Source organism: Fringilla coelebs, assembly GCF_963513975.1.
Source record: "Fringilla coelebs genome assembly, chromosome: 2".
NCBI lineage: Eukaryota > Metazoa > Chordata > Aves > Passeriformes > Fringillidae > Fringilla > Fringilla coelebs.
Window position 1 is genome coordinate 4,932,384 of NC_140029.1, and position 72,089 is coordinate 5,004,472.

At 43.5% G+C, this 72,089-nt stretch overlaps 1 protein-coding gene across 1 annotated transcript; it reads left to right on the forward strand.

The window, feature by feature from the left end:
• Positions 1–2,106: 2,106 nt before the first annotated feature.
• Positions 2,107–45,009, forward strand: UMODL1 (uromodulin like 1; the record flags this gene model as incomplete). Its single annotated transcript, XM_084226338.1, has 21 exons — positions 2,107–2,284; positions 9,079–9,240; positions 9,647–9,753; positions 11,689–11,881; positions 12,687–12,827; positions 13,594–13,710; positions 14,992–15,246; positions 16,685–16,797; positions 19,281–19,500; positions 22,826–22,963; positions 23,502–23,738; positions 24,916–25,137; positions 26,742–26,792; positions 28,099–28,211; positions 32,735–32,948; positions 35,532–35,989; positions 36,783–36,925; positions 38,474–38,710; positions 39,552–39,711; positions 42,275–42,362; positions 44,822–45,009. 21 exons carry the CDS (start codon positions 2,107–2,109, stop codon positions 45,007–45,009), a joined length of 3,735 nt encoding a protein of 1,244 aa, XP_084082464.1.
• Between the last annotated feature and the right edge of the window lie 27,080 nt (positions 45,010–72,089).

The window sequence follows — 72,089 nt, forward strand, 5'->3', positions numbered from 1 at the left end:
GGTGTTGGGGTTTTTCCCCTATCCCTGCTGAAGTATTTCAGTTTTAAGCAAAGCACTTTGTGGCAGTCCCAGTTGTGGGTTTCTCTGGGTCTGGATTGAAGGCACTTGAGATGGTGGTTCATGTTCAGACTCAGGTGTTTATTATTTTTTATCAGTGAAACAGTCTCACTGTTGTGAGTGCAGCAGCTTTTCATTAGAAGGCACAAAATGCCCAACAATCTCTTGTTCCAAGGACTTTTGAGACTGAACTATCCAATGAAGAACTGACACCTGGATTATTTTCCCTTTTACCCCAATAACTGATCCCACAGAGCTGCAATGGGGACTTTTCTGCCCAATTACAAAATGCCACCCAAACCCATGGAGAAGGAGGAAGAAGAAGGTAAAGAAGAAGAAACCCAGGACCACACCCTGTGCCCTCCATCTTGCTTCCATCCACAACAGGCTAAAAACCCCAAAACCTCAATTTCTCACCCAGTGATACACCCGCACTGCTCTCTATAATCTATTTCACAGTTCTGTGGATTCCAGTCTATCTTGGAGTCTGGGAAACTTTCTCCATGGATGAGGGTCAGAGTCAGTGCTGCCCTGGGGGTCAGGGCACCCCAGAGCAGACACAGAAATATTCCCAGTGCCCTGGGCTTCCACAGCCCCTAACAAGTTCACTCCTCATCAGAAATGGTTTCAGAACTCTGGAGGCTGAGTCCCATCCCCAGACCTGTGTGAGATGATACAGTTAATGGCCTTGTCACTGAGTTTGTTTGTACTCAAAGTCAATGAAGCACTGCAGTTTCCAGTGGCTGATCAACAAGGTCTGCTACAAACGCAGAGAGGCAGTGCAGGATCTCCAGGAATACCTTTTGTGTCAGATACCTGGAAGTGCTTCCCAGTGATGTACGAGTACCCAGTTTTAGCCCAGGGTGATGTCTGAAGGATGTCTGATTCCAGACATCTACTGTGACTCACCTGCCCATGAGTTCCTCACCCTTTGTTCCCTTTGTAGTCAGTGGGGAGTGATGAAGGCTTTGGCAGCAGGAGGCTGGAGTGGGCTTTTAAACTGCTGGGATGACTCTGCCCTGGAAGTGCCTATTGTTCTCTCCTATTAATTTATATTAACATATGTAAATTTATTTAATATTAACTAGAGTTAAATTGCCCTTATCTGCCTCAAACCTGAAGGCACCAAGAACTCTTTGAATTTCCTGCCAATCTTCATCCTTTCATGACCAAAGTGCTGCCTATGACAAGCAGTCACTACCAATTCTTTCTTGTGTCTGTTTTTTGAAGCGATGTTCTTCCCAGTGTCAGCCTTCCTGGAAATCATTCATCTCTGTTGGTTCTGTCACTGCTTTCTTATAACTGTTTTCCACTGCATACTGCAGGGAACTTCTGCTCTGGGGTAATGTTGGAGTTCTGGATGCTGAGAATTTTAGAATTTTCTGTACAGACAGACTCTGACTCCCTGGAGAGCACTGTATGTGACCTGGAGCCATGGAACAGGCTTCCAAAACTCATTGACAACACTGGGATTAGGGGTGGGGGGATGGCTAGGAGTGTGTAATACACAGGGTGGAAAACTTTCAGTTTGGGGTTTTAGAATATGGAAATAAATATGAAGCAAGATGGAGGCTTTAGGGTGGAGGCTGACTGTTCTTCTTTACCTTCTTCCTTCTTCTCCATGGGTTGAGGTGATGTTTTGTATTTGAACAGAAAAGTCTGCGTTGCAGGCTTGAGGGATCAGTTATTGGATTAAAAGGGAAAATAATTTAGGTGTCCTTTCTTAATTGGATAGTTTAGCCTTAAAAGACCTTGTAACAAGAGATAGTTGTGCCCTTTTTGTGCCTTGCTAGTGAAATGCTGCAGAACTCACTGCTGCGAGGCTGTAACAGTGATAAGAAACAATAAACACCTGAGTGTGAACAAGAGCTATCATCTCAAGTGCCCTCAATCCTGACCTCGACAGAGGTAGAAAAAGGAAGCAAAAAACCAGCAGGGTGACAAATTAATGCTGATCCTTTTCTTTCCTGTTTCTGTTTCCTAGAAAAAGGCCTCTCTTTGCTAGGGTACCACCTGTGCAACTACACCCTGACCAAAAGTGTGCTTAGAATGGTTGCCTACCAGAAGTCCTATGAGAAGAAGACATCCTGTGGAGGGTGGATCCCGTGGATGGTGTGTCCCCAGACACACCACAGAACAGAGTTTCACAGTGTTGAAGTCCCTGAAACCATCACCCTCATAGATTGCTGTGAGGGATATGAACAAGTTGGACTCTACTGCTCTCTAGGTAAGTTTTAGTTAGATTAAGAGTGGAAAGGAATGCTTCTTTTGCTCTTTGCCACCTCTAGTCACAAATTCACTGAACTTCCAGAGAGCCTGAGGAAGGCACCTGCTTGTTGGGCCTCCAAGGGCTCATTACCTGCCCAGGTTCAGGGCAATACCCCTGGCCAAGAGCAATAATTCACTGTCTGGTGCTGTCTGCTCTGAGCCTGCCTGCATTTACACCAGGAGCTTTCTCCTCAAAAGTAGTTCAGGATGCACTTGGAATAACATTTCCTTTGATGTGGAGCAGGGTCTGTTCCCAGAATGCAAACCTAATTTTGGTTCAAATTTAAAACAACCTCTGACCTCAGGGCAATGTGATACCAGAAGCTTTCCAACCACAACTAGACTAGGACCCATTTTCTTAGGAGTTCCTTGGTTACCTGTGACTGTGTGGGAGGTCTGAGAACTGGTGAATTTTTTGGTGGATCTGATCTAACATCTGAGTGTTGATAAGACTCTATTCAGGAAGACTTTGTCCCCTTTGTCTCAAGATGGAAGCTTTTCCCCCTTCCTATATCAGGGTTACCAGCTGTCAGTCAGAAATTCCCAGTTGTATCAGAACTTGAGACATAGATGGAGGGGATTCCTTGGGGAAAAGGAACTTTCTTTTTCCAGTGGATAAATTTAGATGCTTTTAAGATGAGCAGGCATCTTGAATTATCTAAATCAGAAAAAAATTATCTAAATCCAGAAAAGTTCTGCAGGATGTAGTTTTGTCTCCTATTTTCAGTCTGACATTACATTTTCTTTATTTCCACTTTTCAGTATGGACCTGAGCATTTGCATAACCCCACACAGGAACAGCAGATGAAAGGAAAGGTCCTGTTGCATCCCTGGCCCTTGTTTTGGGTCACAGGACTTGGGTGACTCAGATCTGTGGGAATGTCCCCAAACCTGCTCCTGCAGAGGATCATGTGGCAGGAGGGGGGTGAGCCATATGTCCTGTCATGGGATCTGTCATGAACAATGTGCTCATCCCACATTTAAGTTGCTTCAGAGCATTGGAAAAAGAACTTCCAAACATTTATTTTTCCCCCAGGCCTTTTTTCCACAGTCACAGGTAGAATGTTGTGTCTCTAGCAGGATTTTAACAGGATGGGAACACAAAAATGGGTGATATGTTTTATTTGTTCCTAAAATGATTTGCTAGAGAAGAGAAATTAAAGCATAATTTCTAATTTCCTGTATCCTGCTATTGTTTGGCTCTATGGCTGTTGTGGAGTCCCAGCAAAGCAGAATTTGAGCTGCAGGTTGCTGTGTGCCCAAGCAGATTTGTCAGACAGGCAAAGGACCTGCTGCTGATCATCTCTATTTTCATGCATCAGTTACACACTGGGGAAAATCTCCAGTGCATCTAATTATGGTTGAAAAGGTACTTCAGTGAAGTCTTTTGGATTTACAGACATGTGCCTACATGTGTGCCTGTAAGTATCAAATGGCAAGACTGAGAGGCAATCAGAGAAAATGGCTTTTTAATTCTGTAGTACAAGGAAAGAGCTGTGCCAGCTAAATGTGGAAAAGTCACCATGGTTGCCACTGTTTGCACAAGAAATTCAGGTGTTTCTGAACCTCTGAAAATCTAGACCATCTTCTTGTGTGGAAGAAAAGCATCCTAGTAATGCTTGAAATATTTCTTTCCCAGTATAATTTTGTCTCTTAAAAGCATCTCTAGGGATATTTTAGGCTTGAGAGCTGTTGATGATTCTGTTTCATCCAACATGAACAAATCTGTAAACCTCTTGTAAAGCTGAGCTGCAGAATTTCCACCCTGCCCTTGCCATGTTGTTGATGGGCACTCTGGGCAAGTTTGTCCATGAAATACTGTGGTCACCCTGACACCTTCTCCTGTAAAACTTAATTTGGGAATATTTAAAACCATTTAAGGATTTGTATGGCTTCTAGGTGATTTCCATGTTTACATTATTCTGGTATCTTTGCTTTTCAGGGCATTAGTCATAAATTCTGTGAATGGTAATGCACTGTCTAGACACAGTCTTAAATAAATGATGAGAAGAGAAACTGGAACTGCAGAAATTACTGCACAGCACACTGCTGAACTGCTGTTATTTTCTTCTTGACATTATCCATGCTGGCATGCTCCCCATCCTGCCAGGGGTGGAAAGGTCTCCATGACCTTTCACAGCAGCCTGCTCCTGGCCACTCCTCACCTTCTCTTCCTAGAAGGAAACATTTACCCCTGCCTGGGATATGGCAGGCCCTGCTTTTATTATTTCTTTACTCTAGACCACTGGTCAAGTTGCTCTGGCAGCTCTCACTAGTTGTGTGTCTGTCCACCAGAATAGTGTTAGAGTTGTACACACAGATTACTTTGACATTTTAAAATAACGGCTGGAAAGTTAAATATCGAAAAGTTAGGAAGTGCTGGAATGAATTCTTAAGGTAGAATTAAATTTAAAAATAATTGTTTTTTCTCCTTTTGCCCATGCCTACAGATCAGTGAACCCTTTAAATTACCTGATCCAGCTCTGCAGTGCCCCAAGGACCACATTTCCCAGTGCCCAGGGATGATGTAGCCCCTCTGAGGAGCATCCCAGAGTGTGCCACCCTGACTTCCACATTCAGTGCTCTGCTCAGCCTCTCACTGAATAGAGAATTATTTATCCCCTCTGAAGGTGAATCCTGGGGGATTCACAGGCAGCAATTTGCCTTCACGAAGGCAGTGGGAAGAGAGGGAGCATCTGTGTCGTTCACAGATGGGCAACTGAGCTGCAGAGAAACTGAGATCAAACCATTCTGTGTTGGTTTCAGACCTGCTTTCAGACACCTTGGGTGCAGTTTTCATTTCTTCATGGATTCATTCTGATTTTCATGGTGCTTAGTGCTGCTTTTAACAGCTTGTATGGTTGAGGCGCAGGGCTGCAGGTCAAGCTCATGGACCTGTGAAACCCTGAGGGCTGTTTCACCCCTACAAAACTTCTCCCAGCATCTTGTCCTTTAGGTAGAGATAGGATCCAGCTCTCCAGGCTTGTTTCCAGCTGCCTGGATGGATGCTATGGTTATTTCTCCTGGTGGCTGGCTTGCTGCCCACTTTCCAGCATAAGATGAAACCAGAGAGCTCCTTATCTGCCATCTAACCCTGCCTGATCCCCAGCTAGGGAGGGAAAGAGTGCATCAGCACATGATGAAGGCTGGGTTTTAAGCACACACATACAAAAATACCTTAAAATAAGAAGGCTCAGGACAACTTTAATTGTGAAGTTTCTTGAGAGCACTTGATTTGCAATGTTAAAGCCAGGCTTTAATCAGCATGCTTTGTATGTACAATTTCTGAAGAAGTCTTTTTCAGAAATTTTCAGAAAAACATTTTCAGAAAAACAACTCCAAAGTGGAAAAAAAAAAAAAAAAGGCTCTTTGTAGGTGTCCAGGCAGCTCCTCAGCAGGGCTGGGACCTTCCAGAGCTGGCATGCAGATGTTCCCATGCTGGCTGTAACCAGAGCAGCAGGAGCTGGCCACAGCTGTCCCTGTGCTCGGCTGTCACACAGCCAGGGGACAGTGGTGTCACATATGGGCAGCACTGCAGCATCAGCCTGGGGTGGGAAGGTGCCAGAATGTCCTGTTGGACTTCACCCAGAATCAGGTGGCTCTGGCTGCCCTGCAGTTTGTGTCCCTTGTGTGCCCCCAGCAGCTGCAGAAATGGGATTATTGACATCCCTGCCTGTTCTCCTCAGTGTCTGCTGATGGGAATCCTGTCTGGGATTGCCTTGTCTCTTTTTGAGCCCTCTGAAGCTGTCTGTCTCCACACCCCTTGTGCTGACAAACTGCAGGAGTTCCCTCCTCTTTGGGCAAAGAAGTGAGTTCTTTCACCCATTTTATTATTGTGGGCTCTGGTGAAAACCTTCACCCTGCCCCCTGCCTTTGGGATTTTGTAAACCTTGATCACATCCCCCCTTTGCCTTCTCCCCTCCAAGGCAAAAGGAACACCCAGAAAGGGTGTTAAAAATTTGTCAGATGCTGGATCAGCACAATTCCTAATTAAACCCCTGGAGAGGCAATCAGGATGGAAAACATCCACCTGAGCAAGTAAAGGCTACCAATGCTCAAGGACCCCAAAATCAGGCTTGTGTGATGAAAACTGCCAGCCTGCCTTGGGAAAAGACTTCCCCTGGGGCTTCCTTGGGGTGCTGTTCACAGGGGTCCCCGGGACGAGGGAAGAGATGAGGATCTGACTCCATGTTTCAGAAGGCTGATTTATTATTTTATGATATATATTACAGTAAAACTATACTAAAAGAATAGAAGAAAGGATTTCATCAGAAGGTTAGCAAGGAATAGAAATGGAGTGGAATGATAATAAAATCTTGTGACTGACCAGAGAGTCCGAGCCAGCTGGGCTGTGATTGACCATTAATTAGAAACAACCACATGAGACCAATCCCAGATCCACCTGTTGCATTCCACAGCAGCAGATAATCATTGCTTGCATTTTCTTCCTGAGGCCTCTCAGCTTCTCAGGAGGAAAAACCTTAAGGAAAGGATTTTTCATAAAATGTGTCTGTGACGCTTCCTCTGTAATTTCATAGATTTGTCTCCACCTTCTGATACCTGAGACAAATGCAGGGTGCTGGTCCCTGGCTCCACCACACCCTCTGGAAGAAACCATCCCTTCCAGATGGAAGGAGGGAGGGGAAGGGGGTTATGGCTGAGCTAATGTTGTCCCTCAGCATCAATCTCCTGGGAGATGCCCCATCCTGCAGCCACAGCAGATCCAGCAGCTGTCCAGAGGCAGGCTGGCAAGTGACCTTTGGTTGCTAAGCTGCAGTTCTGCTTCCATACATTTATGTAAATAAGAGAGGAGAAAAGCCTGTACTTCATCCAAATGACACAGAGTTGGCTGGCTCGCTCCTCACTGCTTGCTTGGTAGGTGACTGTCCCCAGCATGACTGAAGGGGAGAGCATAAATTGAATTTCCAAAGTGCATCTGGTACAATTAGGCAGGAATGTGAAGTGAATCCATCTCTGTTTCCGTTGATCTGAAAAAGATGACCTTTTGATTTCAGATAAATGGCTCTGTGGCAGCCAGCCAGGATTCAATAGTGTTTTCTGAGATTGCATGGGACTCATTAAACCATTTACACTGCAGTTAAACACACACACACAAAAAGAGACCCAGGTGGGAAAAAAAAAGCCTGCTTTGAACCTCAAACCTGCTTGAACTGCACTTGAATCTCAGAGCTGGAGGAATTTCCTCCCCTGGGTCCAGCTGCCTGGTTTGCACAGTAAGGAGCACTGGTGAATAGGGAATGTTCTAGCACGAGGAAATCCCTGGGTACTCGTGTTTGTGCAAAATCCAGTGTGAGAGGCTGCTTAGCTCCCTGCCCAGGAGGCTGAGAAGGAGCGATCACTTGAGGCAGGGAATGTATGTGGGACTCAGCTAAGGGCAGCTGAGGCTGTTTCACACCTGAATGTGGCAAGAGGGAAATTTCCAGGAGAAGGACCTGATTGGGGGAACCACCTGGAGTGCCAGCACCAGAGAGAGGAGCACCTGGAACGTGTATCTGGCAGCAAGTTATGTAGATTCAATTTAAATCTTGGTTAATCAAGATAATTTCCCTGGCTGAGGCTGTATCACACCTGAATGTGGCTTTGAAAAGCAAGAGGGATATTTCCAGGAGAAGGACCTGTTTGGGGGAACCACCTGTGGAGTGCCAGCCCCAGAGAGAGCAAGACCTGGAACGTGCATGTGGCAGCAAGTAATGTACATTCAGTTTAAATCTTGGTTAATCAAGATAATTTCCCTGGCTAAGAAGGTTACTTGGCTGAGGTCAAAAGTGCTTGACTCAATATCCCCTCCTGCTTCTCAGAAACCTCACATTTGGTCTCATCCAGAGCCTTGGGATAACAGAAATTGTAAACCCACAGAACTGACTGTTCATAACAGATTTATAGTTTGCTGTGGACTTTTCACTTGCTATGGGTTTTATTACGTCAAATGTGGTTTTCCTGCACCACAACTGTTCCTATTGCAGCAACCAGGTTCATTTTTCTCCTGGCTGGCTTCAGTTGCTCAGTAAAGGATCAAAAACCTGGAGGTGCAAAATGAATGGAAAAGAGATTTCTTTCAGGTTGCTTAGAAAGAGCTGAGCATTACTTGGAGCTGTGTTTGAGAGTGTCGGTAAAGAAGCGAGTTTGTAGGCCTTGGAAATATTTTCTCTTTTCCTCCCTAGAAGAGATTTTGTGCTGGCACTGACCCAGAACCACTGTCTGCCCTTGGCTTGGGAATCAGCTGCCCTCTCTGCAGGGCTCTCTGGTGTGGGCTACCAACCTCCAGGAGTGGCCAGCTGGAAAAGAATTACTGCAGCTAAGGTTAAATTTGTGCCACAAAATGTTAAATGAAAGTTCTCAATTCCTATCTTACACAGCACCTGTTTTCTTTGATCATTATATATTATTTGGATTAGTCACAGCTGATATCAGGCATGTTTTCTGTTTCTCAGTGCTTCAGTGTCTCCACATTTAGAAACTTACCTATGAGCCCATCCATCCATAATTATTAATGGAAAGTTAGGAACTCAAAATTTCTGTAACAGAAATGTCATGGACAAGAGAAAGATCTGAGAATATTTACATCCTTGAAATGAAATAATGATATTTTAGGCTGCTGTTTTCTTCCCATTAAAAACTCAGAACAGACACGCTTCTAAAATGAGGAGGAGGTGTTTGGTATAAATGAAATATCACAATTTTATGGAAAAAAGTCTCTGTATTTTTGTTCTCAGAAATGTTTTTGTTACTTAGCACTCAATAGATCCAGTGTATTTGCCTCAAGACCTGGTGTTTGTCCAGTGAAGGATATGGAAACATTTGATTATCCTTGCACGTTCGATACTGAATGTCCAGGGCTGAAAAAATGCTGCAGCTCATCCAAAGGAGCAGGCTGTGTGGATCCCATGCCAGAGGGTATGTTACTGATAAATTCAACACTGCTTCTAATAGAAATATCCTTCATTTTCCCTCCTGAGGGTGGGAGTGGGCAGGAAAACTGTTACCATAGCTCTTCCTAAAACAAATACGGGAATCTGCCTTGGATGGGTTCCAGGATTTTCAGCTTCAGTGCTTGCACCCGTGAGCACTGAGTGGTGTGTGGGTGCTGTGGGTCCAGCAAACCTTCCCTGGCTCCTTCTCCTTGGCTGGCTCCCCTGCCTGTGGCATATGGCAAACGAGGCCCTAGCTGGGCTGTTTGTGGGGCCCCCAACATTTGCCAAGTGAAATCTTGCTTGGATTCCTCAGAGCCTCCCTGAAGCTCTGTGGCCTTCTGTAGCAGCAGACCTTAGATGACTTGGCTGTTTTATTTCCTACACTGCAGGGAGGATGTTCTGGTACAACGTGACAGTGCTTGTGAAAATGGATTTTAGTGAATTGATCCGAGTGGATTCCCACCTTCTGAATCATTCCCGCCTTTTGCACTCCGTGGTATGTGCAAAAACAAACTCTTCCCTCCTTGTGCCCACGATTCTGTTACTCAGGGGTCACTCTTTGCTCCCCCTTGGTTCTGCCAGATTGATTTTTTTTGGCCCTATTTCTGATTATTTCTGTATTTCTGATTATTTCTGTATTTCTGATTACTGAATGCCAGCTGCATCCTTAAGCAATTAAAGTAACATTGATTTATCAGTTTCTTCAGCAAATTTTTCAGGTCTCTTCCAAAGGCAATTGGAAGAGACCTGAAATTCAGACATACTGAAATAAAGGGGGTTTTCTGCTCAAGTAGCTCAAGATTGCTCCAGCTTTGTCTCAGTTCAGTTTTGGGCCTATGACAGACTGGGACCAGATTTCAAGACTTTCAAAACATGATGTTTTCTGATACAGAATTTTAAGTTAAGCCTTTCCAAGACAAACCTATCTGCCGTAATCCGCTGGCACTGGTGGGCAGGAGAATAGAAATGATAACAACAGCATGGTTGTCCTTCTTCCTCCTATCTGATTTCCCCTTCTCATATCCTAAAAAAGCAAGAAACCCTGGTCCTGTTGCTGTGTAGTGGGGAGTAGGGGTAAGGATCCACCAAGGCTTTTACATCTTGGTCTAAAACAACCGATGTGAAAGTCAAACACTCAAGAAATGGGGAGTTTAGGTGAAGCTGTTCAATGAGCTGCTCCTCAGCTGTCCTGCTGTCTGTCCCACTGACTCTCAGTGCTCAGCCCACCTGCAAATCCCTTCTCTCATTCCTGACTCTCAGCTGGGATGGCTTGGTCTCTCTGGGGTCTCTCTGTGCCTCTTAATCCCACCCCTCATCCTGAGTCTATTGCTTTTCCTATTTTTCTTTCTATTCCCTTTGCCAGCAGTCCATTTAACTGTTCAAAGTAAGAAGTGTTGGACAGCTTTATTGCAGGTGAATTGTAGTGGCCTGTGTAATTTATTGTAATCCATTGAGACTTTGCAAAGCAGGACTTTTCCCACCTCCTCCTGGGTTACTCCTTGTCTTGGTTTGAACAGACAGGTGTCTGCTAAGGAAGGCAGGAGCCTCCTCTGAAATGGAAAAATGTAAAAAAAAACCCCTCCCTATGAATTATTATAATTTTGAAATTAAAAGACTGTCAGGCAAAGATATGGGAAAAGGAATAAGAGTTCTTTCTTAGGGAAGAAAATAAAAATAAAATAAAAATGTAGTAATACAAACCAGCACTGCCAGAGTGAGAGCAGTCGCTGTCCCCTGTGTGTCAGGGTGGGGGCACAGCCCCATCCCAGGGGGGCTCAGCCCTCCTGCAGTGCCAGCTGTGGTTCTGCTGCAGCAGGATCCTGCACAAGGGGGGAGTTTTCCTCTGCAGCTCCAGGGCTGCTGGAGATGGGCCTGCTCTCCCTCTGGGAATGCAGGGCAGGAGAAAGCTGCTCCTCTGGGAATGCAGGGGGCAAAGGCTGCTGTGCTGTTCCAGGGCAGATTGTATCCAGGTAGGAATGCTTGGCTCCTGCCCTGGGCGCAGCATCTCCCCATGGGATGATGGAATTTGATCAGCCCTGCAGGGACACTCACTGGCCATGGACAGCAGAGATCTCCTGCAGGGAGGATGGGCTGTGGGAGAGAGAAAGAAAAAACTGCCCAGGGAACAGCAGAGAACTGCCCAGCTCTGACAGGTGGGAAGTAGAATACACACACATCTTACAACCCAGGACACTCCTTCTGCCAAAGCATTTTGAGATCAGCTCCACACCTCCCTGGGCTTGGCATTTCAGTAACATAAATCTCTGTGAAATGTGAAAATAAGAACTTACCTTGCATAACTACAGGCCTAAACCACTTTGCCATGGTTTCTGAATTTCTTCCTACACTCAGATTATGATAATAACCACTGCATAATTCATGTGCTGGGAAATGACCAAGGTGCTCCAGTGTTTGCTGCCCTGTTTTCCAGATCACTGGTGCATTGCAGCCCCTGAATGCCTCTGTGCACCACATCCAGAGTAACCATGGGGACATCTACGCTGGGACAGTGGCCTCCCAGCTTCTCCTGGGCATGCAGCATCCAGCTCCTCTGGCAGAGGTTTCCTCCTCCCTGAAGGCCATGGCGAAGCGTGTGTATGAAGTGATTGACACACAAGTGCAAGGTCACTGACTGTAATCCTGTCACATTTTAAGGAGTTTGTTCCTCTTCACTTGGCATCTCATTTATATAACCATTAATTTGCTTTCAAAGGTAGCACAGAGGATCTTGCAAACTTTGCAAACACAGCCCTGACCTTTCTGTTATAGGATGGAGAATTAATGATTATTTTGGAGTGAATAGTTTGGAAGGGAATGCCTCTGAAACCTCAAGTTTATTTTATCCCAGTAACATTGTGTTTCAGATGAAAAAGCAAATATGTGCATATTTGTAGCACAATCATTAGTTGTATTAAACAGGCTCTTTAAAAACCTGTTTTCTTGGGAAGCAAATATATTACTTCCAGTAGCTTGTATGAAACAAGTTATATTTGTAGTCTGCTAATTACTAAAGCATACTACTACTTACTTTTTAAATGTTACATAAACATTTCAATATATTAATTTTAAATTATGTCAGGCTATTTATTGCTCTGCAGTTGTCTGAACATTTTCACTCCTGAAATACATTCTTCTTATTCTGTGTTTGCTCAGTCCAGCTTTCAGTGAAATCTCTGGGTAGTCCTCCTTCCTCCTGTCCTGACATCTCAGGTTTGGATGGCATCCTACAGGTGTAAGCAGGAGCTGCCCCTAATTGTCCTCTAATTCCAAAGAATTGGGGTAAAAAGTGATAGGGTGGTAACATCCAGAGTGGCTTTAACAGCATTACTGCAGATTTACATTGACTTTATCATAGCCAGAGCCTGGTTTACACACAGTGCAGATCAATCTTGATGCTGCTCTTGATGCAAGGTGTGTTGTTCTTCCTAGATGTCAATGAATGCTCCTATGCTGAATTCAATGCTTGCCCTGAGAAAAGCAGCTGTGTAAACCTGGAGGGTTATTACAGCTGCCAGCCCCAGCATGAACAAGCCCCTGTCATCCCTCACTGGCTGAGCCCAAGGAAGGAAGGTAAGAAATGCAGGTCTCACCCTGGGAAGTGCTGAGGATGTTCCTGCAGGACTTTGTGCTGCTTTGCAGGAGTCACCTGCAGGAATTTCTGGTGCACGAGTGTCCCTTCTCTTCCTGTTGGGATAAAATGCCACATAGACCTGTTACCTATTTCTGATGGCAATGCAGAGTATTTATCTCACAGTCCCTCATGTTTCCTCTATTTCACCCTCAACTGTCCTCACTCATCTGCCAAAACCTAAAACTTCAGACCCTGCTTCTCAGAGCAAGTCACTTGTTGTCAGTGCAGCTCCCCAGCCTCTTGAAAACAATTAATGGTATTATTTCTATTTTCTTTGTTCCTGTTTTGACTGCAGCCCGGACTCAGTGCTTGTATGATCCCACCCTGAGCTCCTGCACTGCTGCTGAGCTCTCTGCTGCAAGCAGCTGGAGTTTGGCACTGGCTGAAATAATTCCTTCTGGTACCAGTTCAGCAAAATATACTTACAGCCCACAGACATCAATGGGCCTGCTAATAGGCTTTAAGATAATGAGATGAATAATTGCTTGCAGATTCAATGCTTTAATTAGAAAACAATTTTACAATCCCTTAATCTCAAAAATGAAGATAATGTATTACTTTATGCTTTTGTGATATGATAACACTTTTAGGTTTTTTATTTATATTACTTCTATTGCTTCTTTTCATGTAGAAAACCTGAATGGTATTATTTTGGATTTGTCTTCTTAGACATACTCAAACTCTGATAATATGATTTTCCCCTAGGCATTGTAGCATCTACTCCAAGTTCAGTAAATGCTGTTAGCACTGGCAGTAGTTCTCCTTCTCTAAGGAAATCAAGTCTCTTGTCCATAACCAACCAATCTACAGATGCTGGGTGCTGTAAGTAACCTTGGATTTTAATAAATGTTTATGTGATTTGTGATGGGAACAAACCTCAGTAGATTTGTGTTTATATGGGTGATCCATCCCTTTCCGGCAAGAGTTATTACAATCCTTTTAACAACACCCTGTTCTTCTGTGGGAGGAAACAGATTTAAGTTGTTCTTTGAGAGTTCAGAGAAACAGGCTGGGTATTCTTGATCTTCATCCACAACTTCTGATCGAAGCTGAAGCCAGAGGAATTAAACTGAGGCCCCTCTAGCACAGGGGGGGAGTGGCTTTGGGGGTGTTTGGAGCCACCTGGCTCAGAGTGCTGGGAAAAATTGAGTTCTATTGATGAAAACAATTTATGAATTTATGAAAACAGCCTTTTCTCCTTAGTCTAACCATTAGCATGAAAGACTTGAAGCTGTGGCAGCAGTGTGCTGTGGTCTCTGGGTTAGAGTGGGGTGTGATGCTCATCTCTCCGGGCCCCAGCTCTCTCCAGCAGAGGCGTCTTGTCTGGGCTCTCTCTCTCGAGCCAGACAGACTGGCTCTGCTGCAGGGCAACTCATCCTACCCAGCTTAAACACCTCCTCCTGCCAGGACTGGGATCATTTCTGAAGGGCCCTGGCTTTTCCCACTGTCATTCCACACTGGATCAGAGTGGAATGACAGGTGAAGTGCTGCACTCTCCCCCAGCCTCTGTTAGCTGGGCTCTGGGGGGGTTTGCCAGGATAAATCCAGGCAACCTTTGCCTGAATGGGGACATTTTGATGATTAAAGTGACAAGAGGCAAAGCAGGTGTCAGCACATGTAGAGTACCCAGATCACTCTTCCAAACTTATTGCTGTTGCTTGCACCTGTAACTCACTGGCTGATTATTTCTGTGACTGGAGATTTGGAGGAGATTAGATTATCCAGAGGAACTGGGGCTGCCTCATCCCTGGAGGTGTTCAGGGCCAGTTTGGATGGGGCTCTGAGCAGCCTGGTCTAGTGGAAGGTGTCCCTGCCCATGGCAGGGGGTAGAGCTGGATGATCTTTAAGGTTCTTTCCAGTCCAAACTATTCTGTGATTCTATGACTCAGTAGAAAGGCATATAGTAACAGGAAATAAAAAGGTTAAACACTAAATCAGTTACTCTAGTGGGGTGGTTCATGGATGAGGGGATCTGCTGGTGTGAGAGGGGCAGATTCTGTCCTGACCCTGTTGACTGCCAAAGTGCTTGTCTGTAGTGGATTTAGAACAGCACAAGGTTTTAAAAGTGAAATGTTGCTTTTTCTGTGCCAACTCTTGCAACAGATCCCTCTGCAATTACAAACCATCAAATCCTCAGCGTTACCAGCAACAGCTTTGAAATGTCCTGGCTTGTCAGTTCCACTCTGAACCACACTTTCCAAGTCCAGGTGGCCAAGGGCAATGAAACTGTGCAAAACCTGAAGACAGAGGAAATGCAGATGGATGTGTCTCACTTGGAAGCAGGTGTGATGTATTCAGTAGAGATCAGCTATGAAACTTGTGGAAAAACTATTATCTCCCATCAAAATGTTAAAACAGGTAAAGAAACATTTTAAAATACATATATATAATATAGTAAATCTCTGTCTTCTTCCTTCTCCTCCTTCCATCCCCACTCACTTGCAGTTCAGCAATGATCCTTTGGTCCTCACTGGACAACTTTTTCATCACTTTTTATTTCAGCTGCTCCAGCATTTGTCCAATCCAGAATATCAGGCAGCAGAACTTTGGCCTTAGTTGATAAAGCAGTGCTGGAGCTGATTAGACTATTACAGATATCAGGCTAAGCTCTAATTCTTTTTTAAAAATTTATTTCTTTGGTGTCTGGCACTGCTTTCTGCTGCCATATCCATCTCCCAGCAGGCCTCATTTTTCCCTGGTTGATGGCTGTGCCAGAGGGAAATCCAGGCAACTGGTTTGTCAAGGGCTCAGCTGAGCTAACAAGAGTGCCCAGAGGAGGGGCAGATTCTGCTGAATAAAGGATTAAAGAGAATTACAAGGACTGAGTAAGAAAGCTGCAGACTACCTGCCCAGTGCTGTTCAATTAACTGGTGGTGGGAGCTTCCTGAGGCCCTAGTGTGTTGATCAAACATCATTTTGCTTTTTCTCTAGTCTTAAATTATTTCCTAAGCCTTTATTTCCATGCAAATAGAGAAATAAATCTCTCCCCTTTTTTTCAAAGAGCAGGCAGTGAACTCTTTATTACTGACCACAGTGGGAATGCTGCTGTTCATGTTTATCCCTAAGAGCCTTCCCTTTGATGAGATGAGGGATGACTCCAGTTTGGGTCAGAAGGAAATTACTCTCTTTGTGGAGGGAAAGTAGGAGGTCTAGTGGTTATGAAAACAGAGGGCTGAACTTCAGAGTATGAAGTTGGAGCCTTTGAGAAAAAGAAAAATTTTCCAAGGATCAGTCCAAGGAGTAACAGCCTGGGAGTGTTTATACAGTGCAAAGCAGTTAGAGATTCCTTGGCTCTTGGTTTTGGCTCCTGTGCTCTGTACAGTATCTGTCAGGGCTCGCCACACTCACAAGGGACATGCACAGCTTTTTGTTGTATTTTCAGTTTAATAATATATTTACTATCCCCACTACCAAGATCAGGAAAATAAATAAATAAAAACTGTGACTGGTGGGCTGGAGATGAGCCCACAGGCAATTCAACCCTGGGTGCAACTTCAGGGCAGGAGTTATGTAGGGCCAGGCCAGGTATGTGTAAACCCACACATAAAGCATGTGTACACCCAGTTCTCATGCAGTTGCAATTAGGCACCAAAATGTCTCTTTAGACCTGATGTAAGTGCATCTTCTTAATGTATCAGAAGCTTGTAGGAGCCTATTTGCCTTAACTTTTTTATTTAATTCCAAAATCCCTCAATCCTGTCCTTTCTTCCATCAGCTGAGATTGTGGTCCAGGTACATAAATTTTAACTGAATCCTTTCCTACTTTGTCAGTGTGTTTTAATGTTGTGTTTTACAGAGGCCAAGATATTTGATGTTACTATGAGGATTCTTAACTACAACTTCACTGATGATTTCCATAATTCCAGCAGCTCAGCATATGAGGAATTTTCAAGGCTGTTGCTTACAGAGGTAAAATGACTATATCTCTAGGTAATAGATATATATTTTTTCAATGTAAAATTAATTTAATCTAATAGAGGATTTTATGCCTGCATGAAATATTCCTTCAAAAATCAGCATACTATTTCCTGTGACCTTTCTTTATAATTGCAACAAAATTCAACTGACTAGACAGATCAAGCCCTTGGCCTTGTTAGCAATGAAGCCAGTGAGAATTTTCCCCTGCAGAAGAGTGAAGGAATTATAAATGCAGGCATGCAACAGGGGCTCCTTTCCTTGGATCTTTAATTTGGCAATAAACTCACAGTAAATTAACTTGAGGCTTTTAAATGGATTATTGAAATGGCATTCCTGGCATTCATTTCAGCACAGTCTGCTCAATAAATGTCTTCCTTCTCTCAAATAAATAGTTCTCTGCCTGCTGTCTTTCTTCTTTGAGGGAAAGTATCTGAATCAGGCTTTCCTCTCCTTGCCTGCACAGATGTGGTCACTTTCCACAGTCAGGTGTAATCAGCCAGAAACAAAACCTGAGTCATGAAGTCTGGTGGCAGCTCTGAGCTTCCCAAAAAAGGGGAGGTTTCAGATGGAGCAATCTCCTACAGTTTTGCTGCACAGAACAGGGCCCATACAGAGGAATTGGGATCTCCACCCAACACAAGCCTTCCCCAAAACAAAGGGTGACTTGTAATCATGTGTGAATTTAAATGCAAGAGAAAAACCCAAAACAGTAAGGGAGCTATATGTTCAAGGGCAGCAGAGAAGAGGCATTTGCCCAACAGAAATTGCAAGTTGAACCTCCTCACATGGTTTTATTTCCCGCAACTGCAAATTGTTCACTTTTGTTGTGTAGGAAGATTTTGGTGAGTGAGTCCTCCCTGAGATTAATGCAGACCTGATTGGCTTCATCAGGTTGGGAAGAAAAAGGAACATTGCCCATCTGTGTTGCTTCTGCCTCCTTGGGTGTTTGTGAGCACTCTCATTTCTTCTCTCCTCATTTTCTTGCCTCTCTACTCTGATGTGAGCTTAGACCAGCTACACAGTTTGTAGGGATCTTTCTGAGCAAGCTCTGACTGAATGGGAACAGAGCTGTGCTGATTTATGGCTCTGGGTTCCTGCACACTTTGAGGTGTATGCAGCAACAAAAAGCTCAAGCAAGGAGCTGCCTTCTAGATATGTAAGGTGAAACTGCCAGCTCCTGCACAGCTCAAATACTGACAGCAGTGTGCCAGCTTCAGTGTTCAGAGTAATGCCATTTGTTCAGCTGGTTTGGTAATTAACCATGATGTAATTGTGATGCTGCCTTGAAGCTGGGCTGTCTCAAACACTTTTTTTGAAGTTATCCACCTCCATTTTTCTTGTCTCTCATCCTGAGGTTTCTTTATTATTGGACTCAGCAGCAGGCTGAACTTGAACTGGCGAGTTTCAAATGCTTCCTGGGAACTAAAGCCATGGCCACACTTGTAAATGAAACAAAATGTATATGTGAGATAACATACAGAGATAGCATCAAGGCTCTGCTGCATGCATTTACCAGGACAGTTCAGTTCTGCTGCAAGCAAAAGGGGCCAGGGGGAATTCTGCTCCCTTGAGCCAAAATTTCGAACTTGGTTTGTAAGACCAGTGGTGAGATGGATACAGTTTTCAAAGGTATCACAGAATTATATAATCACAGAATGGTTTGGGTTGGAAGAGCCCTTGAAGATCATCCAGTCCCAAACCCCTGCCATGGTCAGGGGCACCTTCCACTAGACCAAGTTGCTCAGAACCCTGTCCAGCCTGGCCTTGGACACTTCCAGTGATGGGGCATCCACAGCTTGTCTGGGCAACCTGTGCCAGGGCTTCACCACCCTCACAGTAAAGAAGTTTTTCCTAATATCTAATCTCACCCTACCCTCCGTCAGTTTGAAGCCATTCCCCCTTGTCCTGTCACTCCAGGCCCTTGTAAATAATCTTGCCTCGCCTTTCCAGTAAGTTCTCCTCAAGTACTGGAAGGTCACAGTTAAGTGTCCCCAGAGCCTTCTGTTTTGCAGGCTGAACAATCCCAATTCTCTCAGCATTTCCTGACAGCAGAGCTGCTCTGATCCTGCTGCCTCCTCTGGACTGGTTCCAGCAGCTCCTTGTCCTTCCTGTGCTGGGCCCCAGGGCTGGATGCAGCTCTGCAGGTGGGGTCTCACCTGAAGGGGGCAGAGGGGCAGAATTCCCCCCTCTCCCACTGATTTTGGTGAAGCCCAGCACACAGAGGGTTTCTGGGTCCCAGTGCACACAGCCAGGGCATGCCCAGCCTCTCATCCACCAGCACACTCAGGTCCTTTTCAGCAGGGTTGCACCAAGGAGACTTGCACTATTTTGTGCCACAATAATCTCTGAAAAATTAGATTTCTGAAACATTTTGGAACTTTTCTTTTCCCAGCATCTTCTATGTTGCACTTATATAAATATTTAGAGGTACCTGTTGGCTCCCTAATTGTCAATGCTTCTCTCCTTTTGCCCAGCTTGAAAATTCATTCCCACCCAACATTTCTGCCTTGTACAAATCTGGGAAGCTGAAAGTGCAGATTGAATCCTTGGCAGCAGGAAGCATCATTGTGAGGCTCAGAATCACTGTGCAGGATCCTGAGTTTCCAGTGGATGCCTCCACATTTGCCCCAGTGCTTTCCTACCTGCACAATGGCTCTGTGCTACAGGTGGATCAGCAAAACACTGCAGTAGAAGGTAATTTTTTTTTATTTTTTCAAGGAAGAAAGCAGCATTTCTGTTTTGATCATGTGCAGTATCACCAATATTCTTCACAAAACAGAAAAACAAAGTATGTGGTTTGTTGAAGAGAAAACCATGATGTGAGAATTCTTCCAGGGGTTTTACCCATAAGCCCAGGAGGGACAGACAAAGGAGCACTGACTGTCCCCAGGTACCTGCAGGCACTGCTTCTCCTCACTGTGGTTAACCCAAGTGGAGCCCTTGGTTTCCCTATTCATTTTCCTCCCTCTCCTCTCTGTCCCCAGCTGGAAGTTTGCCATATCTTTCTCAAGCTGAAAGGCAGACAGGATTACTGTGAAAAATCTGTAGCCTTTAAATCCACACACCCTCTACACAGTTCTGTGCTCCAAGATTGGGGGACACTATTTGGGCCAAGGTTTAAGAAATCTAACATCTCCCTTCTAGAAACCCAGCCAGAGGAATTCCCAAATGTCCTTACTGTGAATAGGACTGAAGAAACATGCATGGAATTTATGTTAAGCTAGGCCTTTGTTTGATCTTCAGTAATCACCCCTTTTATCTTCAAAGGACTGAGTTCTGTCCTCAGGTTTCCCAGCTGGCAGAGACAGAAAGTTGCCAAAACCAACAGAATTCTTCTCTCTTGGTGTGTTGAGTCTTTCTGAGCAGGAAAAACTCCCTTTGGAGTTGCAGAGCACATGCAGGTTAAAGAGAACAGGACAGGAAAAAAACAGGAGACAAATTGCACTTGAAGCCTACAAGTATCACAGTGGCAGCTGAATTGCAAGAGGCTGATATGTGCCAAAATACTTTGTAAATGTTATTGATCCTGGGACCAAAAGGGCTGAGGAAGAAGAAGATGATGGCTCTGGACTGTCACTTTACCTGCAGAAAACCAGGTGGCTTCCAGTAGCACCACACTTATCCAGGGACACAGTCAACACCTCCACTCCTCCTGAGAGGCTGAGAAAAGGGGTTGATTTCATAGCTCTACTCAAAGAAGAATTTCTTCAACATGAGTTTCCTAAGTGGAAAATAAGGAGTGAAACACAGGAAGGATTTGTATAATGGGTTGTTTTCCTTCCTGACCCTGGAGAGCCCCAGGACATGACCTTTGTCAATAAGCCCACCCAAATCCTGTCCCCTGGATCCTCCCTGCAGCCTGGCCACCACCTGGCTTTGTGCTTGGTTTAGTGACAGTCCACTCAACTGTGAAAAGCAGGGATGAGCAGTCAGAAGGGACAGCACAACTAAAGAGAGTGGAGCAGATCTCTTCGAAGATACATCAATTATTAAGTTTATTGCCATGATGAATAAAGACAATAAAGTCTGTTTTGTGGGGCATGGTGAGAGAAGAGAAAGGGATGTGTGCTGAGTCAGGCCCAAGATCCTTCTAGCACAATGCCCCATCCAGGAGCCAATTCCTGGAGAAGCATCACCTCTCACAAATTATCCCTTAGCCAACAACTGTTTTCAGCTCCAGGACTCCCTGAATCCGGAGGGATTTCTTTGGGTTTGTTTATCCCCCATGAATCTCCCCCATCAAATCAGATAAATCTTTAGCATCTGCAACATCATTTGGGAGGGAATTTCACAGATTTTTACCCTTTACATGTACCCCTTACAGGAGTATAATAGATAATCCGAGTGAACACAAAGGTGGCTTTTTAATAATTTTTGGACTAGGACTGTTGGTTGAGGTGTGTGTAGGGAATTGCCAAATATGAAGGGCCAGAGAAGTGCCAAGAGTGCAGAAAGAGAGCTCAGAGCAGACCTTGGATGAGATGTGATGGTTTGGAGAGGAATAAAGTGCAGTGTGTGTGTGTGGGTGTGCACAAGTGATGCACCAGTCAGTGCCAGCGTTTTGAGCTGATGCATGGTTGAATGTGGCCATCAGAGGTGAAGGAATTTGCTTAAAAAGCCGTGCTAAGTGAGGAGAAAGGAAACCCTCAGAGACAATGGAGGCAGTGAATGTAAGTGATTTGGCAATTAGCATCTCTCAGATGGTGTTGGAAGCCACCAAGGGTCGCAATTATTCCATAGCACAGTTAGGAATTAACGAGATTTCATCTCTGGTGTTCAGTCAATCCTGCACACTTCTGCATTCCCTCTAAGTGGCTTAGGCTGGAACATAATGGGCAACTGCTGGCCATAGGCACATGACATTGTCTAATGGAGACTATCATGGACACAGCAATTACCCAGTGACAAAAAAAGTGAAAAGAATTGAAATGTTAGCTAGAAGGAAGGAAAAGCAAGCAGAAAGATGAGTGTGTGCATGGGCATGCACACAGAACGGGACAGTCCTTTGTTTCAGAGAAATAAGCACCATCATTAATCTGCAAGTTTGCAGAACAAGCACTTATGTTAATTTGTTATTCAGAACAATTTTCTAGACTCTGATCAGAATTATTTGTCCCAAGACACAGTTTTTAGCCTCATTTGCTGCTCTCCCTTTTTCAGGGCCCGAGGCAGCAAAGGTGTGTGCAGGAGGCTGTCACACAGGGAGGGCTCACCTGGGATTCACTGGAATTATTCCTGTCCAAAGGACTAAATCAGCCCTTGCAGATTTGCTGGAGCAGGGTGTGAATAGCAGCACAAGACTCCAAATATAAATCCCTTAAAAGAGAAGAGACTCAGCAATAAAATAGGTCTATAACTGCATGAAAAGGCCCCTCTAATTGATACAGAGCAGCTGAAATCAGACATAAGGAACACCCTTAGAGCATCTTCATGCATTGATGAATCAGGATGTCTTTTCTGACGCTACCAGGAAGAGGGTCACAGTTTTACAGCATTACTTTTGAGAAGAAAAATTGTATAAAAAGAGATTTTGCCCTTAGCACTTCCTCTGTTAAGAACAGAACAGTGCTTCCCCTGGGAGTTACTAGCATTTACTTTTTATGTGAAGCAGAAGATTATTTGGATTAAGTCTCTATTTAATGTTCTATCTACTGGTAACTAGTGGTAACAGATCTATTCATTACCTGATATATCTGGAGGTGCTGTACACAGAACTGGGTATAGTGAGTGATTTTGATATAATTGTAGTACAAACCTACAGCATTTTTTTCCCTTTAAATGTGTTTGCCTCCAAAACCAATGATTTTAAAAGTCTTTACTCAGAGAAAATACTTTTCAGAGTACAAGAACAAGAGAATAACAAAACAGTTATGCATCACTCAAAGCTTGTCTGACAGGTAAATGATGAAAAAGGAAGACCATATAAGTAAATTTAAAAAGGACTACTTAATGATTATTTCTAGCCTAATGCAGGCTGCAGGGAGGCTCTCTGACCCTTGCTCTTGTTTTGGTCCCACAGACTGGGATGAATGTGCTTCCCAAGCTGAGAATGACTGCTCAGTGTTTGCAGAGTGCATCAATTTGATGGGCTCCTACATGTGCAGGTGCAAGACAACCATGGATAGCAATCCATCCCGACCTGGAAGAAACTGTGAGGGTGAGAAAAAGGCTGGCGTGTAGGGGTTTTATTTGCCATGAGACATTGGAATAAGTTGTGGGATTTTACGTCTGCTTATAGAGTATCTGTTTATATAATTGCACCTTTGCAGTCTGTGGCTGAAGGGGTATATATGACCTGTCTCTAACTATATATATATATAATTATTTAAATAAATAAATAACCAAATTCAGGTGAAATCTCTCTGAGATCCTCCTTGACAAGCCTGATAACTGCAAGGAGTATTTTTCCCTCTTTTGCTATGTCTGTGGCTAATTTCCTCCCACCAAATTGATCCACAGCCTTGGCAACCAGAACAGGAGACCCAGGAATCAAACCTGCTCCTTTGTGTCAGCCCAAACCAGATTCAACCCCACAAGAATCCCATGTTCTACATTGCGTTCATGACCATCCAAGACCTGGTTTTGTAATGCTGCCATGGGTGGTTGAGCACCCTCGGTGCCATTTTCAGGCCAGGACCTGGTGCCTCCTCATCCAGTTTCAGGCCCCATTTCAGGGTGTGTTTTCTGCGTTGCAGGTGAGATTGTGGATCCTCTCACTGAAATCGTGGCTCCTGAAATAAAAACCAGCATGGACTTGGCTCCTGAAGAAGGCAGAAGCTCTGCAGGCCCTGCTCCCACTGCCACCACGGGGACAGCGGCTGCTGCAGGCCTCGCGTCAGGCGCCACCACACTCCTCCCTGCTGTGCTGGCCTTGAGTGACAAAAGAGCGTCCCACAGTCCCACCAGTGCTCCTCCAACCCCTTGGCAAAAAGGTCTGCTCCCACAGATGGCTTTCAGCAGGGCCAGCAGCCCCATGGCCATGGGGGTCACCCCTGGCAGGGCACTGGCCATGGGGACAGCGGCTGCAGCAGGCCCCGCGTCAGGCGCCACCACACTCCTTGCCTTGAGTGACAAAAGAGCGTCCCACAGTCCCACCAGCACTCCTCCAACCCCTTGGCAAAAAGGTCTGCTCCCACAGACGGCTTTCAGCAGGGCCAGCAGCCCTGTGGCCGTGGGGGTCACCCCCAGCAGGGCACTGGCCATGGGGACAGCAGCTGCTGTAGGCCCTGCGTCAGGTGCCACCACACTCCTCCCTGCTGTGCTGGCCCTGGGTGAAAAACAAGCATCCCACAGTCCCACCAGTGCTCCTCCAATCTCTTGGCAAAAAAGTCTGCCCCCATGGATGGCTTTCAGCAGGGCCAGCAGCCCTGTGGCCATGGGGGTCAGCCCTGGCAGGGTGCTGGCCATGGGGACAGCGGCTGCAGCAGGCCCCATGTCAGGCGCCACCACACTCCTCCCTGCTGTGCTGGCCTTGACTGACAAAAGAGCGTCCCACAGTCCCACCAGTGCTCCTCCAACCCCTTGACAAAAAGGTCTGCTCCCATGGACGGCTTTCAGCAGGGCCAGCAGGCCTGTGGCCATGGGGGTCAGCCCTGGCAGGGCACTGGCCATAGGGACAGCGGCTGCTGCAGGCCCCGCTCAGGCGCCACCACACTCCTTGCCTTGAGTGACAAAAGAGCGTCCCACAGTCCCACCAGTGCTCCTCCAACCCCTTGGCAAAAAACTCTGCCCCCATGGATGGCTTTCAGCAGGGCCAGCAGCCCCATGGCCATGGGGGTCACCCCTGGCAGGGCACTGGCCATGGGGACAGCGGCTGCAGCAGGCCCCGCGTCAGGCGCCACCACACTCCTTGCGTTGAGTGACAAAAGAGCGTCCCAAAGTCTCACCAGTGCTCCTCCAACCCCTTGGCAAAAAGGTCTGCTCCCACAGACGGCTTTCAGCAGGGCCAGCAGCCCCATGGCCATGGGGGTCAGCCCTGGCAGGGCACTGGCCGTGGGCATGGAGGCAGGAGCCCAGCGCAGCAAAGCTCCGTGGCCAGGGATGCTCTCCCAAACCCAGCTGTGGGCACAGCCAGGCAGGAGCACCTCGGCTCACTTTGGCTGTTTCCAGCTCAAGCAGCCTCAGCTGCCACCAGCACTCACACAGTGCCACAAGGCAGCAATCCAGGTGGCCCTGACACAGCTCTGCTGGCCACCAGGGAAGCTGGCATTGCCACCCCCAGAGCAGATGGAGAGGTGGGAAGGGAGAACAGCTCTTGGTCTGGGGGACATTCTGGAGCCTTGGGGACACCAGCTTGGCCAGGCACCTCTCCAGCCCCCAGCGCAGAGTGCAGTGAGTACACATCCCATGGGGTGTGCACGTGGGAATTCAGCTGGGGGAGAAGCAAGTCTCACTCAGAGTTCAGAAAAAGGCATCTAAAACTATTTTTTCAATGTCAAAGTTATTGTCTTGGTGCCTGCAATTTTTTCTGTATCAATAATATTTTCTGCAGGAATTGGCACTTTCTCTTTGCTAAATCAGCTTGTGAAAGCAATTCCTCTTCCTGGCAATTTAGCAGTTGTTTTTTTGATGTTATACTTCTTCACTCCAAGAGGAGGAAGCACATAAAAGAGTGCACTGAAATGTGGCTCATGGCAACATTTGCTGCTTGTCCTTTTGCCACACATCCTGGTTTTTCCTGCAGCCTCTGGCACCAGGACACGGCAGCAGCAGCTGTCTGTGGAGTTAATTTAGGGAGCCAGGGAGGAAAAGGACCTGCCTTCCCATTGCTCTCAGCAGAGGATGATTAGTCAGAGTCCTCCACAAATCCCCTGAGAGGCAGGAGCTGCCTGGAAACCCGAGAGACACTGCTTCAAGAGATGCAATTGAGAGCAACAAGGCTGCTGAAGGTTTAATCTGTTTGGGTTTGGGCAGATGTGTTGCAGTTAATTAGGGGATTTTTCTGTTGATTGGAGCTGAATCATATTTCAGAGAGTCATATTTGGTATTAAAATTACAGTTTTGTTTGGGATAGGAATGCTGCTGTCTCTGCCCATCACTAAATGTATATTTTTTTTGTAGTGCGTCACTGTTCAGTTTGGCTATTTCAGTTTTGCTTCTGCTTGTCTTTATTCTGTCTCTCGTGCCCTGCACATCTCTCTGATCCCAAGTCACACATTCTTCTGCTGTTTTATCTCCTTCTCCCCTGTCAGCTCATGTTCCTGGTGGTCTCCATTCATCCAGCCCCACTTCTGGTGCTCCCTCATTCCTTTCTCCCTGGAAAATGCCTTTTTCAGCCATGTAAAGCCAATTCTGCTGCTTCTCCAGCCTCTCTTGTCCCCCCAGTGTGCTCACTAGGTGTTCCCTCCTGCCATCCTGCCCTGCCTTGGGCAGCTGTGCCAATGCCCTGCTCAGCTGCTGTCTTCTCTCCTCCTAAAAAAGATGTTTCCTTTTTTTTTTTTTTTTTTTTTTTAATGAAAACAAAGATTTTTTTTTTAAGTATAAAATTAGCTAATTTTAACTGACAAAAAGTAACATTAAGGCTGTTCCCAGCTTGAAAAAACAAATGAAGAATTCTATACAAAAAGAGTTCAGTTTATAAAAACTTTGTTTATATTCCTGATGAATCAAATATTCAGCCAAGTGCTTTTGCTGGGCAAAAAAGCTTGTGAAGGGATTATGCCTAAGAGCAAGTGGCACCAGAGTGGCATCTCACTACCCTGGAGCAGGAATTCCAGGGGCAAAAGCCCATATTTGGTGAAGTTTCACATGCAGCTCCTCCTTGTGGCATCATCTCTGACCTGGAGGCTCACCCTCAGCCAACTCTTCATAGTCTGGTCTTTTAAATACCAGGGGGCTTTTTTATTATTATTTGAGAATTGTTCAGAGCAATTTCCCCTCTCACCTGAGACAGCTGAATGTGTTTTATCCCCTAAATACCTGTGTTCACATGACAGGACAAGCCATGGCAAAGAGCAAACCCAAATCCTTTGATCTGACTGTCAGTGGTGAGGATTCCTTTGGGATCAGAATTATGCTGAGATGAAGGAACCCTCCTCCAGAGGGCTTAGGAGGTTCAGGCAGGCATTTCTCCCCTCCCCTGCAAAGCTTTACCTGATTACTATTTCTTTTCCTCCAGTACCTGTCCTAGTTCAAGTGATTATTTTCCCAATGTGAGTAGAACTCGGGTGTAAAGCAGTTCACAGAGTTTATGCAGAGCTTTATAATTCCTTCTGTTTCATAGAAAGCAGCTACAATGGCAGATTAAAACTGAATATAGGAGTCTGACAGTCTCAGAGCTGGAACCTGGGGCCTGGTACCCTGTGGAGGTGCAGTTGGGTGTGTGCAAGGAGAAAAGCAGGTTGCTACACCAGAAAGTAAAGACTGGTAACTTGATTCAGAATTTTGAACTGAATCCTTAGCTAGATGATGAAATTCTTGAGGTTTTTTGGTGAAGACAATTCTGTATTTATATAAAGCATTGAAACATTAGGTTTTGCTGTGTCAGGAGTGATGATTTGTTAGGAGCTGGGGGCAGAGTGAAGGCAATTTGCTGGCAATGGTCGAAGCTTTGGATGATTGCAGTCATCACTAAATTCGTGCCAGGGGCACAAACCATGCCTTGAGAAGCCCTTTCTCTGATCTCTGATCACTTCAGTGTCTGCAGTAACAATGCCAAGCCCAGAGACACTGGGAAACACAGAGAAATCAGGAAATAAACTCAAAATGTTTGAGTCTGCCTTGATGCCATTCAGCAGATGTGAACGAGGAGGGAAGTGTACACCCTCTTGGGGTTCATCTCATCCCACCACAGCTGTCCTAAGTGTTGATGTGTCAGCTCAGGCAGCAGCCCAGCCTTCCTCTGAGGCTGCAGGGAGGATTTGGTGCTGCAATGGTTTCCCTCTGGAGGGACTGGTGGGACACCCAGCTGAGCCTGGGAGAGCAATTCCAGTGCCTGAATAGAGCAACATTCCAGACATCCCCAGGATCCAAGGCAGAGCTGGCAGATATGAGACCTACAGGAGGTCAGTGCCTTTCTTGAGAGCCATCTGGGGCTCAGGCAGGGCAGACTAAGATGCTGGATGATTTATTTTTAGACTTTTGGGGTTTGGGCTGCATTTCAGAGGGCTGGCCTTCTGCTGCTGTGAGTGGATGCATGTAGGCAGGAATGCTGGACACTGTGACACACCTGTCCATGGACTGCAGCCCATAAAGCACATATTATATTTATATCATTTATATATTTATAATTTATATAATTCATATATTTATATAATATATTAATCTATTTATTATATTTTTCTTACCTTGCAGCCTTCCAGAAACTTAGTGGCACAGTTCAGATAACAAACATGGAATACTCTCCAGGCTTTAGCAATAATAGCAGTGAGGAAAATCGAACCTTTGCACAGCTCTTTGTGGATGAAGTAAGTGGTGAAGAAGGATGTGACCTGTTACCTGTCTCAGTAAAATCCCTTGTATGGTCTGTTCCCCCCTAAAGCCTGTATAAGTCATGTGTGTCCCTTGACACACCTGAAAGGTTTGCCTTCCCCTGACTGCCTGAGGCTGCAGGATAAGTGTGCAGCTGTGTTTTAGAGGAAGATCAGGATTTTGGGATTCTCTGGTACCTCCATGTCCTTTCCTTCTCATACCTAGGTATACTGAATTATTGAAATCTTCCAGGGGTGTGGTGGAAAGGTAATGGAACCAGCAAAGTGCTCTGATACCCTTGCCCTGAACAGCACTATCCTAATTAGCTGTATAATTGTTATTATCCTTTGCAGTAGTACCTCAAGGCTGGCAGTTCTTGTAATCATCCTGGATTTTGTAGCCTCATATCTGGAAAGGGAGTGGTTTCTTGAAAAGTCACCTCTGCCCTCACTTCTAATTACAGTGCAGGATATCAAAGCACAACATGCTATCTTCTGTGCCTTTAACCCTCTCAGCATTCTGGGGTGTTGCCTTTGACAGTATCTAATATTGCAGTGAATTTGCCAGAAGTTTCTTCCTTCTGGTGCTCCCTCCAACACACCCATGCCTGGAAATCCACTGGTTGTGCTGGGCTGCTTTATTGCCTCCCTTATCACCCCTTCCCTGTCTGTGTTTTCAGAGGCTTTGATAAGTGTGGTGATAAATCCATCACTGGCAATTTGATGGATTTTCAACTCCTGCAGAGGATTCCCAAGACTCACTGGGGACAGTCACCACGTGCCACTGGAACACAGCTGGCACAGGGGCACAGGCCAGGCCAGCCCAGGGTCACAGACAGCTGCAGGGAGGGAAGAGGGTGATCCATTTATCCTTCTTGCACATCAAATCAGTTTCCCACTGGTCACGACTGGTTTGCACCTTTCTGGGTGTGTTAGCAGAGCACAGCTTTACTGGAGCTGTTTTGGCCCCAAGCTGTCACATCAGAAAAACTGTGACAAAACGAGAGTGATGTGATTAGCAAAGTGAAAAGGGAGCAATTCTCCACTGACCTCTCTCTCATTCAGCACCACGCTCTGCCCGAGGCTATTTCAGAACAGCACAGTATGGAAACAGACTGAAATGAATGTATTTCCTTCATTCAGTCAGATATCTTAGTCCAGAATATATTTAGGAAAAATTGTAAAATGGTTACATGTAAAGGAACAAAATGAAGTTGTGTGTCAGCTTTACCTGGCTCTCAAATTTTCAGGCAGAAAATGATCATTTGGGATTATAAGGAACTCACTCCTTTTCCCAGCACTCTGGTTTTGTGGATCAGCTGGAGTGATCTGTTAGTGTTGATTCCTTCCACCTCTGAGCCACTGTAAATGGGCTATAATTGCATAGCTGCTGTAAATAATATTATAAATATTGTATTTCTAGATGCCAAAGAAAATTTAGGAGACCAGAAGGATCTGTATATTTTCTTTTCAGATTATGAGGACCAGAAATTGATCTTTTAAAGTAAATGAGGAAAGTTTTATGAGCTTTAAAAGCACTCTCAGGTTCCAGTTAAATACAGTTTGCCAGACATTTTTTTTAAACCTCTTTGGAGTAATAATCTACAATTCAAAGGATTTATAAATCCTAATGTGTATAATGTTCTTAAGCCCCAGCACTTAAGTGCCATGAGGTTAAATTGGCAGCACAGCAAATGGTAATATCACCCTTTAAATGATGAGAAGGAGGAAAAAACTTGATGAGACAACCTGCAGTGTCATTGTCCAGGCCAGTTCCACCACCTTTCTTGTAATGCAACTTAAAAACAACATAGCTAAAGGCAAAAAAGTATGTAAGTCCCGGGGTTTGTTCAGCTTGTGTTTTACAACACCCCAAGAAGGATATCATGAGTTGTCATCAACAAAATGTTGGGAAAGCAAAAGGTTTGAGTAGAAAAAAAATTCACTGAGGTGCAATAAATTCCCAAGTGGAAAGATCGCTTTGAATTTGGATGTCTTAAACTTAGCTGAGTGACAAAAGGTGTGAAAGTAATAAATGACAATGCCTTATGAGTGACCCCCTCGTTTGGAGGGGCACACTGTGTTTGCACATGGCCTGTGTTTGTGTAGCTGAATGCACCTGAAATGATTGTAGTTGAAGCTATATGAATGTGGAATGAGAGTAGGAACAGGGATTAAGGAATTTTCACTATTCCAGTGGAATTTCACCCTTTTGTTAATTTGAGTTTCTCCACCTCCACATCCTGGAAGCTGCTGGTGACGGTGGCTGGGCAGATGTGTGCTCTGGTTCCTTCTCCCTGAAGGTGCACCCAAACCACACACAGTGGGGAGGGTTATTCTTCTTTTCCTCTCAGGCTGAAAAAAACAGTCTTCAAACAACCTTATGTTTAAATTACTGTACCTTTTACTAATTTTACTTATAATTTTACTTATTCCCAGTTTCCAGACTGTCAGTGCATTCCCTGCTTAGATTTCCTTTGTGTGCTACAGAAATTGCAGATATAATGACAGACCTGAAGATAATTTCTCCTGTAAGAACTCCCCATACTCAAGGGTATTATATGTTGAATATTTCATTCCAAAAAGTTCCGTTCCCACACTCCCATCCCGTTTCTTTTTTCCTAGCCCTGCTTCATCAAGCGTTGTTTTGATAACCCAGGGTGTGGTACCTGTTGGGAAATCCTGGAGTCTCTTGGATAAAGGGTTTTGTAGTGTCACCTAGTGGCTAAATACAAATACTGTGAATGTGGCCTGACACTATTCAAGTTCTGGGTCGTGCTTTGGGAAGAAAAATAGGAATAAGGACAGAACCAAACCAACAAACAAACACCTGTAGCCAGGTGGCTCTGGTCACAGAGAACAAGCGACAGGACAAGAGGAAATGGCCTCAAGCTGCTCCAGGGGAGGTTCAGGTTGGACATCAGGAGGAATTCCTGCATGGAAAGGGTGCTCAGGCCTTGGCAGGGGCTGCCCAGGGAGGTTTGGAGTCCCCATCCCCGGAGGTGTCCAAGGAGGGCCTGGATGTGGCACTCAATGCTCTGGGCTGGGGACAAGGTGGGCATTGGACACAGGCTGGACTTGATGATCTTAGCGGTCTTTTCCAACCTCAATGATTCTGTGATTCTGTGAAAAAGAAGAACTGATAAAAGAAAATTTTCAGATAGGGAAAGAGAATGAAATCAGGGTGGTCTGTGTTTAATGTTGAGAAGTTCAGACAAAAATTATAAAAGCTGAAAACTCAGGTCTGACCTCCAACTTTTCAGTACCTGCTTGTGAAACAGCAGAAACAGAGAGCAGAAGGAGCCCAAGAGGCCCTGTCTTGGTGAAATGGAGATTTAGGGTCTGACAAGAACAGTTTATCTTCTGCCCAGGTGTTCAGAGGGGAGCCAGGTGTCTCCATCCTCCCAGCTCTGCCTGTGTGCTCCATGGGGCACTCCCAGCTTTGCTGTGTGGGACTTGCAGGCACGTGGCAGCTGTTCCTAGGGGCACACAGGGGGTTTGCTCTGTGCCATGCTGCCTTGGCATCCAGCACGAGGAACACACCAGCTCTGGGGACTCAGGAAAGGGCTGCAGGACACCTGCAAATCCTGGGACCATCTGCAGGGCTGGGTGACAGACAGTGGGGAAGTCAGGGCTGGGTAATGCACAGCAGGCAGGGCACAAGGCTGTGCAAAAACTGTGAGAATCCAGCACTAAAAGCACCAACTCTGAGCGTGGGTGCAAGGCAAATAAAGTGGTGGCTCCCAGCACTTGCCTCTTCCCTAGGCTCTTCCTGGTGGGAATCACTGCTGGCATCCCTGAGAATCACACACTGAAATAAACTGTGCCTTAAACTCATGGCTGAAATCCAGCCTTGCTGCTCAGATACTCCCTGCAGGAATCAGGGAGAGGAAAAAGCAGTTGGAGGTGGCCACAGTGGAGTAGCCCCAACCTGGTCCCTTAATACCCTGGAGTGGGCATTTAGAAAGAGGTGGGTTTTGCTTGGTGAGAAATCAGCTGGAAAGCAAAGCTTGAAGGTCACCTGCTCCAAGTTGTAATGTTCCTGGGCTGAGAGAGCCCTGTGAGCAGTGTGGAGTGTCAGGAGCACCTTCCCTTCCACCAGCAATTCCTTGGATTGGATTGGATTCCTTGTACTGGATTGGAATTCCTTGGATTGGATTGGAATTCCTTGGGTTGGATTGGAATTCCTTGGATTGCCTCTCTCCCCAGAGGCATTTTGAGAGGCAGAACGTGGGAACTTCCCTGCAGTGTCCTCCCTCCCTCTCTGTTACCAGAGGCAAGAGCTTGTGCCAAATGACAGATGAGATGTCTTAATCGCTTGGCTCGTTTAATATTCATGGTTAAATGTGCACCACATCCTTCAGCAGCTCTGGATTGAAAATGTTACAAAGCAAAAGGTCAATTTTCTGCTGCTTCCCTCCAGAGCAGGAAGAACAACACTCATTTCTGAGCAGTGTACACAGCCTGAAATGTAATTGTTCCATCTGCCCATCCCCACATACATTTTGTTTTTATTCCAGGTGCAGAAATCTCTGCCTCTTGAGGTGCTCCAGCAGATGGATGCTGGTCTGATTAAAGTGCTGGTAACTGGTGTTATTAATGGGAGCACAGGGGTAAGTTTCAATTTGCTGCTTGCAGAAGAAGTGGATGTGCACCATGTCATCACCACTTTTTGTGAGGCCTTGGAACACAGCTCCTACTTCACCATGGACAGGAGCAGCCTCTCCATACACGGTGAGGAGCAGCTTGTGCCCCAGTAATTCTTCAGAGCCAGAAAAATGACAAAAGCTATTATTCATCTGTGTCTTCTGAGGTGACAATACCTGTAAAACACTTGGATGAAAAGCCTTTCTCTGTCCTTTTATTGCTCCTGCTTATCCATCCAGTAAGTTTTTCAGAGAACACCCACAATTGACATAGGAAGTGAGGTACCACTGATCCAAAAGGACAAAACCAACTGGTTTTTTTTGACAATACCTAGAATCAGTTTTACAGAGAAAAAGGTAAGGAGATGTTAGAGGTTATGGATTGAGAGGTTTATAAACTACCAGTGGAAATGAGTCCCTGGACACAGACATAACTAGCACTGTTTAAAATAATTAAAATAATTACTCTATGCTTTGCACTAGTAATTTTTCCCTGAAATAGAAATCCCAAGAAATAAATGAATATGTGAGTTCTTCACTGGGAATAGTTGTTTTCCTCACACCTGTGGGTCTGGAGCTCAGGTGAAAGCCCACACTTTGCATGTGGGCTGATTGTATAACTTCTTTTCTTTTCTATGTAATTGAAGTAAGTAACAAAAAACATTAATCTCCTGACTAAGAGCAGCTGAATTCTGTTTCACAAGTCACTTTTGGGAAAAAAAACCCCAAATACTGTATCCCTGACACAATCCATTTGTCCAAAGAACCTTGTTATAAGCTGTCAATTAGAATCTCATGAAAATTTACTTCAAAAACATATTTATGCTCTGCTCTATAATTTTTTTTATTTGCCTGTTACAGTTACAGCCGTAAATCTGGAAAGTTACATTTCCTGATAATTAGTAGGATCACTACTGTCTTGTGGTGGTGCTTTGTAGAGTGCCTGCCTCCCTCAAACCTGGGCTAAAAGAAGGGTTTGTTTAGGGACAGGTCCCCGAAGAGCAGGTGGCTGCTGCTGCTGCTTTCTGAGTCCCACCTTTGGTCTGGTTTGCTCTGGTTTTTAGACCTTGGAAAGAGAAAGAGAAGTAAAAGCATGTTTTTTCTCTCAAAAATGAAAATTTTGGCCCGGTAAAAATTAAGACAGTAAGTAGATTACAACGTGGATCAGTGACACAAACCTCCTGCTTCACTCATGCTGGGCGTTTACTCAGCATCTCCTCAGAATTGTGAAATGGGGGAAAAACTGAGGAGGCCCCTGGGGCTGGAAGCATCTCCTTGGGCAGTGGGAATATACTATACTAATATTTAATGCTGTGAGGTTCTTTTAAGAATTTTGATCCTCATATTTGCCATAAAAATTACACAGGATTGTCAAGATTCTTAGTGATTTTCATTAGCAGTAGCAGAGGGGACAGAAGAGGTAATAGAGAAAGTAGCAGAAAATAATTGATAGGTGGCTTGACCTTTGTATGGCAGCAGGGAGGAAATGCTGATGTTACAAACTACATTTTTCTATGAGCTGATTCATCTAGCTTCTCTTTCCTCAGGTCATTTGTTAGCTGATGTATGATGGGTCTTTAATTTCATAAATTCTCTTAAGCTTCTTCAGTAATTTATATTTGGTTTTGTAACCACAATGAGAAGGAAGTCACAATGATTTGTCAATTGATACCAACTTTTGTTCAGTTTTAACTGAGATATTAATGTGATGATAAGCTTTTGGGAAATACAGTTCTGGAAGAGCCCCAACTTTTATTTTCCTTCCTTTATTGTGCAAATCAGTCACTTTTTCATTTGGGCCATTTCTGGAAGCTGGGCAGTTCCATAAGGATTTATATATGTGTACAGATTTTATATATTGCTTGGGAAATAGGTGGTATTTTTATGTTTTAGCCACTAAAATTATTTAAGAGAAGTTTTGTGCAATGAGACACATTTTTTTGTGCTTCCCTGCAAATGGAGTTTATTGTCTTGATTCTCTCTCAGTCAGTGGTGGGTGAATACTCAGGGTGTAACCCCAGACCTGTGCTGGATGTTGGTGTTTAACACACATTGATCTGAACCTGGGCTTCCCTTTTTCCCCACTTTTTTTTTCTTCCTGGAACCATTGCCACTGACACATTTATTCCTCTCTCTCAGGACACACCTGCAATATGGGGCTGCCACATGAGGTTTGTCCCATGCATCCCCCAAAATGAGTTTTCCAAAGCACTCAAGATCCCATCTTTTGGGTAGCAACTGGTCACAAATGAGGCCTGTTATTTTTTTTTTTTTTTTTAATCAAACTCCTGGTGATGCCCCCAGCCAGAACTGGGCAGTCTCCTACAGCTCCAGGCAAAAACATACAAGCACTTGCTGAGCAAGTTCCAGTGGGGAATATTGTGCAAGCACTGATCTCCCAAAAGCTGTATGTACATGTGTTTCACACTAATTATTGCAGCTGCCAGGAAATAAAGCACTTCAGCTTTACTGATGGGCACTTTATGTGTCTCATGGGCTCCTTTCTAAAAAAAGCCCCAGCTTTGGCAGTAAGTAGAGCAGGTTAAAAGAACAAAAGAAACTGGTTTCCTGCCAGTAACTGTGAGTTTCCTCCTAAGAGTTTGCTTTTGCCTAATGAGACCAATCTCAACATGTAAATTACAACAGTACCTTTATTTTTGGCGCTCTTCAGCACTTCCCTTCAACCAGAAGGCAACAGTGACAGATAAGAAACCTGTGAACAGCACAATTTTACCTGTGACATCTCTGCAAACTTCAGCTCATGTCTCCTCCCCTGCTTCACTGGACTTCTCTCCTGCTGAGCACAAAGCTCAGGAGGACACCATGCTCTCCAGCACGGTGCTGAGTCCTCTCACCATGGATCCCATGGCATCTCCTGATGTTTTTCCTCGAGCATCTCCAGCCCCCCTGGTCAAACCCACCCAAGAGGTTTCCATTAAAGACGCTGTGAGTGTGTTCTGTGAGATTGAGAGGATTGTCCTTGCCATCCAGAAGAGGTTCTTGCAGCAGGAGTCTGTCCCAGAGAGTTCCCTGTTCCTGGGGGAGCCTGGCTGCAATGTGAGCACCAGCAATGGCACCCACGTGGTGCTGCAGGCGGGCTGGAGCGACTGTGGCACCCAAGTGGAGACCGTAAGTCCTCTGATCCCGGGAATGCCAGCAAGCCCCTGAGCACTTCATTTCTCTTTCAGGAGGGGAGAGGCAGTGGCAGCTCCTTAGCTAGGTGTGCAGTGTCTTAGTTGCTGAACTTCTGTTGGAGAAAGGAATCCCCTTCTGTGATGGAAAGTTAACTCTCTCACCAAAGAGGAGTCTTTGAGGTCAGGCAGCAAAACTCGTGGGTCTGTCCAAACTGAGAGTCACTTCCCATGCCTTTTCTGGGTTCACTTTACAGCTGTCTCTTCTTAAAAGTAATTTCATTATCTCATGCTGACAAATACTTTAATAGCTACCAGCAGTGGGGACAAAGAGTGACAGCTCTCTTTGGATCCCGAACCAATGGCTATGTTCAGACCATGCCAAAGCACAGAAACTCCCTCCTGGAGCAATGACCATTGCTAAGGAATGATCATTGTCCCATCCCTGGAAGTGGTCATGGCCAGGTTAGATGAGGCTCTGGTCAACCTGGTCTAGTGGAAGGTGTCCTGGCCCATGGCAGGGGGGTTGGAACTTAATGATTTTTAAGATCCCTTCCAACCCAAGCTGTTGGTGGAGCTCTGTGATTCTATGATTCTATGATGTGACAAAAAGGAAAAGAAGGAAGACTGGTATATTTTCTTTGCCTCCCTGTACAGCAACAAAGATACTGGAGGTTTAATCTGTTTGCTTTTTGCTGTCAGGAGAATGAGGAACACCCAAGCACTCAAAACAGGAAAGCTCTGGTACAACCCTGTAAATACTGATGTGTTTTCTCCTTTCTGTGCTGCAGAACATGACAACTACAGTGGTGAGAACCACCCTTCGGAATGATGCTTCTGCTCAGGGAACAATCCACCACTTGGGCATTGCCAGTCCCATCCACTGCGTGTTTCAAAATGATGTCTTGACTTCCTCTGGGTACCCTGCAGAAGGGTGAGGAGCACCTCTCTCTGCTTTGAAATTCTGCTGTGTGGCTGAGTGCTGCTGCATTGGGGCTGTAGCTGTATCCAGTGGCAGCACTGGAGCAGTCTGCCATCCTGGGAGTCCTGTGCTCAGAATGATGCCTTAAGTTTTAGCTGTTATATTTTTCAGATCCTGTACTGCAGTAGTGTGTAACTCTGAAATCCATGTAGAGTGTGTTTGTAAGCTCTCTTCACAGTGTGGTCAGGCAAAAAAATCCTTCCAGGCCTGAGAACTAAAGTCATCATCACAGCCTCAGGCCTGAAAAGTATAAACAAAATTAAATTGGAGGGAAGCAAAGTGAGGGAATATAACTTAATTACTTGGACAATTAACCTCTGATATGCAAATAGACCAAACTTGTAGCTGCCTTAAAAACTCATGACCCTCATCCATCTTGGCTGTAGCCTCTGCCAGGCTCCTGCATGGCCCAAGATATATCTGTTAAAGGCCTTTAATAAATATCCACTTTATTCTATAATTCTCTCTAGCCTCTGCTCTAGGTAGCCAGTCCAGGGCACCAAGGAGATCCCTGCTGTGTGCTTCTCTCCTACCCCAAATAATGTGCCAGTAGATCCAATAAGTTGGCCTTTACCTGGCTAAACCACAGGTGGAAATAAACCTTTGGGAACTGCTGGTTCAGGAGTCAGAATTCCTGTCTCCTCATTGCCCTCCTAGGCAATCCCTTGGAGCAATACCAGCATTTTTCTGCTTTTGGAACACATCAGTTTTGTATCTTTCCACCTGATGTGGGCCTGTAGATTGCCATGTGGCTTCTGAGAATGGCAGTTTTTAACCCCCCACAAATCCTTATTTGGTCAACTTGAAAAACCAGAAGATACATCATGCAAATACTTTTTTTGTTGTGGAAGGCCCCACCTTCAAGTAAGATGGAATCAGAGCCACACTTCACGGAAAATCAAGGCTGTGCTGACAGAAAATGTGACAGCCCAAGCCCTTCTGTCATGGGGAATGTCCTCCCTTCATACCAGTGCACCCCCTCTCCTGCCTATCATCCTGCTTAAACTATTGGCCCCAAATCCAGTTTCTGTTTCCTAGCCCTGTCCAGAGATGGTATTTTGCTTCCTATTCCCCAGCAAAATCTTTGTCAGGCCACTTTTCTTTGAGCTCTATAATTTTCTCTTATAATGTGCCTTTCACTTTCTGTTCAGATTTTCCTTGTCTCATTTTTTTGGCTCTTCTCTTCTGCACAAAGCTTTTACTGTCCTTATTTTGAGCTTTCAGAGATCTCATAGCCTTATTCTCCTTCTTCTCCACTCTGGTATTTCTCTCTGCCCTCTTTGAATTGTTGAGACCACCTTTGGATTTTCCCACTTGTGTTTCCATTCTCTCTGCCTTCCCAGCAGAAAACTCAATGCTTTTTCACCCTTCCTTTTGAATAGTGTCCTGCCATCCTGGACTTCAGATTTTAAATATGTGGGGAAACAGGCAGTGATTTAAGACTTGCATAAACTCACAGTCAACTTTGTGGTCTTTAAAAAAGGATAATTGATTTTTCAGACTTTACACCATCTCTGAGGATTTGCATGGATCTGGATACTTCAGAACAGAAATGCAGTTGTTTATTGGAAACTCCCCAGTCCCCAGAAATTTCAGTGTCTCTGCCAGTGAGGATGTGCTGATCGAGGTGGGGATGCAGAGGGCAGACAGCCAGCTCAAGGTGGTTCTCACTGACTGCTGGGCCACTCCAACCAATAATTCAATGGATCCCCTGTCATTTGTTTTTATCAGCAACAGGTACAGCAATGCCATTTGCAAATACCATGAGCCATGCCTTAGGTCTTACAGTGGTACTGACTAATAATGTGTTGTATTTTAAATGGCTTTTACATCTTTTCTCATCGTTCACATGTACAGTTCCTTTCTGTCTGGCCTGGTTGCACCTTCTTTGAACAAGAAAGGTAGATATGAAAAAGGATTTTAAAGGGCTGTGTGAAAGTTTTTTGGGTTTGGTTGTCTTCCTTCCAGTTTTGTGAGGGAATTGTGCTTTTAACCTGAAGAAATCACTTGAAGGTGATTTTGGCAGTCAGTAGTGAAAGAGCTTTGAGAAGTGGATGTTTTATTTCCTGCTCTATGGTTCAGAGGTTTCTCTGTGGTTTCAGGTTTATCAAGAGCTTATGAACCTCTTGTCAACAAAGAAATAGGATATTTAATTCCTCACATATGATATTAGAGCAGCCTCTGGTGAAAGAGGAGGTTTGTTCCTGACTTTATCCCTGATCTCACCCCAATTTCTTAGGCTCACCTTAAAATACAGGATGATCATTTTGCTCAGTAACAAAATCTAGTCCTTTAAGTTTAAGGTTTTTTCAATTTGTGTTTGGTGAAGCCAAGTTTAAATCCTTCTTTCTGTTACTCTTTCCCTCCTTCTCCAGTTCTCCAACCACAGCTCCTGTTCCCCTTGGTTACTGTGAGAATAAAGCAGCAAACAGCCCCTTATCACCAGAGCTGCTTCCTGAAGGGTCTGGCTGTGACTTCCTAAAGGAAGGAAAACCATAAAACCCAAGTTCTGTGCTATAACCAAAACCTGCCTTCTCTTGCCTTAGCTGCTCTGTCTGGTTTTTGTCTCCCTTTTCAGCTGTCCCATCCCAAATACTTACACCACGCTGCTGGAAAATGGGAATTCAAGCAAAGCTCAGTTTAAGATGAAAATTTTTTCCTTTGTCAACAACTCTGTGGTTTACTTACACTGCAGAATTCATATTTGTATGGAGTCACCAGGAAGCACCTGCAGGACTGTAAGTGTTTTGCTCTGATATGCTATTCCCCCCCTCCCCCAAAAAATATATTTTTCTCCAGTGCTATATGGAGTCCTGCAATGGGATGGAAGGAGTAATGTTTCCAAACAAGGTTTAAAATAACTCTAGAGTTTTCCTTTCTTCTCTGCTGAGAGCAGAGAGGAGTGGGGAAACACTACAACCATGTGGAAGTTTCAGCTTTTCCTCCTGTGGCTCATCCTCCTAGAAAAAAGCATGGAGCCTGCACAGAGCTGAGGAACCTGAGAACTGGACCTTTCACTCATTTTAAGGATGACTAAAAAGCAATGGAATTAGGCTGGGTAGAAAAGTATCAGCTCAGATGGATGTGTCACAAAATAGGAACTCCCAGAGTAGCAGTGTCAGAAGAATGTCTGAGTAAATTTATATTTTGTTCTGTCCTTTTTTTCTTATCCCCTACAGATTTGCTTCTTCAACTGAGAGTTTAGGTGCCAGGAAAGGAAGCTCAGTGTCATTAAGTTTCTAGGGCTGTAACTTTAATAGAGATTATTATGGCTTTTTAAAGCCTGATTGCTTTTTAAAGCAATAATCCAAGCCATATTCTGATAAGAACTGCAGTTTTTAATTGTCTGTGCTACAAAGCATTGCATTGTTTCTTTTTACTTGCAAGTAAGTGATACACAGCTTTATCTGAAAATGTGTTGCAACCATAGAAATAAGGAAAAATATGTTTAACTGATGGGTTTTTTTAATTACTAACTGACACTTGGGAATTCTCCTCTTCCTCTGCCTACCTTCCTGGCTCTTTTTCTATCAAGGATGTTTTCATTAGCAGTTTGGTGTTCCCCCATTGTTTAACACTTTCCTCTAGCTCTAAGTAAAACAGTTTAAACTCATTATAAAGCAAATGCTCTCTTCCTAAAGGATTTTAAAAGGCTACCAGAAGATGCTTGTTTCCTTTCTCGAAGTATAAGGCTTCCTCCAGATTAAAAAAAAACAGCAACAAAAAAAAAAAGTAGGGACAGGAAACATGACAATGGTAAAATGGCTCCAGTTTTTGCAGCTGAGTATGAATATAAATATATATAGGATGCATTGTTCTTTCTCCTATGCAAAATTTACCCCTAGGAGAAGTCAGTGAATTCAGTACCTTTGATTGAGGCTGAATTGTGATGTGGGGAAGGCAAGCACCAGACACATCTACACAGGGTGAGCAATGGCTTTTACAAAGAAGGAAGGAGGAGCTGCAGAAAGTGCAAAGATCAAGGAAGACGAGCAAGAACAGAGGATATTTGTAAATAATGTAGGATAAAATGGGAAATTGCCCTGGGTCTGGGATCTGTTCTCTGGGGAATAGTGACTTGCTTCAGGGCAGGTTCAGCTCAGCTCTTCACTCACACACTCAATACTTACATCTTGGATTATTTCTTCTTACTCAGTCTATTTATTCCTTGTTTTCTCCGTGAAAGAGAGTAAGGTGCTCTAAAGTTTAGAGCTGAAAAAAAAATGGACTGGCTGAGGAGAAAAACAGTAAGAAATGAGTAAGAAAAATTACTTTGAATGGGAAGAGGAGTGATGTGGCACCACCATGCAGATGTTTGGTGGAACGTGGTTGCTCCATGGCCATGTGGAACCAAAAATTCATTTCCACCAGGGAGCAACTACATAAATGTGTTCTCTAATGGATCCACCTACCTGGAAAAGCTACTTGAGCTTATATCAAAGTCATAAATAACCACCTGGGTATTTTTCTGGGGGCTGACCCAGCTGAAGACACTGTTGCTGGCAGTGGATTGTAGAGGTTTTCCAGTGCAGCCAAACTGGTAACACTGATGCGATATTCTGGTGTAAACAAGCTGATAAGACACCCTGCTGATTTTGTTGGTCATGGTATGATGCTGCCACTTCTCTGGGTTTTGTTTTGTGCCCTTCCAGGAGAGCCACAGTACCCTTTGAATAATGCCAGGAGGTTTTGGTTCCCATCAGGGACCTTTGGGCAGCAAACAAAAAAAAAGGAAGTGAACAGAAAATGTCTGTGCAAGGACTGCTCACTCAGAGCTAAAGCAGCTGAGCCCCAGCATCCCACAGGACAGGGATTTCAGCCTTGCAGTTCCCAGATTAGTGGTTCTCTTGTCACTGAAGCTGTGGGTAGCTTCAGAATGACACATGGCTCAGCAGGGTCTGAAAGCTGCTGCTGCTTTTGCTGGTGCTGGCTGCAGGATCTGCTGTGCCAGCCATGGGCAGCACAAACATCCAAACAGAAGTGCTTGCAAAACCCTGGCATTAGTGATAAATTTATTCTCCCATAAGGTTTCTCTAAAACAAACAGCAAGTTAATGAAAAGGTTGTGTGTGTGAAGTGTCTGTTCACAGCAGTGTGTTCCAGTGAGACTAATTACAGATTTTGTACTGATTTTTCCCTGATGCCATTTCTTTTGGTGCTAATTTCAGTTTAACAGTTTAACATTAAGAAACAAAAGCTGGATGGTGAGAGTAGCACTGGGCTTTCACAAGCTCCTCAGAAGGTTTTGTAGTTTGAATTAATAAGCCACATGACTTGCTGGAGTTTGAATTGCTTGTTGCAGAGGTGCCATGCAAGGGCTCGGCTCCTGAAGGCTGGAGAAACCATCGCCCTGCGCAGAACATCCTGGGGACCCCTTTGTAAATCAGCTGGTGAGTTGAGAACAGACTGTCATGCCAGGATTATTTTGTGCTGGCAGAGGAACCTGAAGGCCTGTGACACACAGAGGTTTTGTGCCCCTCTATATTCCTTGGGAGCGAGCATTCCTGCTGGAGCCACGTGGCAGCGTGGAGAAGCACGTGCCCTCCTCAGAGCAGGGACTGTCAGGTTGTCAAGGGAATGTAGAAAGGAAGATAAAGTGCTTTTGTGTGGTTGTTTGCACAGGCTAGCAAGTGCAACAACCACAAAATCAAACAATTATTTCAATTGTAAGGTGTGAAAGCAGAATTGATCTTTCAGATTGCAATCGGTTCTCCAAGTGTTTACACTGCTGTTAGTCTGCAATTATTTTGGGCTCTGAAGTCCCAAATCAGAGGATGTAAGAGATTTTACTGTTGTGTTTCCTTTGGCTCCCTGCTACTGACTTCTTTACCACGGTGAGGGGAAGTGGCAGGGCACAGCTGATGCACAGCACCCTTGGTTAATTTGGTGGAATGAAGGTTAATTGAGGGCAACACCAGCACTAGGGACAAGCAAAGTCTAATTTGTTATGCACCTGCTTTTTCTGCATTTAACCTGAGTGATGCTTTCAAGGGCACCTGTGATCTCTCATGTTTTCAGTCATTTTGGCCCCCTCCAGCTTTACATTTATAACTTAACATAAAACACTCATTGAGAGTGGTTTGGCTCCCCAGTGTCAGAGTCTTAACTCGTGGCTACCATAAACAGACAGTTCATAATGTTCTTTTGGACCTAGGAACTGACTCTGCCTTAGAAGAATGTATTTTGCTTCCATTACATGGTCTGTTCAAATAGGTCCTCAGTGCTCATTTCTGAATTAGTTCTTTTTAAAAATAAATAAAGCAAATAATGCAGTTTTCTTTGTTTAGCTCTTACAACAAGTAGCTCTCACTCCCATTTTTGCTGGAGATCCTGATTAATTTCTCATTTTGAAAAATGGTCATTTCCCTAAAGGGCCTCTGGTGAGGAGAGCTTTCTTTGGGTTGTGCTAAATTGATTTCTAGGCAAAGGTGGCACTTTTGGATGCTGTCTCTTATTTCCAGTTTGGATTACCGCCCCACATTTTAAGTGATCTACATCTCTGTGTTGAAGAGGATAACATGAAAAATGATGTCAGGTAATAACAGGTGTAAATGCTGCAGTGAAACATGAAAAACCTTACCTGCTCTGCCCACACCTGGTCACATGCTATGGCAAAGGCCACTGTTCCATGTCCCCAGGAGGGCCTGCTCTGTGTCTGGCCACAGGCTGCCATTTCCACCGTGCCTGTTCTACTTTATTCCTTTGTTTCATGCTGAAATTCAAAAATGAGACTGAATATATTACACAGCACTGCTTTGGCCTGTATTGGAATGATGCCCTGGGTGTCTGTAGCTTGAGCTGCTCTTACTGACCTTTGTGGCTGCCAGCAGTGCCCTTTGACCAAAAATCTTGTCTCTAATTGCAGTGATATTTATCTTCTGTGTACCTCAGGTACCACACAATTGCCTGGCAAAACAAGTGCTGTCCTGAAAATGTAAGCAAACAAATGCATGTTTTTGTAGGTGCATCAAGCCTTGCAGGAAGGGATTGTAAGAACTTGTACAAACAGGAAGAGAGGCATAATAATAAAGGCAGAGGGGTTTCTGCTTGCAGATTCAGACAAATATGTGGAAGTGGCTCAGAGGGAACCAGGAGAACACTTTCTGTCTGTGATCTGTGGTGCCTTGGGAGGCACTTGGCAATGTGGGACTTGACTCTTGCCCACACTGGGGCATTTGGGTGGTTCTTTGCTTCCCCTGTGAGTGTGGGTGCTCTCCCAGCAGAGCACAGGTCTCCTGCAGGTCCTGTGCCCTGTCTGCCACACTTGTGCAGGCACTGCAGTCAGCCTCAGGCTGCTCAGCTGGCTCTAAATGACTGCTCAGGTGCAGCACTGAGCTCATGGTGACCAAGCCAGTGTCACTCCACTGAGCCACATCTCTGCTGGCTCAGCTGGGAGCTTGGAGACCCAGCAGACACAGAGAATCCTCCCCCAAATACTCTGTGTTTGAAGAACAGTTACATACAGGATAAAAGCAAATCATTTTTATAATCATAGATGGATGGAGGCAGGACTAAGATAGGGGAATACTCCATCTCTAAAGTACTTCTGAAAGTAAGGCAGCATTTAAAAAGTCACCAGTACTAATTCTTTAATTCTTACTTTAGCTGAAAATCACACTCAGGTCTGCAGGGACTCTGCACTGGTATGTGAAAAGAGAGCATGGTCTGTCCTCACACCCTTTCCATGAGAATCACCCTCCCCAGAAGGCTGAGGCACTTCTCTAAGCACAGTTCTGTACTGGCACATTGGTTAATTAACATGCAAGGTTTGTTTCTCTCCCCACTAAAAGATTTAGGAATTTCAAGATTTTTTTCTTTCACCTCTTGATTTATTATTTTTTTTCTTTAGCATCTGATTCCAAGAGAGTGAAAGAGGCTGGAATGGGAAGTGGATACATCATCCTCATAGCCCTTGCTGTGTTTGGCTTTGTGCTGGGGGTTGTGACCTTTCTCATTTTCCAGTATCAGCGAAAGACAGGAAGATACAACCTCAGGATCAAGTCTGACAACTTCAGCTACCAAGTGTTCTATGATTAGTGACTAGGTAAGTACTCAATTGTGATCAATTGCATTTTTTAGCTGTTTATCTCTTCCTGAAGTGGTGAAATACTTGTATATGACCACCTTTTATATGAGAATATTTGAAGCTGCTGTCCTTTTTGCTGTGGGTAAAGGCCATACAAGTTAGAAAGAAATTCCTACTGTTCTTCCCTGTTTTCAAATGATGCAAACTACAAGAGGAGGAAGGCAGCATTTTGTCCTTCATCTTCCTTCATGGCTTTGATCTCAGTCAGAGTAAATGACACATCACCTTAGAAAACACCAAAAGGCATTTCCACAAAAAAGCCATGTAATTTTTGGGTTTAAACCAGTGACTAGTGTAATGTAGGAGAGAAACTTTACCACTCTCTTTGTGGTAGTTACCCCTTTCTGCAAAAGCTTGGTTTTAATTATTATTTTTTTGAGAAAGTAGTGGGATGTTAAACATAAAGAGCTTGAAATATTGAGATGCATAAGCAGTGCTCACATGTGCCTGCAGAGAGCCTGAAAACACAGCTCTGAGGACACTTAACCACTGCCACATGGCCTTGGGAATTTAACACTTTTTCAGGATAGCACAGGATTCAGCACTTTTTCTGTACAATTATTCTGTTCTAGCAGCTCAGCATCATTTGCATGCTTGTCTCTTTAAGGGGAGGAGAGAGAAGTGAGGAAGCTGCCAGGCTGAGGATCAACACCTAACAGCACTTCACAGCTCAAGGATGTTTGCTGTGGATGGAACTCTGTTCCTGGAAAAGGGTTTATTTGCCATTATTGCCAGAGTTAGTTAGTGACTCTTCCCTGGTGCAGGCCTCCCACAGGACAATGCCAGGGCCTCATAAATGCACTGGACACATCCCTGTGGCATTTGCAGATAATTCATTTCAATTCACTGAGCACAGAATTATAGAATTTAATATACACCAAAGCAAAGGGCAGGGAGCACTATCCCAGCCTCCTGCTTGTAAGTCCTGAGTGGTCACATTTGCTGTATTTCCATCTCTTTCATCCCAAGGCCACCCTCTTACCCATGTCTGGGCAGCTCCTGGGAGATGGCAGCAGGTGGGGGTGATGCTCTGGTGGCTTCCCAAGGGCTGGATGTGCCAGGAGCCCCAAGAGAAGGTACCTGGGACTCCTTGGTACAACTCCAGCAGCTGTAGTTCCACCATAAATCCCACCACGGAGCCATAACCCAGCAAAAAGGGCACACTGAGGTTCATTGAATTCAAACCTACACATGGAGTCTCTGACCCTCTCCACAGAGCAAGAATGGCTCCTCTTGCATTCATCATTCTGCTCTCCTGAGTAATACCTCAGGAATGGGAATTCTGGAGCTGTGCAAAGATGCTGTAGCATAAAGGATATTGTCAGGCTGATAACACCTCTGCATCACAATGGAGCCTCAGTTGATGTCTCCATTTTGGAGCTGGCACTACTCAGCTCTTCTTTCCTATGTATTTACTGTCCTTGGAAGGGAGTTGATTACCTGTCACAATCCTGATTATTTTGGTTTATTTTTTTTTTTCTAGTGGAATCATATCACATGGAGAACTGAAGTTTGTCTTCACTCAACATTTGGCTTTCTTGCTCTACACATCACTGACTCTTTCAAATTATTGCAATATATAAAAAGCTTCTATACCCCATTTCTCCCCTGCACCTCTTTTTTTCTTAGCAATCTGGTTCTTCCCTGGTATCCTAAGAACTCTTTGTGACAACAGCTCCAGGTTGAAGTGAATTTTGGCAGTTTTTCCACTGATAAAGTAGAAGGGAGGAAAACAAAGACATCTGGCTCTCTCTTCAAGTTTCAAGATATGGTTTTCTCACTGTGACATATCACTATGTGCTCATCTTAGCATCACTTGTGCCATTAATATTGACAAGCTGCATGTTTCCATTGATATTCAAGGAAGTAAATCAGCAAACCCTCAGAGAGATCTCTTTTTCAGTTTGTAATTTGCTATTTACTCAGGGTGAGGTTGAAACTTTGAGCTGCAACAGTGTTGAAGAGCTAATTGTGCAACGCCTTAAGTATACAGAAGCTGGGGAACCAGCATTGGATTTGCCACCAAGTAAGGAAAAGCCACTGTGCATCTGGGGTTTAACCTACTCAGGGTGTTCTTCAGCATGAGTTTTTAAATTTGATTCCTTCTGTAACTGACAAGGTTTCAGTGAAAAAGAGAGAAAGAAAAAAAAATATTATTTTTGTTGCTGGCAGCCCATGTTTTTCCAGATAAATCAGTTGGTCCCTTTGTATTCAGCTCAATTAGACCCTAATGATTGTGCAGTCAAGCCTCACACTGCTGAGAGCTCTCCAATTGCAAATGAAGAGTTCTAAATTTGACCTGAATTTTGCCTGGCTGCATGACCATGGGTGCAGCAGCACAGGCTCACTTGACACAGTCCATTGGGCACACAACAGTCTGGTCAGCTGGATAAACTGGAGCAGAAATCTCCTAATGCAGTCAGCATCCCCTGCAGGGCTCTTTCCTGGGCTGCCCTTCTCTGCTGCCCCACATCTCCTCCTCAGTGAGTGCTGGAAGATGGGAGGTGTCAGTAACTTGTCCCACCAGCCCTGGGTTCTGTTTGCTGCAGTCACTCCTCCTATACAGTGATAATCTGCTGTGCTTGGGCCACATCCAACTTAGTAACTTATAAATAAATTCCTCCTTAAGCTCAATGGACATCCTTATAAATAACTCTTAATGGAAAATGGTCCTTAGCTTGAATCATGAATGTTTCTAGGCAGTCATAGCACTGTGGTGCTGATTTTTGGCTACAGAATAGCATAGGAAAGTGGCTTTTTTATCCTCCTAGTCCAATTTTCATTAGGTAATAAGATTACTGGGTAAAAGGCTTCCACATTTTGCAAGAGGTTGAACTGATGGATTTTAGAGATTATTTATATCAATAAATTTCAGAGTAATCATTTGCATTCTGCTTTAGATTCAAGTAACTCTGTAAGGACTAAGACACTTTGACTTGTCTTTTCCTTATGGAAGTAAGAGTAATCAGATCCTGATCTAAAAAAAAAAAAAAAGAATCCATTTAGTTGTAAGTGGTGAAACTATAAATTATCTTTGCAGTCTTAGTCTGATGAACATGGAATCATAGAATGGTTTGGGTTTGGAAGGGACCTTAAAGAACACCTAGCTCCAAGTCCCAGTGTGCTCAGCCTGCCCTTGGACACTTCCAGGGATGGGGAATCCACAATTTCTTTGGACAGCAACACAACCATTAGTTCTTGTTCTGTAGGAGTCCCTTAACTTGTGCTCAATTTGCTGTCAAATGTGAAATGTGTTTGCCTTCTGCACTCAGTGGCAGGCTCAGCTATTTTACTATAAATGTTTTTCCAGTTTTTAGTACTTACAATCCTGAACTTCTGGGAGGTGACAGGATTAGAGATCTGCCTGTTGATTTTGGTGGAGCTGTGCCATTTTCAAAAGCTGAGCACTACTCCTCAGGATGAAATGTCAACCAGTAGCTTGTATTTGATACCTTGCAGAAACTGTTATTTGTGACTGAGTCTGTTTATAGGAATTTGGTATCTTAATAAAAACAGCCTTGTAACTCATTGTTGACTTCTGTAGTGTTATGTTTTCCTGTGTGATTTGGTCACAGGTATTAAAGATGTGCTGCACTTGGTGGATGTGGCAGCTTCTGAATTGTTCCAATGCCAGTCTAATGTTCAGAAATCACTGAAACCATGACACAGGACCTTATCCAAAGCCCAGTGGACTGCAGTTTCCACCAACTGCAAGAGAAAAGGCCTCCTAAGGGTCTCTTTCTTCATCTTTACAAAGGGTAAACACACTTTAGTTTCATCCTTTTCAGCAAAGACAACCAAAAGAGCATTCAACATTCCCAGTCCAATTTACAGCAGCAATGTGGTGATGCAATCTGAAACTACTGTCACACCAGCCTCCCCAGGTGTTTAATTTGCACAGTTCTGGCAGCTGCTCCAAAAGAAGAATTGAGTGCTCTTTGCTTGAATAAAATAGGCTCCTAAAGAGTGGCCAGCTCTGCACAGCTCTTTTATCCCTGAAGGAAGTTGTCCAGGGGGTTGTATCCACTGATTCCTTAAACAACTGAAAGTTTGGTCTTCTAAAATTCAGTGTTCTGACTCTTTGCCTGGCCTGTAGACCTCAGGCTTGTGAAAACCACCAGGGCATGATCCCTGCAGCCCAGGCTGCTGTTTGTGATGGTGATCACAGGGTCCCAGGATGAGGGAAGAGATGAGAGTGTTGGCTCCATGTTTCAGAAGGCTTGATTTATTATTTTATGATGTATATTATATTAAAACTATACTAAAAGAATAGAAGGAAGGATTTCATCAGAAGGCTGGCTAAGAATAGAAAAAGAAATTATAACAAAGGCTCAGACTGACTGAGACAGTCTGGACAGCTGGGCTGTGATTGGCCATTAATTAGAAACAACCACATGAGACCAATCCCAGACCCACCTGCTGCATTCCACAGCAGCAGATAATCATTGTTCACATTTTGTTCCTGAGGCCTCTCAGCTTCTCAGGAGAAAAAATCCTAAGGAAAGGATTTTGCAGAAAATATCATGGCTACAAATGTTGACATCTCCACCATTTAAAAACATAAATGTAAATAAGTAAACATATCAAGAAATAAAAACAAAGCCCCCAACATTCATTTTATCTATGCTGGTAAGCAACAGGTGTAGCAATGCTTCCTCTCTTTTTTGCACTATCACCTGAATTAAGAAATTTACCTCCTTGTGCCCCAGAGCCTCACTGATTGCTTTCAAATCCCTGAGCTGCTTTTCCCCTTTCCAATTTGGCATTGCCCATATTTTGTTCTTTCAATTAAACACTGAATAATTATTTAAAACAATGGATGGAAAATATGGAGAAATGAAGATTTAATTTTGGCTCTTCACTCTGTTTCCTAAGAAGCACTTTGGGCACAGTGGTGTGCATGTCCCCATTGTTCACTGGGAGCACAGCACTGCTGATGCCTGATGAAAGCACTCACCATTATTCCTTTCCCCCATATTAAAATGCTGCCAAATTCAGGTCCCAGTGGGGTTGGGGAAAAAAGCTGAGATATTGGAAAATTTCCTCATCCATTAAAATATAAACAAGACAGGTTTTTAATGCCTCTTTGGAAAGTTTTCTTGCAGGCTGCGGAAGGAAACAAAGGAACTGGAAAAGTTTGGCTGCAATTGATCTAAAACCATGATGTTGAGAAAGATTTAGTCAAAAGCCTAGAGCAGAGAGCCTCCTAATGGCTTCCCTGATCCACAGGCAGAAAATTCCCTTCCCTGCCTCTCCTGCCCTTCTTTCCCCAGTGATTTTTCCTCTGAAATCCACAGAAGGAAGAGTTTCAGAGACCTCACACAAATATTTACACACCAAAAACAGCCATAGTGCAAGTGTGAAAGAAGAATTCAAAAAAAGCCAGAATATTTGGAGATGGCAAGGAAAAGATCAGAGCAATGAAGATGAAATTCTGTATGGAGGTTTCACAAATAAAACACTGTTGTAGTGCTTGCAATGGATCTCAAGGCATCCACTCACAATATTCTCTTTAAACCAGCTGGTGTTCAGTCCTCTCTATGGTGAAGGCTAAAACAATTAGGAGGATGGGGGAAATGAGTGTTTCTGCTTAGAAACTGGATTTGGTGAAATAATAACTGTAAGGAATGAAAAAATATTCGTTTTATCCAACTATCTTTTTGTTTGTTTAGGTGTGTTTTAGGGAAAGTTAAGCATATTTAGGGATACTGCAATTTTATAGTGCAGAGAGATCAGTTTGACCTCACCTTTTCCTCTTTTTCCTCTCCCTGTCCTTACAGAGGAAATATTAGTAAAAGTGCTTTTTTCTAGGTAATTTTCTCACATATAAAAATATTTAGTACCTTCTGGAAAATTGCAAGTATTTGTAAGAACAGGTGAAGTAATAAACCTTTATTTAAATGGTGTTTTTCTCCTTTTCCTGCTTTATGACAGAAGTAATCAATTTCAAAAGGAAAGTGGCATTTCTCTTCCACAATATTTCTGTTTAAGCCCATAAAGAACACAATCATTTGGCAGCTGCTTTTCTTTGAGTTGTTGGGTGTCTGGTTTTGCTACAGGGAACTCTGAGGAGGATCAGAACCTAAGGAAAATGGGAGGAAAAAATAAGCTTTGGTTACTTTATTGCAGTGAATATTTGGTAAATTGCTGCACAGGACTTTTACTCTTTCCTTGCCTGGATCAAGCCTTTGGGAAAATCCAAGGAAAAAATTGATATAAGCATTGAGGATGGCTTGGGACCTCTGGGCATGGTGGCATTATGGAGTTGCTTTCACTGGTGTTTGGGGGCAGATCAGGCATGTTTCAGTAGGATATGAGGAGCTGCATTCTCAGCAGGCTGACACAAACCCATCCCAAAAAACCTTGCTGCCTCCAGGACTGTGAAGGTGACTCTGAATTCCAAGGAGAGGCTGCCTTCCTGACAGAGACATCTGGGTAGAATTTTCATTTAGTTGTAATTGTTCCAGCAAACAATATCACTGCATCCTTGGGAACGTGCTGGCAGCTCATAACACTACTGACAGTGAGGATCCTTCATGGCTTGTGCTTAGTAATACTGAAACTCTGCAAATCCACTCAGGAAATGTCTGGCTTTGCCTCTCAGAGTGTCTGGAGCTTTGATATGGAATGCTGGCCATCAACAGTGCTCTCATTTATTAGCTGCCTTTGGCATCTGGCAGTTTGGAAAGATGAAGGAAGGGATTCACAGCAATATTTTGAACAAATACAGCTATTATTGGTACATGGAGACAGAAGGGTGGTGTGTTTGTTCTTGTGCCAGCCTTGAGAGAAAACCTGGTGAAAACCACCAGGGCGTGATCACTGCAGCCCAGGCTGCTGCCAATGTTGACATTTTTACCATTTAAAAACATAAAAACATAAATGTAAATAAATAAACGTATCAATAAATAAAAACAAAGCCCCCAACATTCATTACTCAATTACTGTTATATATCAATAGTGTTCTCAGCATTATTCCAGCACATTTAACTCTGCTCTGTATCACACCTGCCCAGTGAGCAAAGTTGTCCACTGGGTTACTCAGCCAAAAAAGTGAAAATATGGAGGAACTGAAATTCAGAATGTCATGTTTTACTGAATCCAACTTTAATTTTTACAGAGAAGCTCTGGGGCCCCACCTTTGTGTGTGCCTGTAAGGAATACATCAGGAGTTACAGCTGAACAAGGTGCTGTTTGCTTCTGGGCATGTTTTTATTGTCCCAGAAAGATTTTCAGCTGATAAGTTGTTTGACACTACATTTTGTAGCCCAAATAAAAATCAGCTGGCTTAGTCACAGGAGATGGTAGATACTGCTGCAAATTTCCTGAGTTTCTTGGCATTTATTTGACTACCTGTTAGCATTTACCTGACACGTTCTCCTCCTTTTCACTGGATTGGGTACAGCTGTGACATCAAATTCTTGACCAAGAGAAAGGCACCTCTGTTTTCTGAAAGGTCTGTGAGAAGCATGACCTTGTGAAGTTTAGTCTCTTCCCTGAAAGGACATCTAACTCTCACCTGAGCTCTCAGAAAGCCAAAGTCAGTATGCCAGGATGTGTCTTTGTCCTGTGTCTGGGATGTTCTGTATCCTGCACTTCTCTTGTGACACAGCACTCCCAAAGAGAACACAATTCTTATGTTCTTCTGTGGCTCTTCTGGTACTCCCTACACAGACTGGAGGCTGTGTGGCCTCCCTGAGAAAATGCATGTTTGGCATCTTCCAGGTTTGTTATTTCTAGCACTTCCCCCAAAACTGAATTTTCTGAACTGATGCTGGGATTTTCATGGGATAAATGCATACCCACCAGAGAAGGGAGCACCTGGGGTGGCCTCTGCTTGTCTTCCCTTCCATATGAGCAACTGAGATTTGTGCCATGTCTTGGTGTGCTGCATCTTTGCTCCTCCTGCTTTGAATTCCCCAGCGCCACCCAGATCCATTCAGCTGCTGTGACTGCCCCTGGCGCTTGTCACTGAGAGCAAGATGTGACACACAATTGCCTCCCAGCAGCCTTCATTCTGGCCTGTGCAGGCATCTGCTCAACTTTTCAAGGGAATCCAAAATTAAGAGTAAGAGATGCAGCTTGAAGTTCATGTGATGGTGCCTGGGTTTTTTGAAAGTGGGGTGCTGAGTGAAAATACAACCTCCCTTTGTGCAAGATGCTGATGTTTGAGGTGAGTCTTCATGGCAGCTTCTTGCTGGAATTCCTGCTGCATTTGGCAGGTGATGGATGAAGTTAGGAGATAGAATTAAGGATGAAACAAAGCCTCAAATTGTTTCTGTGATTGTACAGCTTTTGTTTGTTGAAGCACAGGTATTAGTGACTGTCAGCTGAACAAACTGTATTTGTGCTCTAAAGTCACCTGCTTGGAGTTTGTTTTCATTCCCAGTCTCCATAAAGATGGAAACAGATCTGTGTCTATTTTAGCACTTCCCTGGGGAGTCAGGTTGACCCTGCTGACATACAGAATCCCTCAGCCATGCTCTGCAGTTACTGACACAGGTTTACTCAGGTTTTCTGTCTAGTTACACACAAATCTGCAATTACAGCTGCTGGACTTAATAAGTTCTTCTTGGTGCCCTTGCAAGCCAACCTTACATTATTAACATGCCCAAGTAAAATCTCATGGGAAGTTTTACTGCATTTCCCCTGCCAACACAGCCTTGACTGATTCACTCAGCACACGCAGGTGAGCTGATGTTCTGTACCTGTTTCCCAGTTTTCTGAGCTGTGAAAAACACCAAACACTTGTTGTTTTTTTTTTTTAATTTTAAAAGTTTAATGATAATAAAATGGTTATAAAAATAGCAATCTAATTAGAGTAGTAATAATTTGGACAATTTGGATTTAGGACAATATGAGACAACAGAAACAAAGAGTTACAGGCAGTCTGGGTACCTCTTTCTGGGCAAAATAAGCCCAAAAAAGGACTCACGTTAACAGAGGATTAACCCTTAAAAACAACAGCCTGTTGCATATTCACACACCTCATCCATGATGCATAAATTCCATTCAAACACAGGATTCTGTCTGGGCAGTGTCAGCTGCTTCCTCTTAATCCTGGTAGTGTCTTCAGGGTGAGTGAAGCAGGAAGAAGTTCATTTCTTCTGATTAGAGAGCAATAAATTCTTTTTCTCTGAAAGATTTGGGTGTCCTGTGGCTGCTGTCCCGCTGCAAGTCCTTCCTTTAAAAAGAATTATCTTACATAGCATAGTTTCTATTTTAACATTTTTTTATAACCTAAAACTATATTCAACACACTACTTAAGCAAATTAACACAGCAAAACTTTCTAACACAACACACACAATATTCATTTGAATATTTGTGAAAAGCCAATCATAAAATACACATTTTTCACATGAGCTCTCTGCTGGGAGCTCACAGTGGTGCCTTTGGCTCTGCTCTGCTAGGAGAGGATCTCAGTCCCCAGCAGCAGCCCCTCTCCCTGCCCAGCTGTAGCAGCTGCTTTCAGTGGATACACAGAGGGATTTGAGCTGGCAGGGACCAGGGATCTGGCAGCTGATGAAACACCACCCTCTGAGCTCACAGCTGACCAAGCCTTCCTCCTGGGGATGCCCTGCTTGAGGATCAGCCCTCCAGCCCCTGGGCTGGCAGCAGGGGCTCCTCCTGCTGAAGGGAGGGAGGGCAGCCCTTCCTCTGCCTTCCACCCAGAACCTGCTTTCATTCCTGCCAGCAGGGTTGGGGTTTATTTTTCTGCCAATCCTGCCACTGTTGGCCATGTGCTGGTGCCAGTGCTGGGGGGCACCAAGGCAGGCAGGGGTGACTGTCAGGGTGGGGAGGCTCTGGCACAGGGTGCCCAGAGAAGATGTGGATTCCCCAATCCTGGAAGTGTCCATGGCCAGGATGAATGGGGCTCTCAGAAACCACTTCTCGTGGAAGGTGTGCCTACCCATGGCAGAGGCTTGGGAGGGAACTTAAAGATCATCTATTTCCAACCCTCTGCCAAACCATTGAATGAATCTATGATTCTAAGTCTTAAAACTATGTTTAATTTTTACCTTTTTAAAAGTTATCTATACTTATTTTATATTTATATAATATCAATTATAAAAAATTAAATCTTAATTTAACTACCCTGTTGTGTAACGCTGCAAAGTCAATTTCCTCCTTTTCTTTCAGAGATTTCATAATCCCAAAACCAGGGGGGAGGCAGCTGTACTGCACACACCAAGGTGAGCCAGCACTGAGTCACATGTGGACAGAGTGATTTTGTCACATCACTTCCTTGGCACATGATTTGGCACTGGTGGATTTTCCTTCCCAGCAGAAGGTGGAAGCTGTTCAGAACCTGAAACGAAAGTGTTGTTTTGTTCTCAGTGATTCATTCTGCAGTGAGAACTCCTCAGCAATCTGGCAAATTATTCTGTTTATCTACCAAGCAGAAGATGACACATAAATAACTGTTCAAAGTAGTTTGAAACTATGTCCCAGTAATAGCACAGGTTCTCACATTTTTTCTGACAAACAATAAATGCTTTTGGCCTTTGGTAGGATTTTTTTTTCCTCTTGTGACTGTACTTATATGTCCAGTTTAATCTTCTTGAAGTATTTTGTAATTTCTGCCATATTTTAAAGCTTAATGCCTTGCCATGTCTTGGCATGGTACATTTATTTCTGCACACTATATATCATATTCTTTTGTACCATGTTTACCATGTATATATGTATATATGTACATATGTAAATTCTCAGTGTGTGCTTTTAGCTGACAAAGGGATTTGCAGAGCCATGCAGAAGAAATCTATGTGTGATAAAGAGATCACACAAAACATATAAAGAGCATTTTTCCCTCAATGCCTGACCTGTAACTACCTCTTAAGTCTGTGCAGGTAGTTCTGACCACAGGACAGAAATTTTTTACTCATTTCTCCACACCTTTCTCAAGCTCTCCATTTAAAACAGCAACAAATACAATAATTCAGCTGTTCACAGCTTGTTGCCACTCGCTGTGTACTTTTATCTTTGCCTGTGGGTTTCTCTTTTCTTTGCCCTGTGGCAAATAACACATTCCCACAGAAATCAAAGGACATACCACTTTCTTTACAGAACTGGAAACTCAGTGATTTCTATGCTCCTTCAGGTGGAAATGGCTTCTGTAACACAGATCCTGTTCTGGGGCTTGGATCACTCAACAGAATAACAGAATTTCTACAAGAGCATGCAGAGATAGGGCAAGGGGAAATGGGAATGTAAACTGACTGTCCTTCCAAGATGGGATATTAGAAAGGAATTCTTCCCTGTGAGGGTGGTGAGGCACTGGAGCAGCTTGCCCAGAGAAGCTGTGGGTGTCCCTGGATCCCTGGAAGTGCTGAGGATGAGGCTGGAGGGGGCTCTGAGCAAGTGGGATTGTGGAAGGCGTCCCTGCCCATGGCAGGGTTTTGGAACTTTAAGGTCCCGTCCAACCCAAACCATTCTATAAATCTGTGCAATAACTAATTTCTTATTGCAGCCAGAGGCACAGTTTGAAACTTGGGGGTCAGATGGGTTGAACTGAAAGAGGGAAGGCAGCCAGCCCTGCGTAGCTCACAGGATGAGCTCTGGCAGAAGCAAAGGTCCAAAGGTGGGAGAGGAGGGCAGTGCAAGTCTTCTTTCATGTAGCTTTTCCTCTGCTGTGCACCTGAACCTACTGCCAGCAATGTTCCTGAATCCACCCTCAGGAGATGCTCCAGCCCATCTGTCCATGATCTCCCTGGAAGGCACCCCATGGCCTAAAGAGGATTTGAGCCCTGATGGGTGTGGGCAATGTTTTAACTCTTCCAACTACTGAATTCACAGGGCTGGATGAGCTCACATTTTGTACACTCCCATATTGACCTGCAATGACAAATTTATTTACAGCTGAACCTTAGAGATGATGTAATCACTCTTTTTATAGTCCCAGTGTCTGCTGATAACCATCAGGTGAAGCTGTTGACTCTCTACTCACCTTGCTGCAGGGAATTTCCCCAGGCTGGGGGAACAAGCCAAGGACAGCCATAAGTGAGCTGTGTCATTATTTCTGTCCTTCCCTTCCTCATTTTTCCCCCAGTTTTGACCAGCTAGAAGGTGAACAGAAATTTTCTTAATTAAAAGTGCACTATAGGTGTGTCTTTTTGAGGTATCTTTTTTGTGTGCCTTTTTGAGGTATCTTGCTGTGTGTGATTGCATCACTACTGAAAACTGCTTTTTCATTTATGCTCCTTCAAAACTCCTCTGTCCTCCTCTTTCCCCCTTTCACCTGGGGTAGACAAACTCCTCTCCCTCTTCAGCCAACAATAGTTTGGCTGAAAATACTCTGAAAAACTCTAAATTCTTGCAAGGCTGGAGTGTATCTGGTAAATTCACTACACCAGCTAAATTAACCTGCTCATGGTGTCGAGAAGAGTTTGGGTTGTAAACCTCAACAAAACCAGAACCCTCCTTAGTTTTATTCTTTTATACACAGGAAAGCAAAGATATTGTTTACTTGGAGAAAGGAGGGAAAGCTTTGGGGTATTAAGGGAGTTTGGAGAGCCAACCACAATGAGTCAAATCTCAGGCTTCATGGGATAAGAGTGGATCCTTTCTGGAATCCTGCAAGAATATCTTTGGATGAATCACTTAGTGGAGAGAGGACCAGCCTAGGAGAGAAAATATGTTTTTCCAGTCAGACAATGAACCTCTCAGTGCTCCTCCCTCCACCCCCTCTATTTCTGTACTGGCAGCAATAACAATAACTATTAATTTCAAGTGACATGAGTTTGGGAAAGTGTTGCTTTCCAGTGCAATAGTGCAGGAAATAAGCAAAACCACAGACCTGCCTATGCTATAGACAGCTAATGAGACTTTTCTGAGCCCATGGAGACCTGCTGTGCGTGCACTTGAGCCTGGAGATTGTTTTGTCCTGCTCACCAAAGGATCTGCCTCTCCTGGGAGCTGCTCTGGTTCCCTGTCCCAGGTGTCCCAAAGCTGCACAGGGAGGGCAGGGGTTTTACAGAACCACATTTGGGACAGGGGAAAGATGCTGTGAAGTGTCTGCACATCACAAAATGCAAAGCAAAGTGTTTGTAATGTGACTTAGAGCCGAGACAGATTTTAGCACATCACCTGAACACACCAGTGGGGTGTGCTCTGTTTCTAGCTGGGATCGACCTTTTTGTGTTTGGAGGAGCTGGGCTGTGGCCAAGCCATGGGGTTTTTTTCCCAAACCTCCTCTCAGGTGGTGCAGGTCCCTCCTCCATCCCTCACCCCACCCCAGTGCAGTCAGCCACATCAGAATGGACAATGGGGAAAGCCCTGGATATAGAGTTACAGAAATTTCCATCCTACTCCAATGCCAGAGTCTAGAAAATTACTGAATTAATACAACCCTGCTCTCAGGCTGGGCCCTGAGGCACTTCCAGCCAGGAACAAGGAGAAAAGAATGTGCTGAAGCAAAAGCAAACACAGCCCTGCAGTGATAAGATCAGAAATGGCAACGGAGTTTTTTGTTCTCCTCAAGTGAACGCAGGTTCTGACCTTTGTGGGTTAATTTTAGAGACTTGACTTCAACTTTCAGGTAGTGTGGCTTGTTTGGACAGCACCTGCAGTGTAAATTGGAGTCAGATTTATGAAAATACTTTCACTCAGCCAGTAAGTCCCACAGTTAAATAGGAAACCTATAGGGAAATATATTTCAAGAGTACTTGAATTATTGCTTTTCTTTAAATATCCGGGGTGTGCACTTTTCCTTTACATTTGCACATGAATCTTTCCCCATAAATTTTATTCACCTGCTGTCTGAGTAACTCAGAGTTTTCACCTGACTATTAACACTGCAAAGTGATGTGTGGATTCAGGATTGCTCAATAGAGGGGCTCCTTCTTTGGCTTGTTTCCCCTTCCCTTTCACCTCATCCCTGTGTAAATTTCCCCTTCCTTGTTACGTAACAGAGCTGAACAGAAAGTTGTGACAGAACCAGAGAATCACTGGATGGTTTGAGTTGGAAGGGACCTTAAAAACCACCCAGTTCCACCCCCTGCCACGGGCAGGGACACCTCCCACTACCCCAGGTGGCTCTCAGAGCCTCATCCTACCTGGCCTTGGACACTTCCAGGGATGGACAGCCCCAGCCTCTCTGGGCAACCCGTGCCAGGGTCCCACCACCCTCAAAATAATTTCTTTTAGATATCTAATCTAAACCTACCCTGTTCCAATGTGAAGCCATTCTCCCTTGCCCTGCCACCCCCTGCCCTCATAAATTTTTTCTCTCCGTCTTTTTTGTAGGCTGAATTTTCAGCTTAGTCTTACAAGGCTAATTCAGAATCTGTAGCCATTTTTCACTTCTTGAGGCTGAGTTCAGAGCCCCTTTTGTGCTTTCAGCAGTAACTGTGAGACAAAGGCAGTAGAAATGCCAAGCAAGAGGGTTTAATAATTTGTGTCACAGCAGAGCAGGGGGCAGATTGGCAGTGGAGCCACCGTGCTTTGTGTTGACATGACTGTCCCCTTCCCAAGGAGATCACAGAGCAATAAGTGACAGTGGAAGAAATAAGCTGTATGCAAAATACAGACACAGATCTAAGAAATATTTATGGGTGGTTTTTTTTTAATGCCATGCAGTAACACATCTCCCATGCAGTAATATATGCCACATCACAGAAAAGGAGATTACTTACCAACAGCCTGTGTGATTTATATTCCATATGTGCATATATTTTCTCTATCTGTAAGGACACATATGTCATGAGGACCTCAAACACTGAAACTTTTTCATTTCAGTGACTTCTGCACCCACCTCCCCTTATGTTCCCCACAAAGGGGCACTTTCCACCCTCCACACCTGTGGGATTTTCAGGGACCCCCCCATGGCAGGAAGGAAATGGTGACTCTGACTCCATGCTCTTAGAAGGCTAATTTATCATTACATTACATTACATTACATTACATTACATTACATTACATTACATTACATTACATTACATTACATTACAATTACATTATGCTATACTAAGACTATACTAAAGAATAGAGAGAGGATACAGACAGAAGGCTTAACAAGATACCAGTGAAAAACTCGTGACTCTCCACAGTCCCAACACAGCTGATGGTGTTTGGTCATTAAGTCAAAACAATTCACATGAAACCAATCAAACAAGCACCTGTTGGATAAACAATCTCCAAACCACATTCCAAAGCAGCAAACACAGGGGAAGCAAATGAGAGAAGAATTGCTTTCCTTTTTTTTTTTTTCCCTGAGGCTTCTCAGCTTCCCAGGGGAAGAACCCTGGGCAAAGAGGATTTTTCAGAAGATGTGATGGTGACACACACCCATTCTGTTTTGTGCACTGGTGTCCATTCACCCTCAGAAGCCTGTTGATCAGAGAGACAACTGGTGGAGAATGAGCAAGAAATGTGCAGATGGAAAATGAACCTCAAAGTGCTCCAGTTAGCAGTAATTAACCATTTCTTCCTTTCTTGAGGAAATACATTTACAGTCCTAAAGCTTTTCTACTTCTACGTCTCTCCACAAGTTACATTTCTTTCATAAAAATAAATAAATAGAATACATATCCTCATGTTGTTCAATCACTTGCATTTATTTAGGTTTTAAGCTTTCTGCAGGGAAATAGAAAGTTTTCCAAGTGCTTGAGATTTCCACATGGCAGTTCTTCACCTCTTGTGGTACCAATTGATCTGCTGCACTAATAAATCTGAAAGCTTTCTGTGCCAGATGTGGGCAGATTTTTAGTCTTTAAGGAATGGTATCCATAGTCTTCAGGAAATCTTTGGGGAAGTACTTCAGCCAGATGTCTAACCACTGAATTTCTCTGTTAATAAAACAAGGGAAATCCATCTCAGCAAAAGCCTTGGGGCAGATGAATTGTGAAATGTGGCCAAATTGTGTTTCCAGAATGTTCTGAAAATCTCAAATGGCAGCTGCAGCAGAATTACAAACTTTAAGGTTGTTTCATAATCCTAAGGTGTGGCGTTTGTGAGGGTCCCCAGGACGAGGTGAGAGATGAAAATTTGACTCCATGTTCTCAGAAGGCTGATTTATTATGATATGATATTATAAGAATGCTATACTAAAACTATACTAAAGAAAGAGAAAGGATACACCAGAAGGCTTAACAAGAATGATAAAGAAAAACTCATGACTCCTCAGTGCCTTGGCACAGCTGGACAGTGATTGGTCATTAATTAAAAACAATTCACATGCTGGGTAAACAATCTCCAAATCACATTCCAAAGCAGCAGAACAGGGAGAAGCTGAAGCTTCCCAGGAGAAGAAATCCTGGTGAAGGGATTTTTAGAAAATATCATGGTGACACTTAGGCACTGAAATCAAATGACTGCCAACGTCAACACAATCTTGGAGGACTTGAATGGATATTTAAAATTATTTTAGTATTGTTTTATTTGCCAGTGGTCATAGACCCTCTTGTCACCCTATGCACTCCACACTTGAAATAGAGAATCACAGAATATCCTGATTTGAAAGGGACCCACAAGGATCAGAGTGGACTCTGTCGCTGCACAGACACCCCAACAATCTCACCCTGTGCCTGAGAATCTTGTCCAAACTCCCGAAGCTCTGGCAGCCCTGGAGCTGTCCCCATTCCCTGGGCAGCCTGTTCAGCACCCAACCACCCTCTGGAGGAAGAGTCTTTTCCTAAAATCCAACCTAAACCTCTCCTTCCTGCCATTCCCTCAAGCCCTGGCACCGTTCTCAGGGAGCAGAGATTGGTGCTGCCCCACCTCTGCTCACAACCTTTCCTTTGCAGGGCTCACACAGGAATTTGAATGATGGATCTGTGGTGATTCATTTAAAGAACTGGTGCTTTAGAGAAGGATTGTTAGCTTAATTTTTTTGCTATAAGATCCTTTTGTTTCTGGTGTGTTCTGAGATAAATGTGCCAGCTTCTCATATGTTAGTTTTGAAAGGAGGGACAGATCAGGAGAAAGTCTCCAATGCCAGAGTCTAGCCTGGAAAATTATTGAATTAATACCCCTCAGGAGAGCAAACCAAACCAGATTAAAGTGAGGAAAGAAAAGAGCATTTAAGGAACTGAGACAAAGAAATAACAGCAGAGGACAAGTCTTAGTCATTGATCTCCTGCTGGAGCCCTCGAAGGAAGGCAGGAACAGGGAAACAGAGCCTTCCATTATATTTAGTCCTGAAAAGAAACAAAACAAGATTATGGGTCCCATCCTCCTCCCGTTAAAGCTGGCAGGCCCCAGAAGAATAATTTGCATTCCAGCTAAGCCCTTGTTGTTTTCCTATCTGACTTGCAAAACGGTTTATCAGAAATGAGCTGGAGCAGGCGTGGGGAGCTGAGCCCACCTGGCAGTGGGGTTAACCCAGAAAGGAGCTTGGTGTCTGTGAGCTGCCCCAGAGCACCATCACAGGAAAATTCAAAACCATCTTAGGCTGAAACACCTTTCACAAACTTATGGGGTGGTTGCAAACAAGGCTGTTTAAACTCCCTGTACCCTGATCACAAATGTCACTGAAATCTTGCTCCCACACCTGTGTTGTGTAGGGACATTTTTTGTGAGGCTTTGGAGCACAAAAAGGGATTGTGATGCCATGCCTGGTAATACTGAGCACTCATTACAGGTAATTAGTTCTTTTTTTTCAAAGTACACAAAGGTTGAAGATGTTTTTCACTGTGAGAAAAAAAAAACCAGCTAGAAGCATTCAATAACCCACACACTCATGGAATTAACTTTGCCATTAATTGTAATAATTGGCACTGACATTCTGTTGTGGTGCTGAGGATAGGCAGAGAGTGGGAGAGCCGGGCTGGGTATTTTTAGGGATGGAAATTTGTGTAACTCTATATCCAGGCTGGATGGGGCTCTGAGCAGCCTTTTCCTGGGAGGTGTCCCTGCCCATGGCAGGGGGTTGGAATGAGATGATCTTTAAGGTCCCTCCCAAAACAAATCATCCTGTGACTCTGTGTTGTGCACACCCTCAGGGTAATGTGTGTTAAAATGGATAAAATATTTACATTTGTATAATTACGTGAGTCACCTATTATCTACTTTTCATATCTGCTCACTGCTTTGAAGATGTTCATTATATTGTCATTTACCTGATTCATACCTTCATTTATTAACTGTTTCTAATGATAAATACCTGGGTTTAAGGTGTTTGAGGATAAATCCCCGATTTTTCCTGGGATGATTCCACAGAAGGCATACCCATCTAGAAAAACAGGTTGTAACTGCCTTGCTGCTATTGAGCAAAATCTTAATTCTTTGTGAGAGAAAAACTGATTTAGTGGAAGAAAATTTGAACTGTCTGTGTGCTCCTCTGCAGGCTGAGCTGGTCAGAAGTGCAGGGTCAGCCCCTCTGCCTGGATGTTTAGCAGGGAGCAGCTCCATTGCCCTTGTGCTGCTGGTGCAGTTCATCCAACCCAGCCTGGATTCCAAGGCTGTCCAAGCAGGGAATATTTGGCTGCACACAGTTGGTTAAATCAAACATGTGGAGCGAATTGTTGGGAGTGTGAAAAGCACCAATCACTTGTTTTTAAAATTTTAAAGGTTTAATAGTAATAAAATGGTTATAAAAATATTAATACAATCAGAGTAATAATAATTTGGACAATTTGGATTAGGACAATATGAGACAATAAAAACAAAGAGTTATGGACATCTGGGTACCTCTTTCTGGGCAAAATAAGGCCAGAAAAGGATACACATTTACAGAGGATTAACCCTTAAAAACAACAGCCTGTTGCATATTCATACACCTCATACATGATGCATAAATTCCATTCAAACACAGGATTCTGTCTGGTCATCATCAGCATCTTCCTCTGAATCCTAACCGCTCCTTGGAGGCAGGAAGAAGTTCGTTTCTTCTGATAAAAGAGCAATAAATTCTTTTTCTCTGAACGATTCACTTGTCCTGTGGCTGGTATCTCACTGCAAGTCCTTTCTTTAAAAAAAGTATCCCACATAGCATAGTTTCTATTTTAACATTTTTTTCACAACCTAAAACTATATTGAACACACTACTTAAGAGAATTAACACAGCATTACTTTCTAACACAACACATATAATATTCATTTTAATATTTGCGAAAAGCCAATCATAAAATACACATTTTTCACAGAAGGAAATCACTTATTTAGCACAGCAACCAATTAATGATCAACATTCAGCCCTGAGCCAAAAGAGATCCCCAAGTACCCTCAGCACATTTTCTTCATGATGGTCTCATCTTTTAATTCTGGTCCTGAATCTTTTAGATCTCACACCTGTCATTGAGACAATGAAAAATGCCTGATTGGAGCCTTTCCTTGCAAAAAAAAAAAAAAAAAACAAAACAAAACCACCCAAAAACCAGAGAAAAGCTTCCACAAATGCCTTCTCTGAATAAGAAGAGGTAACACATTCTCCCAGTGACATTTATGCTTCTAAAAAATTGTGGGCCAGGGAGAGAGTTGATGCACTGAACCTCTGAGCCTTCACAATGCTTAACTCTTAACTCACTCCCTGGTTCTCCCCAGGACAAATCTGCTTTAGAGGGATGAGCTCTAAGCAGTCTCATTTTAGCCAATTTTTATCTCTGGCCTTGGGGCCAGGAGCAGTCCATAGCTCCCATTTAGTGACAGTCGTGTTGAGGGTGATATTTTGGCACCTCCTTTTCTTTTTCACTTCCCATTTTTAGAAAAAAAACCAGATTGTTTTGTTTTGTATTGTAAGACCTCAACAATTTGAAAAAGGTGGTTGAAGTCTGGAGTCCTGATCCTGGCTGTGGAGGTATTTTTCACATTGTGTTGAAACAAAAGTAATGGTTCACTATGAAAAGGGTGGAGGTATGAAATAAGGCAGCCTAAGATGGAGCAAGGTTTTCTTGCACAGCCATTACCTAAAGCATATCAAAGAAAATGATCAACACAGAGGAGTCACTGGCAAAAAAATTGCTCCATTGAAAGGTCTTTAACTATGTTTTTTTTTTCCCCTGAGAGAACAGACTATTGAAAAACAAAACCTCTTTACATGAAAAGAAAATCTTCCTGAGAAGTAGATTGTTTTCACTGGAATTATCATGGAAACCTTCTCACAACACTTCTTCCCAAAATACTGTTAACAAGTTTTACTTTGCCCTTATAATTGTGTATTTTGGATAACATTGCCATTTCACAGAGTCGGGAAATCAAAGTGTTTAAATTCAGATAAGAGTCAAAACCAGACTGTTCAGCCTTTATGCAACCAAAACTTTCCTTCAGACTGAAAATCCTTTTTTTCTCAGCACCTTGCAGCTCTTTGGAGAGTGGTGACATTTTGAATCTTGAGGTTGAGGTTCAGAGCCTTGAACCAACACAGTGATTCCTGTGGCTCTCCCACCTCCTGCTGCTTTTGTCAATGCTGAGTCCAAATAACTTTCAAAATTTTGTGTCTCACCTCTGTGGACTAAGGCTGGGAAGGGGAAAAAGTGATTTATAAAATACCCTCCTTTAAAACATCCTGAAACACCTGTGGCAAAAAGGTGCTCATTGAATTGAAGGAATTCCTTGTTCCAATATCTATAGGTGAAACAAAATAATTGATCACAAGGGTGGATACAGAGCATCAGAGTTGTGGTTATTGAAGTTATACTCTTGGCAACAATCCCTGGCTCAGAGTTCTTGAATTCTACCCTGGAACCCACAGGTAATTTCTTTATTTTCACCTGTGGTCTGTGATTAATGTGGGTGTTTGTTGTCTGACAGTGGGGTATTTTAATGTGTTCCTGCAGCAGGGATGCTGCTTCGTGGAGAGCTGGAATTCCTTCTCTGCAGGAATTTTCTCTTCATTTTCCTGTCCAGAATTATGGGGACAGGATTCTATACACAGCTTTATTCCCTGGTAGAGCAAACGAGTGCAAATGCACAGCACAGAAAAAAGAAGTACAGAAATGCAGTGACAGAAACAGCATGAGCATAGATCAAGATTATCAGAGTTTTTCTAATTCTGGCTCTGGAGCCACCTTGGCTGCTCCTGTCTGAGTTATCCCTCTGTGCAGTGCTGCTGGGTGAGGCAGCAGCATCCTCTGATGGTGCTGTGCTTTTGGTTTTGTGCCCTGCCCAAATGCAGAACTTCCTTCCTCCCCTCCTTCCAAACTCCTCTCCTGCTCAGAAATTCTCCCTATTTTTGCTACCCTTATTTCCAGAGCATTTTGACAAATCCCTGTTTTGGATTCCTCGGGGTTTCCATGTTATGCTGTGACCTGTGGGCATTGATTTGTTTCAGCTGCATCTCTGATTCTTTATCTGTTCTGTTTGTCCTGGTGTTTTGTGCCTGATTCCTCTTCCATTTGCTCTTTCCAGGATGATAAAATGCAAGGCTGGGAAGGAAGATGTGGGTTTCATTTAGGCAGAGCTAGTCAGAGCCCACTCCTCACCTTTGTGGCTCAGCACCATGTCAGTCCTCCACAAAAGGATTCTGCTTAGCCAACTGCAAACAGCAATAGTTTATAAAGCATTAAAAAGTATCTCAACATGAACTCCAAATTCCCCAATTCTAGGAGGCAAATAGAGCTACTTTTGTCTCTTGTTTCTTTTCTTTTTATTTCCCTGTTTTTTTTTTTTTTTTTAAAGAAAAAATCATGACTTTCCTTAGCCTGGTTGGGCTGAGCCTTGGACCTTGTTTTAAGAAGGTTTTCAGTGTGGTTGATGTGGGAGAAGGGACACTATTGGAACATGTTGTGTTGTTAAATTGCCCAGGCAATTTATACTCCTTGAACACCCAATGCTAACACCATCTAATTTCCTTATATCTGATTAAATGTTAATGCTTCTCAGCAATATTTTTTTACCCTGTAACATTGTAAACCCTCCTGCCCTGTAAGTTTGGAGGGCACATTTAAAGGCAAACGCTTTGAATGTTTTGGGGCTTTTGGGATTTATCATTTCTGTGCTGTTTGAAGCCACACCAAATTAGAAATGCACAGATCAGTTGACAACAAGAGTTGTTGAAAAAACAAACTCCACATTCTCTCTGGCACTGAAATGACAAGAGGTAGCTTTTCTGGAAGCAGGTTTAGACATGGGAGAATCTCGTGATTTATGATTGATGAGAGAGTAAACATCAAATAAAAGCCTGCAGTTCTGATCAGACAGAAATCCAGTGGTTTCCTCTGAATAATGCAGCTCTGAAATCACAATCACACACGAAGGAATTACACAGAAAATTCAGTGGTAGGGCACGTCTCACACAAGTGTGGCTGTAAATAATGCAGAATGGCAGCTGGAAATGTCACTGACCCAGAGCTAGTATTAAAATGGTAACAGCATTTTGATGATGATGATGATTATTATTATTATTACTATTATTATTATTGAAAATAAAGAAAACTGCAACAACAATAACAGTGATAATAATCTTGAGTGATTGTAGAAGGCAGGAGGGTTTGAATGTCTGAAATCCATATTGTGAGCACTTTGTGACAGTGCAGGCACATCCTGCTTCTGTTTCATCCACCAGAATTTCCTTATGGGAACAGGTTGGCTACAGAGCCCTCTTTGCGTTATTCTAACACAAATATAAAAATTTGGGGGTTGTTTACAATAATAAAACACATTTTGATTTTTACCAATGACAGGCATGTGAACTTACAGACATTTTTACACACATGGGAAGTACACTTCTTGCCTAAAACCCCAATTTTTCCTTCACTCCTAACACCCACAGAGCAATGCACATCCTCACTGACAGTGCTGACATGTTTATGCAAGTTCTTGGACATGGAAGTTTGGTACTACTGCAGCATTATCCACTTCCCCCAAATTGTGATTTCCACAAGAAATTCCATCTCTGACTCTCAAAATGACAAGTGAGGGTCTGGGAGTGCTTGGGGATGGCTGTCAGGAGGGAAAATTAGAAAACTGAGTGCCTCAGAATGGGTTATTTATTTTTCAGCTGTCACTGAGAATTTCTCCCCAACATTTGCTGCTTCTAATTCAAGTTGGCTGAGGGGCTTGGAAGCCGACAAGAATTTTGTTTTTCTCCACATTGTGGTCTTTGATTTAATAAAAGAGACTGCCTTCACCAATTCAGCTGCTCTCTGTATTTCTTTTAGCTTCACCATTCTTTTTTTGTTTGTTTTGAGAAGTTAAACCCTTGGTAAACACAGGCTTTTAACAAGGTGTTTTTAAGGAGATGGAATTTATAATCTAAAGAGAGTTTTTTTTTCCAAAGTCCTGAGTCTTTGATCACCCCAAAGGAATGACAAGGTTTTTTGCAGGTGAACTACATGTCATTTCATCTTGTTGTTTCCTTGTGTATCTTCACCTTCCAGCTCTGGGTGAAACCTGAGTTTCTTCAGCATCTTTCAAAAATAAATGTGAGAATTAAGTGACCATTTCTGAAGGTTGATGAGATGAGTCACAAGGAACTTAAAATATTTGAGAAGGGTCACCAGTTTCATGCTGGAAAGACTCTTACCTGTAAGGCATGTGGCAAAACTTGTTCTGTGTTTACCAGAAAGCAACTTTTACTGTAAAGTACATGACAAGCTGAATTAAAAGTTGAAGTTGGTTTGGTTTTGGGGCATTGTCAAGGTGAAAGAAGAGAAACTGTGGAACTGAGACTGCCTAACAGAGGAGCTTATCTGAAGCTCAGCCCTGGTGACAGGCTCTAATGCAACACCCAGCCCCTCTGCTGTACCTGTTTCCTGAAAAATAAAAGAAGATTTTTGGAGTTTTTTTTTTAATGCAATATGTCATTTGCATATGTATTTTAGTAAAAATGGATTTATGCTGCTAAATCTGAACTTGGTTTCTTCTTCTGGTTCATAAGAGACTTCACACAAGTTAAAACTTCACTAAAAGAGACTTCACTAAAAACCAGCGGTGCTCCTAAGACACTACGAATTTGACTTAATAGGCTTTGCAGCCAAGTTTCCATGGATGTCATTTCAGAGAAAATCCTGGTTTAGAAAGTAGGGAGTGGCATTTCCCACCCTGTACTCCACAGTTTGCAAGCTCATTAAAGGTTATTTGCACGTGAGTAGGACCTGCAGAGGTCAGGGGAGGGGCTGAGGGTCAAAAACTGCCCAGGTGTGTGGAATTGTACCACCACAGTCACCATGGGGGTATAATCTTATTAGAGATAAGAATCTCAAATTCTTACACCATGAGCAAGAATTAGAGACTGGGTTTGGTCTGATGGAATTCCAAAAGAGAGAGGTCTGACAACATTCACCTAAGTAGAAGGAAGATGTGATTTTTAATTATTTATGTGAGCAGAAATAGCTTGGTTTTAATCTTTAAGAGTCCCAGTTAGATCTGTAAACAAGTGGTTGCTAAGAAAAGATCTGTCTGAGTCAGGAGTTTCTACATCAAACAAGCACAAAGCTGAAATTGCTGCCTCACGCCACAGAACAATGCCCTTAAGTTCATTTCAAGGAATATTTTTGTCTTACTTCCCTGTCAGAGCGAAACCAAAAAAAAAAAAACCCAATTTTAGAAAACAGCTGCTGAAGCAAAATCTGGAATTTATGCAGTTATAGATGTGCCAAGTCTTGCAGGTCTGTAAAAAGCTTGAAAAAGGATTAGGTAAATAATGATATTCCCTCTTCAAACTTCACTCTGCCCCACTCCACGCCATCCCACCCTGCTCAGGACAGCGCTCCTCTCACACACTCTGGCTGGAAAAAAAAATCTCACTGCCAATGATTTAATGAAGACTTTTAGCAGCATAAACCTCAGGCAGGGTAGGGTATTAAAAACATGGCAAAATGTAAATGTTTAAATCATTGATGAGCCCCAGGCATGCAGAGGAAGGTTTGACATCACTGAGTTAAAGCTGTGACCCAGATTTGGTGACTATCCATGGCAGCTGCCTGTAGTTAGGAGGAGTTTACCTGCTAAAGAAAATGGGGATAAACTCAGTTAAAAATTACAAATCATCCAGTATTTCCCACCTGCTTCAAAGGAGTGAAATAATGGAGATTTACAACCCCTCCAGTCTGTTTGCAATATTTCAGAAGCAATGACTGGCTTTGTAATTTGTTGTTCTAATTTGTTGTAATTTGTTGTTCTAATACAATAAACATGCAAGTTAGAACTGAATATTTAAACATTTGCTCCCAAATAATTAATAATACAGGGAAATATGGTGGGGGAAAAGGTGGATCTACACATTAGGGCAAGACTTGTGGACCCAAGGCTTCTTTTCTTGGTTTAATTAAAAAGAAACTTTTGTAACTGCGTTGTTTATTAACTACTTTGTGTTTTATAGCTTTACTAGAATATATTTCCTTATTACTTGCTCAAAGCATCTTTTTGACTCATATTAAGTGTTGCATTACCCTGACCCAAGGCTGTTAAAAGTCATTTAAGTCATGCACTGCCCTGACCCAAGGCTGTTAAAACATTTTCCTTATTGAATACCCTGAACAAAAGGGTCTTCAGACGTGTTGCACTGCTCACTAAATTCTTCCTGTCTTTGACACACCTTTGGCTCATCACTCAGACCTTGTTCCACGAAGGAAGGGCAAGCTTGAGCAGAAAACTGGGATTTATCACAGAGCAGGTCAGGTGTGAGGTTTTCCTTGCCTTGGCTGCGGTCCCGACGCGCAGAGGCTGGGAGGTGACACTTGGAGCCTCGCCCCTCTTTAAATTCCCCAAGTGTTCCATTCAAAAATGCCACTCTCAGCCCTGCAAGGAGGGGGACACTCAGCATGGGCACTCAGAATTCCCTCTGGCATTTCATCCTCGCCGGTCTCCTCTGTGAGTAAAAACTGATTTGATTGTTTATCGTCGCTGTGCATTTAGAGGATGTCACTGAGAAACAGTCAAAATGATGATCAGGGAAGGGGGGCTGCTAAAAAGAAATATAAATCCAATAACATGCAATATTTACAGGGTTGTGGTTTGTGGGTTTTTTAGTTGTTGTTGTTTAGTTTGAATGCATTGGATTTCAGCAGATATTTTAGTAGGAATATAAAGCTGTAAGTAGGTAAAAGTATGAGAGCAAAGTATTCAGAAAACTCATCTAAAAGATCAAACATGCAGTGTCTGACCAGATTCTTTGACTTTTTTTACCCCTAAGCTTAGTTATGAATGATGCATTTTGCCAATTTTTCTCCTCTGAAAGACTCTTTAGGAAAAAACACATAAAAAAGCATGGATTAGGTTGTATGAACTGTGCTGTGTTCTCACTGCACTGCAAGGGACTTTAAAAAAATCTAGAAATTCAGAGGACTGCATTATTTTATTCTTAATGTCTGGTTTCATGTCATTGAGTTGCAGATGTACACAAGTTTCTTGACTGATCAATAACCTGCTGTTAAAAATCTGGGAGACACAAGCACAGGATCTTACAATTCAAACTGTATTTGGGGGTAAAAAAGATTTCATCCTGTGGGAAGAATTTTGAAAAATATGAATTGTAACATTACAAGTTTCTATGTAGACATTACAACTATATGAAAACACCACTTTGATTTTACAGGTGAATAGAGTCAAAAGAAGTTAATTAATGTGGTCTTTAAGAATTTGATAGAGCTGCTCCAGTACACCCTGTCTGAGAACCCTCTAAATTTCATTCAGCCAAACCCAAAGATCCAGGAAAATAATTAAGTGTTGCTAAGGAGTAAAATTGCAATAAGGCAGAAGGATATGTCTGGGTTTTCAACAGGAACAAAGCCACTCTTCAAAATCAAAGTTGAATTACCAGATTAAGTAAATTAAATAAACTCAAACTAGCCTGACTGTTTAATCACAATGAAAAAAGGATTTGTTTTTCCTTTTAAGGAAACTTTGGGAGTGTTAGAAATGTTGTCACCTTTGGGAGCTACAGGAGTTACAATTTATTTGTAGTTAGAAATAGAGGTAAACACAGGAAGGCAATGAATTTTCACCCAGAATTAATATGATTTAGAACATCAACAGAAAGATATCCTCAGAAAAATTGTTCTCTCCTGCCTGACAGAAAGTAATTAGGAAAGAAATAAATGCCTTGCAAAGCAAAGAAATTGAAGCAATAAAATATGCACAAACAGGTAATGAGAAAAGTGTGCTGAAAAACTCATTCTGCTAATTTTCAATTTTCCTGCTAATTCTCTAGGAAT